Source organism: Eublepharis macularius, chromosome 6 (genome assembly GCF_028583425.1).
Source record: "Eublepharis macularius isolate TG4126 chromosome 6, MPM_Emac_v1.0, whole genome shotgun sequence".
Lineage (NCBI taxonomy): Eukaryota > Metazoa > Chordata > Lepidosauria > Squamata > Eublepharidae > Eublepharis > Eublepharis macularius.
In genome coordinates, this window is record NC_072795.1 from 26159730 (window position 1) to 26231818 (window position 72089).

General features: G+C 43.5%; 1 pseudogene; it reads right to left on the reverse strand.

Moving 5' to 3' along the window:
* Positions 1-30706: 30706 nt before the first annotated feature.
* Positions 30707-34804, reverse strand: LOC129332030 (uncharacterized; annotated as a pseudogene).
* Positions 34805-72089: the final 37285 nt, after the last annotated feature.

Consider the following 72089-nt stretch of genomic DNA (forward strand, 5'->3'; position numbering starts at 1 on the left):
CAGAGAATCTTGTCTTCTCATGATTTGTCCAAAGTACAATAGCCTCAGTTTTATTCTAGTACCCACTTATTTGTCTTTTTGGCTATCCATGGTATCCGCAAAATCCTCTTCCAGCACCACAATTCAAATGAATCAATTTTCTTCCTGTCAGCTTTCTTCACTGTCCAATTTCCATATCCATACATAATAATATATCTGTACATAGTATTTTAAAATAATAATCGGATTGATATTCTTGATAATCTTAGATTACTTATGCTTGTTCATAATACAAGTGACTAGAATTAATATTTGGAATACAAATTATCATGTTTGGACATCATTCATGATAATGAAATAAACTTTGAGTAGCAGTGAATTAAGTTAATCAAAAGACTATTGAGAGATCTTGATTATATTTATTTTGATTTTATTAAAAATTATATTTTTGTGTTGTTTTTAACCATTATAATTGTTGCGAACTGCTTCAAGATCATAAATGAAGAGAAGAAGAATAGAAATTGAATAAATAAAGCATGTTCTTCTTTTTCAGTTGGGATCCCTCCTCCAATAAAAATTAACTTTCCCAAAGTACTGAAGAGTATTTAGTTTGAACTTGCTATTGATAATGTTGCTATTGGCAATGTTGTTGGGAAGGTTTTGTGGTATTCTATACTCTAACAGACTCTGCGGATGTGGCACTAACCAAATTGATTCTATAGATCATAACCTTTTGGAGTGTCCTGAATTTCTAGATTGCAGGGCTAAATTGATTCTTTCTCTGTTTAATCACTATTTTTCCTATCATGAAACTAAATCTTCTTGGCTATTAGGAGATGAAAGTATTTTTGATAATCAAGGAAACAAATTTGAAAATGACAATATGGTGATAGAGTTTTCCTGCTTGGCCTTAAAATGACTGCCTGGTTGCATATTTTTATAACAGGAAGTGAATAGGGAGAAACTGAAGCCAGTTTGGTGTAGTGGTTAAGAGTGTAGGACTCTAATTTGGAGAACTGGGTTTGATTCCCTACTTCTCCGCTTGAAGCCAGCTGGGTCACCTTGGGTCAGTCACAGCTTCTAAGAGCTCTCTCAGCCCCACCCTCCTCAAAGGGTGTTTTGTTGTGGGGATAATGACATACTTTGTAAACTGCTCTGAGTGGGTGTTGAGTAGACATGGGCACGATCCAAAAAATAATCCCGATTTAGCTGATCGTGATTCCGCGGTGGCGCCGAACCCAGGTACACGAACCTCACCAATCAAGTCCCGTTTCCGATACAGAATCGGGAATCGGGAAGGCCGACGCGGGAGGGCGCCCCGCGGTTTCCAGCACTAAAGGAATGGTGGGTGAGGAGGATGGCGGCCGCCAGGCCCGGCAGGCCCGTGGAGGTGGCGGTGAGCCGCCTCCCCTCAGGGGGCGGGGGGGTCTGTCCCCATAGGAGTGTGCCGATACTGTCATGGGGGGGGGAACCAGAGGAAATAGCTCACTATTCCCTAATTCCCTATCCACTGAAGCCCAAAGCTAAAGCTCCCTCTCTCTGTCTCTTGCTCTTTCTCTCTCCAAAAGCGGCAAGCGAGAGCTCGCCTCTGTCCCACTCCACCCACGAGTGGAAAGTGAAACTTTGTTGTGCAGCACATGGATATTTATAAAGCCTAGGTCTGCTACGCAGGAGGGCTGTGTTTGGCTGTAAGAGCTGCCTCTCAGGCTTTGCAGGGATGAGATTCGAGTGCCCATGGCTACAGAAGAACACCCCCTTCCCCCGCCCTCCCCTCTCTTCTCCCAAATGGACGAGACGGGTGCGCACTTTTCTGGCTGCTCCGTGGTTGGAAGGAAGCCCTGCTGATCAAGGAAAGCTGGGCTTCCATTCACGTTTCCAGGGCGACAGAAGGAGGGCAAACAGCTCCGGCATTCCCCAGGCTCCGTTTCCATGGGGCTCCGTTCCCTCGAGAACAGATGGCTGGCACCAGACTGTCTGCAGACTGCAATCCCGAACGTAAACTGATCGATCCGATCGAGACCCGATAGAGTGCCCCACCCGAGTGCTGAACTGGGAGCCGTGGACGGAACCGATCAGCCCGGTCCCGATGGCACAAACGCCAAAATCGGGGCAATTTTCAGTCCGTAATTCCGATCGTGCCCATGTCTCGTGTTGAGTCGTCCTGAAGGGTGGTATATGAACCAAATGTTGTTATTGTTTTAAAAAAAACCTTCACACCTCATTACATCATTGACTTCTTGGTTTCGTGAAATGACCATTACTCTCCCACCCCAGTGTCTGCCATCTTCAACTCTCCAAAGAGCATGGGAAGCAAAATTGTCCCTGTGGTATTTGTACTAGAAATATGCTTCTAACAAACACAGCGCTCAGTGGGAAACAAGCTGGCATACCATGGGATGGTCTTATGGAGACTTATGACACAAGTGAGAAGAGAAATGTCTTTTGCACTCCATTCCTAAGTGGAGTTACACCCTTCTTATCCAATCGACTTCAGTAGATGTGGTGTAACTCTGCTTAGGAGGATCACACCGCTAAATACTGATACTTCTCAGAACTTCCTTTTTTGTAAGGCACTTCTTATGACAGTTGAAACTCTTCATACTGTTACACACTCGCCTGTTCTCTAACAAATGAGAAGTTCCTGCAATGTTTCCCTTTGCCCTAGAAAGAATTGCCATGTCATGACTCCATTCAGAAGCTTGGTGCTTTCATTAATTTAGCATCATTCTTCTCATGTCTTTGCTAATTGCTTTATTGGCCTTCATTTTACTGTCTTAAGTTCCTGAATAAAAACATAGAACACTAGAACACTGCATTCATTCTGTCATAATTGAGAAATGAAGAAACAAGAGGGCATTTTGTTTTCCCAAATTATCTAAAGCCATGTGTGGGAAAGGAGCAGTGTGGACCCAGCAGATGCAGCTGCAACTGGTATTTGAGAGAAACGCTGTAACCACGTTATCTACATTTATTTTTTGTAATCTGCCTTCATCCTTGATGAGAAAAGCAAGGGTAAAAAATCCAAAATAAACAAACAAGAACCTTGGCCATTTTTTCCTTTGTAAAACATAGGAGGAAATGTTGTTTTATGGATCATAGTCCCTCCATTAGTAGACAAACTAATTAAAATGGTACTAAAAAGCCTATGATGAGACAATCCAAAAAGAACACACAAAAACCTGGGTACTATACAAGCATCCTAAAACCCTGCACTAGCTATGTAAAATAAAAATAAAAAAAGAAATCATTTCCCATTCCACTGGTCAGAAAAGCCATCACAGATCCAATTTCAAATATCTGAACTGGTAATTGAAGGTTGCAGGAAGCAGTTCAGCAAACTGCAGATTATGGCTTAGAAGTTGTGTATATGTCAGCATGTGACAGTATCTCTGTTCATCTTTTCTCAAATCCTGTGAAGAAAGTACTGCCTACAAGTCATGCAGGCTTTGCTATTATGACAAGAATTCAGTCCAGGAAACAGGCCAAAAAGAACCCAAATAAACCAACAAAATACAGAATACCACTAAATTAGACATCAGATTCTTGGGAAGGTTCTTTTTAAACTCAAAATTAGTAAAATGAATTTATTCTACCTGACAACAACCAGGTATCTGCATTCCATGCTGAACACCAGGTTTCCATGACTTTTGTTCTGTAAACCATAAATGAGATATATGGTGACTCAGTGGGAAAATAGGGGTGTTGAGAAGCACCTAACGGGTCACTAAACATGGCCTATGGGCTGGTTTCACTTTGGTGGATTGTAAGTTTGCAAGCCTGCCCTGTACCAAGGGCAGTGAAAGATGTTGATTGGAAGAGCATATCGATGATTTGTAGCTGCCCAAATGGTTCTGTGAAAAACACAAACTCATACATGAATCCACAGTCTCTCTCCCTCTCACTACCTCCTCCCACTCATACACTCCTGTATTAAAGCTGTACCTAAGGCTCTCTCTTAAGACAAATTATCCAAGAATTTCTTCAAGATGAAACATACCATTGAAGTTTTTATGCCAATAAATGTAATCACATATTGCTAGGCAAGTACACAACAGCACAAAGATGAGTAGTTAACCTGTGGCGTTCAATCCTGGTAGATCACTGAGGGACACCAGCCGGAGTCATGGAAGAGAGGTCCATCTCTGGGCCAAGCTAAAAGTGACGAATGACGCTTGAATGGCAAGTGAACAGACTCACTTGCGCTCCACTTGTTCAAGTGGAATACATGTGAGTTTGTTCACTTGCCGTTCAAGTGTCGTTCGTCACTTGTAGCTTGGCCCTCTGGCTACTAGCCATGATGTCAAAAGGGACCCTCCAATTGCAGAAACAAAAAAAACCCTTTGAATTCAAGCTCTAGGAGGCAACATCAGTGGAAGGTCTTGGTCTCTATGCCCTGTTTTTTGACCCTGCAGGGCTGCGTCTCTCCCTATGCTCCACCACAGCAGCTTTGATCATCTGAACAAGGCCTTCTGCAGATATCACACTGAAAATGGGCAAACTACCCATTCTGTGTGGTGGCTCATACTTTATGGAATGGCCTGCCTGAAGGGGTCAGGAAATCTCCCACTCTCTTGGCTTCCTGCAAACTATGACAAACTGAATTATTCAAGAGGGCTTTAAACCCTGGAAATAGGTCTGACCTGTAAGAAATGGACCAGACAGATGGTAAAGGAACGGGGCCTTTAGACTATACTACTGGGTACTATCAGTTGGTGTAGATATGCTCCTACTGAGAGTGTATGCATCATTTAATATGTTCATGTCAAATTATTTATGTTTTGTTTCTGTCATGTTTCCTATCCGATTCTATTCTTGTTTTCAAATTTCTGCTATCCATACCCATTGTATTGTATGTTGGATTTACCAGCCGTTGATTGTATTGACTGTGTAACCCACCTTGAGTCTTAGCGAGAAAGGCAGATTGTAAATAACACACACAAATGTACTGACTGACCACTATGTGAAACAGTACATTTGACTAGATAGACCCCTGGTCTGATCCATTAGGCCTCTTCTTAAGATGTATAGGAGAGTGACAGTAGTAAGACCCCACAGATTGCCAGTTGAAGCGTGTGACTTGGGACGATATTGCCATGCCAGTTTACCCCTGCAATGATAGCCTAACATGAAGCTGCTTTATAGTGAATCAGGCCATTGGTCCATCAAGGTCAGTATTGTCTACTCAGACTGGCAGCAGCTCTCCAGGCTCTCAGGTGGAGGTCTTTCTCATCATCTCCTACCAGATCCTTTTAACTGGAGGTGCCAGGGATTAAATCTAGGACCCTTCTGCATGTCAAGCAGATGCTCTACTTCTGAGTCAAAGCTCCTCAAACAAGACAATGAGAAGAGTCCAGGGCTCATTTTGAGGCGGAACGCACAGGAATGCAGTTCCAGCAGTTCCCCAAAGAGGTCACATGTCAGGTGGCCCTGCCCACCTGACTCTTGGCCATTTGGGGCCTATTTCAGCCTGGATTGGAGCCGAAACAGCCCAGATCGGGCCTCTGACGGGTGGTGGATCACTCTCCCACTCAGCAGCAGCCTGATCCTGACCGTTTTGGGCCCCTTTTGGCCATTTCAGCCCCTTTTGGCCATTTTGGGGCCAGTTTTGGCCCTGAATGGCCAGGATTGGGTTCAAAACAGCCAGGATAGGTGATGTCAGGGCATGTGGCATATGCAAATCAGTTATGCCAATAACACACTTCTGGTGATGGCAAGGGGCGTGGCAGATGCTAAAGAGCAATGCTAATGAGTTCCTCCAGCTCTTTTTCTATGAAATGACCCCTGGAAGAGTCAAATATAAAGGGCCAAACAGCAAGAAAGAAACAAAAACAGTCAAAGAATTGGCCAACCTGTATCTTTAGGGACAACCATGATAATATAAATACAGATACTGATTATGTGTCTCCAAAATGTGAAAGAAAATGGTGGTGGGGCACATAAAATCTAAGCTTAATCCTTCCTGCCTTTTAACTGGAAGGCCTCTTATTGAAGCTGAATGCAATTTATATTTTGTGCATGCAATGAAGTTCTTCAGGATTTTTTTTTCCAATTTCATGTGCATAATTGGATGAACTTGCTTCCCTTTTCTGAATACAAATTGTCTCCAAACAGGTGAGCAACTGCGGACTGTTCAGAAAATCTCCAGGTGCTTTCTCACATTGCTAGCCGTTCAGCAGATCAGTGTCAATCTGCCTCTTACCTATGTACCTCTCAGATACATTGGTGATAATTAAGACAAATACACTCTGCATGTCAAACCTGACTTTCTAGACATAGTCTGTGTTTTGCATTCTTGACGCTCACAAAGGATGCATGCTGACTGATGATATGGCACATCATTTGAGCCTTTGCATTTGTACCAGCAGGTTACCACTAGCTCACTGGTCATATGGTTGGTTTATTCAAGATAGGCAAGTGTTCCTGATTTTCTTTCTTTTTATATTTCTTTATACTTTTGTTGTAGGTTCTGCTTCTCCTCCTTTCCATGTTGCTTTTGTGGATTCATTTGAATTGTAAACTTCTGTATACGCAGCGCTACTGTAGAGCTGCCGTAGCATAGTGGTTAAGTAGTTAGACTGCAAAATAAGCACTCTACTGGTTTGAATCCCCCTACTGCCATGAGCTCAGTAGGTGGCCTTGGGTAAGCCACTCCTCTCAGCCCCTGATCCCCAGCTGTATTGTGGGGATAATAATAACTCTAACTTGTTCACTGCTCTGGGTGAGGCACTAATCTGTCTAGAAGAGCAGTACATGAGTGCAGTTATTGTTGTTGTTATTGTTATATATTGTTATATATATATATAAGTGCAGTTATTGTTGTTGTTATCGTTGTTGTTATTGTTTTACAGATCTCATATGCAGTGCTTTGATAACTATATGTACATGTGCTATTTATATGTGTTATGTGCTGTCAAGTCGTCTCTGACCTATGGTGACTCTATGAATGAAAGACCTCCAAAACGTTCTATCTCTAACAGATGTACTCAGATCCTGCAAACTGGAGGACATGGCTTCTTTTATTGCTGTTTATATGCATAATGTTAAATGTTGATTAATTATTATACATATAATATTTTTTTAAACTACCAGAAGTGTAGGTGCCATCTTAAGAACACAGGATTTTGAGTAGACCTGCTTGGCATTGCTGTCTGCTGCAGCTGAATGCCAGAGGGTGATGCCAGAGGGTAGCCCATGCTAGTCCGTTGCTTCAGAAATAAACATGAGTCTCAGGGCAGCTTAAAGACTAACCAAATTTTACTCCAGCATAAGCTTTCATGTCTTGGGGCCCCTTAAAGATTCATTTAGTTTATCATGGTGTAAGCTTTTGTGAGTGAACAACCTCTTCCCCAGATGCATATGCACACATGCAGACACAGAGACTCACACATGTGCAGTCAAAAAACTATGGGCACAGCAACAGGTTACTCACCAGAAGCGCAGTCTCAGCTGATGGTAGATCAGCTGGGAGTTGACTTCTGATCTTGTGCTGGAGATCTTTGTTTCTGTGCCCAGCAAAGATTTTTTAGTGGAGGAGATTCAGGAGCTAATTTCCAGATGAACAGCTAGAACGCTAGTTCATCTCCTCTCCCATCCTGGAAAATTTGCTGCTTCTGAGACTTCCTGAGGTGCAGCAAATGCAGGAGGGGGGTGTGGGGGGAAGGGGGGTGATCAGAGGCTCAGATGATTTCCCATCTGTTCTCCCTCTGTTCATCACTTGTCTTGAAAATTTTGCAGGGTCACCATGAGTCGGCTGAAACTTGATGGCGCTTTACACACACATAAACAATGAGGGACACTTTTCTTGGTGAGAAAGCCACCCCCAGTCCCTATTGAATCCAACTATGGTAATATCAAATCTGCCTAAGAATTCCAACTCAGAAACATTTCAGTAGAACCTCCCTTTGGAATCCTTCTGCTGAACCCTCGCATTAATTATTGAATCGCCAGAGTGGTTGAAATGCCCATACACTCATGCCTGAACGTGTTCACGTCTGAATTGTGTCCATTTATTTTCTTGTGTAGAGGCAATTGAGGGTGGGGGGGGGGAAGCATATGGTTTAAAGGAATAAATCTGATCTGAGGAAACAGAAAATGGTGCAAAAAGGGGACTTGTGGGTTTAATTCACAACAGAGTAGCAAAACTGATGTAGTGGCTATGGGATTGAATTCACTGGCTCAAATCTCATAGCCCTGACCTTGAACCTGGCTGGACATGCTCCATTTTCAAAAGGGAAAGGGTAATTATTCTGAGTCCCACTGTAAATCAATAAATAGTATAGCACTGATGAAGTGACTGTGCACTCATTTCCAAATACATGAAAAAAGTTAAGGGGGAAAGCCCTGCCTTTGAAACACTTCCTCTCCTCACCTCCCTTCTTCCTCCCATTGACTGGATTGCCTCCTATTGGGAACAATGATCAAATGAAACAATAATATTTTCTGTGTATGTGGGGAGAATGCTTCTGTTGTTTGTAATGCTGTGCCTGGAAAGGAAGGCATGGTTTGGCCAACTAGATTGTCAGCTAATGGGCAGATGGGAGAATCTCCACCCACCCTGTGTGCATTTTCAAGGATGCATCAAGTCACGACATCTCAGAAATACCGAGAAATCTGTGGTGCTGGAGAAGACAGGGGAATAGAGAGAAAGATTCCCCCACCCACCAGTCAGCTGGCTGGCCAGCTGCCCCCCTCTGCCTGAACCAGAAGACGAGTCAGCAACCAAAGCAGCTCCAGCATAATCACAAGTTAGTGTAGGTGGGGGATAGATGGGGGAGGAGGCATTGTTCCTAATGCATATAAACCATAACGAATTAATTAGCTGAATAGTACAACGATAAAGTGTGAAAATACTTAAATCCTTGAATACTTAAACATGCCATACAATGCAAGATGATTTTTTCTTTGCGAACTGCCATGGCTATTTGTAGAGCTCCTGCTTTGCAATCAGAGAGTCCTCAGAACTTGCAGAAGAGCACTTGAAAATCCATCTTTACAGCCCTTGGAAAGTCACTATCAGTTGGAGGTGACATTATTGTGGTAGATGGGCCAACAGTCTGAATCAGTGTATGGCAGCTTCTTCTGGTCTTCTGACAAAAATTCCTTTGAAAAACTCGCAGTCAGCGATTTCACCCAATGGGAGGGAGAAAGAGGGAGTTCCCTCTTCCCCCATCTCATTGGATGGAAAAGCCAGCCTGAAAACTTTCAAAGCTTTGAGCGTTGAAAAACTCCAAACTCGCTATTTCACCCAATGGAAGGGAGCTCCCTCTTCCTCCCTCCCATTGGATGAAATAGCCAGCCTGGATACTTTCAAAGCTCAGAGCAGTGCTGAAAAACCCTGTTCTAAGCTTTCAAAAACTCCAAGCCAGCTATTTCACCCAATGGGAGGGAGCTCCCTCTTCCTCCCTCCCATTGGGTGAAATGGCCAGCCTGGATACTTTCAAAGCTCAGAGCAGGGCTTTTCAGTGCTTCTCTGAGCTTTGAAAGTATGGTGGCTGGCTATTTCATCTAATTGGAAGGAGGAAGAGGGATCTCCCTCTTCCTCCCTACCCTTGGGTGAAAAAGCCAGTGGCCAGGCAGCTGATCTAAGGGGAAGGATTCTCCTTTGCCTGCTGCTTCACAGTGACAGGGAAAAGAGCATTTAAATGCCCCTTCCCTGTCACTGCCAAGCGGCAGGGAAAGGGTGTTCCTCTCCCCCCTCTTTGATCAGCAGCCTGATCTGATGCCAAGTGAGGCAATTGACTTTTAGGATAGATGATATCTGACTACACACCTCTAGTCAGCATGTATAGTTCAAATGTTTCTGCCCTGCATCAATCGCCCAGACTACTTAGCTATCAGTGTTAAGATTGGAATAAAACCCCCTTCCTTGGATACATCAGGATGCTCACCTTACAGCAACAAATCCATATCATTCCTGCCATCCTTAGTTTGAACTTATCTATTCTTTGAATGGACCAGGCCTTTCATTAAATATCCAGACCCTTCAGGCATTGTGACTAGACATGGGCACGAACAGAAAAAAAACCCCGAACATAGTGTTCGTTGTTCGTTGCCATCCACAAACAACGAACAATGAACATTGATGAACATGACCTGTTCACGAACGTGTTTGTTGGTCATTGTTCGTGGGGGCCAGGAGGCCCTCCTCCAGCCATCAAGATCCCTACCACACCACTCCCAGAAACCCTACCTAAACAGGCAGCAGGAAATGTACCAGTAATAAATAATAGCTTGGCCCAGAGCCTGGCAGCAGCCCTGGAACTTGAAGAGGTAGATCCCTATCCCACCACACACAAAGAAAATTCAAGCTCCTATGCACTCTCCCTGTCTCTCTCTCAAAATGTAACAGCAACTGTCTCTCCCTCATGGTCTGCAAAACCAGAGCTGGGAGCCCCCTTCCTCCCTGCTCTTTGCTTCCTTGTAACAAATTTGGAGTTCCACACTTGAAAAGAAGACCTGCCTATCAAGCTAAATTGGGCTTAGATTGGGGTTTCCAGGGCAACAGCAGTAGTTCAGGCAGAGTTCAGGCAGTCCCTGGCTCCAGTTGCCAAGTGAATTGATTGCAGGTGCTAGATTGTCTGGCTTAACGAACAGCAACAAACAACAATAAATGAGGCTTGCAACGACCACCTGTTCATTTAGAATGCGGCCTCATGAACAGCTTGTTTGAGAACAGCTGGTTGGGCTGTTTGTGGGTTTTTTTAGTTCGTATTGCTGTTCGTGCCCATCTCTAATTGTGACATTGACATAAAGAGTCCCTTTCTCCAAGTTCATCTGAGAAAGAGCCCCCACTATTCCTGCTTGGCACCAAGGCAACCTGCAAATACCACATTACTGGACAAAAAGTAATGAATGGGTGAAGATATAACATCAAGAAGCCTCAACTTGGAAGTAGGGGTCACAAAGCAACCAGCTGTATACCACAAAGTGGTCCTCAGTCCAAATAGACTGGACTTACAGCTAATTGCTCCCCTAGTTGGAATGAACAGACAGACACATGCATTGGATTTAAGTGCCACTTTATTAAATTAACCTCAACATGAATGTTAACCATAACTGTGGCAAGGGTAAAGTAGTACAGGTCAAGCCACAGGGTCACCTATAGATGTCCACCTTGACCTGTCTGGGTGATCCCCGAAGCCCCGGGTGCGAGCCCTCCCTGGGGATGGCTAGGAAACCCAGCTGGCCAGGCAAACTGGTTGCCCCCTTTCAAGCTCCTAAGCCTCAGCCGTATAGCAGTGAGGAAAGGACTTGCACATGGGGTTCCCTCAGGCAACCTGCCCACATGCACTGGCAGCCATGACAAGCAGTACCAGCCACTCCTAGCAGACCCCTCTTCCCTACCAATAGGGAAGCGCCAAGGGTGCTCACCTGCCCGCTGCCTCTAACCAAACTCTATCCCACCAGAGACACCACTAACAAGCACCACCTCAAGCCAATTTCCTCCCCGCAAGTCCTGGTGCAAGGTAGGCGAATAAAACCCTCATCCCATCTCCAATTTGAGATAAGGGGAAAAAATTCCTACCTGCCTCTGAATACAGCAATCTGCTAATCCTGCACCAAAAACAGGGAGAGGAGGGTGGGCCAAGCGTTGAAGACAACTGAAACCGGGCAGACGGAGCCGCCTGGAGCGGCTGCAGGCTCCACCCACCCAGTAGAAACCTGGATGCCCGGGAAACTGCTCTGCTCTCCCTCCTTCCAGGGAGGCAATGCACGACCCTCTCCCCGAGCAGCTAAAGGTGCCCAATGGTATGGTCGTATTGCTGTACTTTTTTCTTTGAAATTCTCTGTAGCTTAGCCGGATTTTTGTATTTTAGGTATTTTTTCACAAGTGCTGTCTTGAAACAATCTAAAACTAGAAGCCAAGTTGGAACATAAGATGCAACAATGGCTTTTTCCCACAGGGGAATATTTATTAGACCCTGAATTTTTTAACATAATATTAAAAGTGCTCTGAAGTTTACTCGAGAAATATTTATTATGAACGACATTTATGGTGAATTTTAATATAACTAAATGTAACTTGCAAATTCCAAAGGTATCAATCTGTAAATGCAGTCATTTATAAATCTCTTGCATATTCATGATGTAATATTTTACACTTTATGAATTACATAGTGATACATTTCATCATTTGGTGTGAAATGTCCTGCATATTCCTCACAATACTTTTCTTGATAGTTTGTTTTTCTCAGAACTTTACACAAATAACTTTACTGTTGCAAGTTATACCAATAATATCACTTTGATGGTGGGTCAACAATCTAGCCAGGATCAAGGGATGATTTCAAATTTCTTGTATGTGCCAACCCCAAACTTCCTGTTTCAGTTTTGCTTCTCCCTTGTGTGAATTGAACCTCTGAGCTATTATTTCTGCACCATTATATTTCCTCATAGAATATACCTATTGTTTAACATTATGCATAGCTTAATGGATCAGCAACCTTCATCCTTCAAAAACTGTCTTCAGTGGACTAAGAAGGCTGTGAGTATTTAAGATAGCATTGTGAGTGTTGTGGAAATGGTGTGAACACACATTTATAGCTCTGAAACAGATTCCCTGAAATATAGACAAATATGTGCACAAGTCACTTTTAACACTCTTAAGTATCACACCTGTCTTCACAACTAGAACCTGATCATAGTAGTCCATATGGGGTCAGGGAGCAATTTTCTCCAGGCCAGTTTTGCTAGGGATCCTGGAGGTGTTTTGCCATCTTCTGGGCATGGAGCAGGGGTCAGTGGGGTATGTGGGGGGAGGGAGTTATGAATTTCCTGCATTGTGCAGGGGTTGGACTAGATGACCCCAGAGGTACCATCCAATTCTGATTCTATATAATTTATCTCATAATTCTACCTAATTCTCCAAAGGAACAGGATTTTAATTTGTCAACATTTGTCAATCCAACAGAAACTCATAGAATCATAGAGTTGGAAGGGGCCATACAGACCTTTTAGTCCAACCCCCTGCCCAGTGCAGGATCAGCCTAAAGCATCTCTGACAAATATTCATCCAGCCTCTTCTTGAAAACTGCCAGTGAGGGGGACTGTAAATACATTTTTTCCAGAAAAAAGTTACAGCAATTGGCTCATATTCTGGTGGTGAAACCCTTTTTATTTATTAAAAAATTACGCTGGCTTGCAGGATAAACTTTACAGGTAAGTAATTCAGTAAGATTGTCTGGATCCCCTGAAGGATTATGTCTTCTACAGTTCTTACGAGGGAATCACAGGAGGGGGAGGGATCTGAACACTTGTGCAGGAGATGTCTTAGGTGTTCTCTCAGAGCTGAGTGAGCCACAAAACCAGGGGGCGTTTCCTTTGCTGTGCGTTCACCTGGCAAAAGGGAACTTGGTTGATTCTACATCTGCAGAGCTCACTGGAGAATTTTGCTGCAAAATCTTCCACACCTCCTTCCAGCAGAGGGGGCTGTTTCCTACCTTAGGGTGTTCTGCCTGATTTCTAGGAAGCTGGTTTTCAAAGTTTCTGCTTTGCAGAATCACATAATTACAGAGTTGGAATGGGCCATACAGACCTTCTAGTCCAAACCCCTGCCCAATGCAGGATGAGCCTAAAACATCCCTGAAAAATATTCATCCAGCCTCTTCTTGAAAACTGCCAGTGAAGGGGAGCTCACCACCTTTTTTTTCCTAATATCCAGCCGATACCCTTCTGCATGTAATTTAAGCCCGTTGCTTCGAGTTCTATCCTCTGCTGCCAACTGGAACAGCTCCTTGCCCTCCTCCAAATGACAGCCTTTCAAATATTTAAAGAGAGCAATCATGTCCTCCCTCAGTCTCCTCGAAACTAAACATTCCGGCCCTCAGCCTTTCCTCGTAGAGCTCAGTCTCCAGACCCCTGATCATTCTCGTCACTCTCTTCTGCACCCTCTCAATTTTGTCCACATCCTTTTTGTAGTGAGGCCTCCAGACCTGCACACAATACTCCAGGTGCGGCCTGACCAAGGGAGTATAGAAAGGGACTATGACCTCCTGGATTTCGATGCAATGGCCCTTTTGATACAACCCAAGACTGAGTTTGCCTTTTTTTCCCCACATCACACTGACTGCTCATATTTAGTTTACAGTCCACTCTAACTCCAAGATCTCTTTCGCATACACTACTACCCAGAAGTGTATCCCTCATCCTGTATTTGTGCTTCACATTTTTGTGGTCCAGATGTAATTCTGTGCACTTATCTATGTTGAATTGCATCCTGTTCACAACCACCCACTTCTCTAGAATATTCACATCTTGTTGAATTTTAACTCTATCTTCTTGGTTGTTTGCCAGTCCTCCCAATTTGGTATCATCAGCAAAGTTAATGAGTAGCCCATTTACCCCTTCATCCAGATCATTGATAAAAATATTGAAAAGTACCGGGCTTAAAACCGAGCCCTGTAGCACCCCACTGGACACTTCCCTCCAATCTGATGAAACACCTTTTACCACCACTCTTTGGGTGTGGTCCTCTAACCTGTTCCATCCACCAAACTAGCCTACAGTCCGCAGTTTCCCAGTTTACCCATTAGAATTTCATGGGGAACCTTATCAAAAGCTTGATTGGAATCCAGGTAAATCACATCGACAGAGTTCCCACAATCCAGTAAGCTCATCATTTGTTCAAAAAAGGAAACAAGGTTGGTCTGACAAGATCTGTTGGGGACGAAACCATGTTGACTTCCCCGGATCACTAAGTGGTCCTTCAAGTGCTTACAGATCAATCCCTTTAAAATTTGCTCTAATATCTTCCCATCAACAGAAGTCAGACTGACTGGCTTGTAGTTTCCCGGATCATCCTTCTTTCTTAAAGATTGGGGTAACATTCACTCTTCTCCAATCTTGTGGCACATCCCCAGTCCTCCAGGAGGCCTTGAAGATGATGGACAGAGGCTCTGCAAGTTCTCTAGAAAGTTCTTTGAGCATTCTTCGGTGCACATCATTTGGCGCAGGGGATTTGTATTCATCCAGTGCAGCCAGGTGCCTCTCCACAACCTCCCTGTCAATGTCAACTAGCCACCCAGGTGTCCTGTCGTGTTCACTACCATCTCTAGATGGGCTCAGGTTCTTCAGGGAGAAAACAGAGGCAAAAAATTCATTAAGCCTGTCTGCTTTTTCTCTGTCCTCCATCAGAGTTTCTCCTTCCACTCCCAACAGCAGTCCAATTGCCTCTTTTACCTTGTGTTTGCTTTTCACATATCTGTAGAAGTTATTGTAGCGAGCCCTCCTGGCCAGACCCAGCTCATACTGAGCTTTGGCTTCTCTGATGGCTGATCTGCAGTACCTAGTAACCCTCATATATTCCTCTTTAGAGGTCTGTTCTCTCCATTTCCTGAACATTTCCTTTTTCTCCCTTAGCTCACCAATCTAGCAGCTCCCTTTCTTGTTCCTTCTCAGAGCCCAGATGGCTGTGATGTGCCTCTAGTGAGGAGGGGCCTAATTCAATCAAGGCTCACTCAGTAGAGAGTGGGGCCAGCAGTTAGCCCCAGGCAAAACAAGCACTCTCCAATTAGTAACAATCCCCCTCTACAATCAGCTCCAACTCAGGCAAAAAAGACAAACAGAAACACTTACTCCAACTGGTGCCACTTTACAGCAGGCTCTATACACTCACACAGCCCCAAACACTCTCCTCCCACACAGTAACCTCAGCAAATTCCCCCAGCATTTAAGGAAGGCAACAGAAAAAGACTTACCACTCTAGCAGCTCCCTTTCCTACTCCTTCTCAGAGCCCAGATGGCTGAGAAATACAGAAGGATACAAGTGAGCATGAGAAACAGTTCTCTAAATTCACTTGAGCATTTAAAGTAACATGGATATTCCAAAACCAAGGTGGACATTGAACTATAAGGTGCCTGCTCATCTTCTTATGGCCTTCTAACAAGCTGACACAATATGTTAAAAGCGAAGAGAAGTATAATGTAAGGGCAAAAGAAATAGCAGGTCCTGAAATGATAAATCAATAAATATGGTTCACCAATTTAAAGTGGAAAGAAAATGGTGAGATTTCTTAAGTGTTAACTAAAGGGCATCTTGTAGGTGAGAAGGACTAGTAACATTGACTAGTAATATGCACATATTATGATATTCACTTCTTGCATATCATGCTTTTCAAGAATTTAAAGACACAAAATATGACTTCATTCAGAGAATCTGGGATTGCACAAAATACGTAGAAACATCCAGAAAGCTAAGCCTAGGATCATATATTATCTATTCTTGAAGAAATAAATTTACAAGACTGCTATTAGATATTAATTTATCTTGTGACATGTTTACTCCCCCCCCCACTCCCGGTTATCAGGGAGAAAATGTGGAAAGGTAATCAACAAGTGAAAGTAACCCTTTTTTTCCATTGCAAACTGACTGAAGGGGAAATGGGATTTAATCAAGTGAAAACTGAATATTTTAATAAATATTCCATGTTCATTATTCAAGAAAAGAGGAGGGCACGAACCAGGGGAAAAAACAAACCATGAGGTTTATGGTTCGTCACATCTCATGAACCAAATCAACCACGAACTTTCACGAATCTGCCCTGGTTCATGAACCGGTTCGTTTGGTTTGTGAGAATGTCACTTCTGGGTCAGCAAAATGGCACTTCCAGCTCAGCAGAAGGTCTTCAGAAAGCCCATCCCCCATTGCCTAGGAAACTGTTTGATTGGTGCCAGGCTGTCTGCAGTGACGAACTGAAAAATGAACCAAATGAACTGGTCTAAAGTTCTTGATGGTTCGTCAGAAATGGGCTCTGACTAACCACCGGTTCACAAAACACGAACCGGCTGGTTCATGATGAATTTTGGTTCATATTTCGGTTCATGCCCATCTCTACTCAAGAAACATGGCAGTGGCTTGGAGTTTCTTTAACATACCCTGCCCTTTTGGAATTTCTTCCTTGCCAGGTAATGAACAAATGCAGTCAAAGCTGCATGCGTAATCGTATATAGTGCTTGTGTTCCTTGCTTCTACTGGAAATCCTCTTTCTCCCAAGTTTTAGTTTAACTATTAACGATGTAAATTATTATGAGGTTTCATAAATTATTATGAGGAATACTATTACAAACCTTCAGCTGTCTAGCTAATGTTAAAATGCTTTAACCTGCAACACATAAACTATTATGAGGTTACATATTATGAGGTTCCAGCTGTCTAGCTAATATAAAAAAGTCATTATTTTGACTTTTGTTTCATGTCCTTAGTTTGAAGGCCAGTTGTAACAATGTCTCATGTTCAGATTGTCATGAATTTAGGATGTTACAGTGCAATCTTAAGCAGAGTTACTCCAGTCTAAGTCCATTGAAATCAATGGGTTTAGATGGGTATATCTCTGCTTAGGATCACACAATTAGACTCTGTGTGTACCACATTTCAAATTTTTAGTTAAAAGCAAAGTACCTTAACAATGTTGGTATTTTTGAATCATGTTTTTTTCCTCATGTTTTTAAATACTTCAAAATCTCTGTTGCTAGCTTCTGGTTGAGAAATGAGCCAGCAGATGAGGGCTGTCCAACCCAGCCCTTAACAGCCTGTTTGCTGAAAACATCCCCCTCTTCTCTGTGAAGAGAAAGGTTTAGAGCCCCTTCAGTTCCACTTCACCTTTCAGTCCTCCACTCGAACTCATGCCACCTGAAGCCTCTTAATACACTTTTTAAAACGAGAAAAACATTCATTGAATTGCACTCAATGTACAGAGCAGTAGGCAAAGAAAAAGTGAAAGAGTACAGATATGTGGCACATTGTTTATTCCATGTGGCATATTCATGTTCTAATATATCCCAGTCCTTGCCGGTGGATAATATCAAAGCGAATTTCTATGCTTCTGATCCGCATTGCCCTTATTTACACATGGAGCTTCTATACCTGTTACTAATCATACCTAGAACATCTGGGCAAGGCAAATGGTTCCTATTTCTATCGCTCCATTTGATAATTTTTTCACCCATCCTTAGAGCAGAATTCTAGTCTTCCTTTGTTTCTTAGGCTGAGAGAAAACGCCAATGAATAAATCCCTGTGGGACATTTCACTGGTCTTATCAAACCGTTTGAGTGTCATAGAAATTCCCTCAGAAGCTTTGCTTGAGGCAGAGCCTATACTTTTCCTTCAGTCCAATTTTTGATGGCACAGAGGCAGCACTTCCTTCCGCCATGTTTTCTAAGAGAGCAGTTCAGATGATACTAACGTTCAGTGCAATGTGCATATGGTTGCTGAGCTCTTCTCTTGGGTGATCGAATAATATGATACATTTTGTTTCATTATATAGTATTTTTAAAAGAAAAAAAATGCTTCCCTCCGTGCAGGCAGCATCATGTACATGAAAGGAGGATAAACCTATTAAGTCTGAGAGGATAAAAAAAAAATGTTCGAGACCTCTGCTTAGATCTGCTAAGCTTTGCTGTGTGGATGATTAAGCCACACCTGCAAAATATAAATATCCTTTTATCCTTCTCTCTCCTAGCCTCTAGGGTAGCAGATCTGGTTGATGAACGATTTTGTTGAAGCAAGCACTGTTATAACTAGTGGAGTGGGAAAAGTCATTTGCAGGCATGTACAGAAACAGCCCGCATTACGTTTTCCCACTTGAAGAGGAATGAAGAAAATTGGTCCTCTGAGGGAAAGTGTGCTTTCTGAGGGCATGATCTGTATAGATTACTGATTGGGCCCAAATACTGCATTAGATATGTTCTGCCTACTTCCTGCATATCAATATGGGACAAGTTCAGACGTTCCCTTAGGCTAAAGATCCTGTTCAAGGTATGCTTGAGTCAGCATACTCACAAACTGTGAGCAGGATTCTCAGAGCCTGGGAATGTTTGATTTTTTGTTGAATTTTTGAAATTTGGCTGGCAATATGCCTGGATACTCTAACATCATTGTCCCCGTCCCTGACCCTCGTCCATCAACTTTGCTACATGGTAAACAATACATTTTTAAAAGGAAGTATTTCTGTCCTTCCACTGGGAACTTCCCAGCAAGTTAAAGGGCAAATTCATTCCTGCTTCCAGGATAGCTAACAAACCCTGATTTGAAAACCAAAGTGGTGTAGTGGTTAAAGTGCTGGAATAGGGTCTGGAAAACACCAGGTCATATCCCAACTCTGGCCATTTTTACTCATAAAAATTGTGCCCCACTCACTGAATGATAGCAGCTTTTCCAAACAATTTTTGATGTCACCATTTCCAAAATGGATGCAGGCAGTTTTGATTCCATTTTCATGGGTCCACAAAAATGGAATCAAAACTGCCTGCGGAAAAGCTGCCAGTGTTCAGTGATTGGGGGAGCTATTTTTAGGACGTGTGGAAATGGCCTCTGTCATGATTAAACTTGAATCAGTCACTCTCTCTCTCTACCTGTCCTACTTTGCACAGTTGTGAATATAAAACAGAGGATAGTGAAGGTTATATGTCATTTTAGACCTTCATTGTGGGGGAAAAGGTGAAGTATAATAATCTGAATAGATAAATTACTTCTGGATTTTCAGGTAACTCTTCTAAGTGTGCATTTAATTACCTTCAGTTGATGTACTAGATGGGCATGCTAGTAGAAAACAGTCTGATCTTCACGTTTTGGCAATTTACAGACTGGATTATTGACATGTTTTCTATTGGGGCCTGCCCTTGATGACTGTTCAGAACTTTCATCTATTACTGCTGGATTAATATTGACAGGGATGATGCAGCACATTCTTATGTCATCAGTTTTGAAACAGCTGCATCAGCTTCCAGTAGAAGCTTTCTCTTCTATCGGTATTGCTTCCAATGTCATAGACCTACCTTTCCGGCAAGGATAGCTAACAAACCCTAGTTAGCTCAGTCATCTTGTATTAGTGTTTATGCCCAGTTTTCTTTTTGAATGCAAGTGAAGATGTTAAATTTCTACTGTCTTTTAGTTACTAACTTTAAAAAAAATTCCTGTTTTATTCTACTGTGCAGTTCTTATTGGTTGTTGCTTGATTAATATCTTTGCTTGGATTTCAAACTTTATAAATTACTTTGTGAATATTGTCGAAGGCTTTCACGGCCAGAGAACGATGGTTGTTGTGGATTTTCCGGGCTGTATAGCTGTGGTCTTGGCATTGTAGTTCCTGACATCACAGCTGCTGGTGAAACGTCAGGAACTACAATGCCAAGACCATGGCTATACAGCCCAGAAAATCCACAACAACCATACTTTGTGAATTATTTTTATTGCAAAGTAATCTATATATATTTTAAGGAGTAAAATAATAATAAAGGTTTGCATGTACCAAAGGCCATATACATCTAAAAGTGCCTTATACTTCTCCGCTTGAAGCCAGCTGGGTGACCTTGGGTCAGTTACAGAGTCTTAAAGCTCTTCCAGCTCCACCCACCTCATAGGGTGATTGTTGTGGAGATAATAATAACATACAGTGTAAACCACTCTGAGTGGGCGTTAAGTTGTTCTGAAGGGTGGTATATAAATCGAACGTTAAATTCGTCTACCAAAGTCAGGTTTGTCTACTCTGACTGGCAGTGGAACTCCAAAGTCTCAGACAAAGGTCTTTCCCATTACCTATAAAGGTGTCAAGAATTGAACCTGAGATCTATTTACAAAGCGGATCTTCTACAACTCTGATCCTGAACCTGGGGCTCAAGAGATGTCAAACAGATCTGTTAGAGAATTTTTAACCTTTCATCCATTATGAGTGCTATTGAAGCAGACCTGCACACACATTTAGAGGAACATTCTTCCTTAACTAAACATTCTCATGATTAGAAAATCAGGGGAACCTCACAGTAGCTACAAAATTGTCAACATCTCTTGTTTTCCTCATCTCCAATCAAAATATAGCCTTGGAAAGCGGTCACTGTATGAAGCAAGGTGCCAAACATCTTTTCATGTTTATATCAGGAAGTGTTTACTGTCTTGTCATCAAAAGCCATAATTCCTGAAGGCAGCATTTCCAAAGAATTATTTGTACAACCCCTGTGTTAACCTTTGATCTTTTATTCTGTAAACAATTAGCTTTGAAAGGTATATAAGATTCTCTGCTGTATTTGATCTAGACATGGGCATGAACGGCATTATGAATGGAAAAAACCCACAAACAGCCCGTTCGTCTGTTCGTGAACAAGCCGTTCATGAGGCTCCATTCTAAACGAACAAGTGGTCGTTGCAAGCCTCATTTGTTACCTTCATCAGCCGTTCATCAAGCCAGACAGTCTCAGGCCTTTCAATCAATTCCCCTAACAATGCAGGGAATGAACTCTGTCTGAACTCCTTCTGGCTTTCCTTCTGGCTTTAACCCTTCAAAGTACTTCCAGCGGAGAGTCCCATTTTTGCCACTGTGAAGAGAAAATGACAACAAAGGGGGAGACCCATGGATCATGACTTTCCCGGGGTGCAATCTCTCTGAAACTTAGGGGGGTCTTCAGAAGACAGCGAGGACTCTGTCCCTTGCAAATTTGGTGGGTATTGGACATTGGGAAGGTCAGTTTGTAACCCCTCAAAGTAGCTTCCATCAGAGAGTCCCATTTTTGCTGCTGTGAAGAGAAAATGACAACAAAGGGAAGAACCCATGGATCATGCCTTTCCTGGGGTGCAATCTCTCTGAAACTTGGGGGGTCTTCGGAGGACAGTGAGGACAATGTCCCCTGCAAATTTGGTGGGTATTGGACATGTGGAAGGTCAGTGTGTGGGGTGTTTAAAGGGTCCTGCCCCTTTTACGTGGCAGGAAAGGGCCCTTTAAATGATCAGCTGATAGGCAGCAGGGGGGAATTCCCCCTGCCACCTGCCAGCTGATCATTTAAAGGGATCTTAAGAGGCCACTAACGAACAATGAACATGTTTGTGAACAGAGTTATTTTTGTTACTGTTGGTTGTTCATTGTTCTTGGATGGCAATGAACAATGAACAGCTTGTACATTGTTTTTTTTTTCTGTTCGTGCCCATGTCTAATCTTTATGCATATGTCGGAACATGGCATAGCATCTGGGTTTTATGTCAATAACACTCATTATTATTTATGGATCACAATTTTGGTGTCTTGATTACTTGTGGGTGATGACTGTTGGGAAATATAATCTGAATGCTTGCAGAGTACCTTTAAGAATTTTTTCCTTAACAAGATCTTAACATTCTCTGACTGAAATCTACTGGACACAGAAATTTTGGCTGCATGTTTATTATCTATATAATTTTAAAATGCTTTTTGCTTCAGTCATTTTACAATGGCTTTCAAATGATTGTGTATGTGTGTTTAGTATATTTGGTGAAGACCATACAAGAGAGAGAAGTTAGCCCCTTAGCCCCTGCCAAATAATTCCTCCTTCCTTCCTCTCTCCATCTATTTTTAACCAATCTGGACACTCTAAAATTGTCTAGACTTGTTTTGAAGGTCTTTTAACTTTAAAACAGTCCTTTGGGACTCTCTGAATAGTGTTTTCTCGAAGTAGATTTTACAGATATATCTAAAACCTACCGCCAGTGGGGTAGAATGTGTACAATTTTTTTTAAAAAAATCTCTACCATCTGTTCTATAACCTAATGTAATTGCTAGGCTACATTTTACTAGAACTATTGTTAAACTGTCCATTGATTTTAGTGCTAGGGACTATACAGACAATCACTGTAAAGACATTGAAATTTTCTCTCACAATAATGGGCACTTGGGCCAGGTTATAGATTTATAGAAAAGCTCCGCAATGGATTGGCTCTGTGTAGGTGAGGAGAGGGAAAGTACCATGTGAGATTCACCGATCAGAATATCTTAGAAGCACAGATACATTCAAGACTCGTGTCTGAAGGAGAGAGCTCTGACTCTCGAAAGCTTACACTCTGAAAATCTTATTGGTCTCTAAGATGCCACTGGACTCAAATCTTGCTGTCCTACTGCAGACTAACACAGCTATCCACCTAAAATCATTCCGTTTTTAGTTTGACTTAACTAGAGCTCAACTGCAAAAATGATTTGAAGTTTTGGCCGTTTCCACACACGTTAAATAATCCACTTTCAATACGCTTTAGTGCACATTTGTAACGGATTTTCCATGTGTGGAACAAAAAATCCACTTCTAAAGGATAACTTAAGTGCATTGAAAGTGCATTATTCAATGTGTGTGGAAACGGCCTTTGTATTCAGCTCTAGAAGCCTGAGTCCTTCAAAGAATTCAAGGCAGCATACAGAGGGAGCGGGGCCTACTTTATCCTCACAACAGTCCTATGAGGTAGACAATGACCTGATTTAAACTTGAGGCAAAGAGCTCTCCTGTGTGACTTTGGATAGTTTCAAGGAATTATTTGAACTGGACAGCCATCCATGTGCAAAGTAGCTGGGCCTGCATAGGTAACACCTCAAAACAGTATCTCCAGTATCTCCAGTATATAAACTAAGCAAGATGATTGTTTGGAGCCCTTTTCCTATGAGGTGGAAGAAGAAAGACCTCTGTGGAAGCTGTTCCATTCCCAGCTCTCAGTGCACAGAAAGTATGCAATTTAAATGGCTGGATGAAGAACTTGTCCACCTTTTTCACTACAACTGCTGAAACCAAGAAGGTTGCACAAATACGGTACAAATAACCATCTAATTCATCAAAACATTCTGTTGCCCAATTAGGTAATTGACAGTTCCAATGAAGGCAGAAAGTGATGTCGTAAAGAGGAAAGAATTCTTCCCAGTTTAAAAAAAATCCTAAGGGAGTCACATTCAGCTTTTACTGACTGTCAGAGAACTAGGTCTCTGTAATAAATTAGCTGCCTGTTTCTCTGATCCCAAAATGTCTTCTCCTTTCACACTCGTATTTTCAGCTTGTTAGACTAGCAACATGACAGTACAAAGGAATGAGATTGAGCTGCTCATGCATATGGAGAAAATCATTTCTCAGGACTCTGTTTTGAAATCAAACAGGAACGAAAGAAGGAAACTCCTTTTCTCTATCAATAGAAACGGGTTGTAGATTGATCACTGATTATGCTAATAGTATCTGTCAAAAGAAAAAAAAGATATGCGTGTGTGTGTAACAGAAAATAATTTTAGAAGACAAATAATTTAAAGAAAATACTCCAAAAAGATAAAGAGTCCCTGTCAGCTTAAACTGATAATAAACCGATCCAGGTATTCCTTTGGATATACAGTTTGGTGTAAGTGGTTAAGAGCGTCAAGACTCTAAGCTGGAGAACCAGGTTTGATTCCGAATCCTCACTCATCTGCTTGAAGCCAGCTGGTTGACCTTGGGTCAGTCACACAGCTCTCTGAGAGTTCTCTCAGCCCCACCCACCTCACAAGGTGGTTGTTTTGGGGATAATAATAACATACTTTGTAAACCGCTCTGAGTGGGTGTTAAGTTGTCCTGAAGGGCAGTATATAAGTCAAATGTTGTTGTTGTTGTTATTGGATCAATGGGTTCTCGGGTTCACATACAAGTCCTCTGTCTTCCATTCTCTTCAATAAATATTTCATATTGTTTCCTTCAAGACCTAACTCTACATGGAATCTCGTCCACTGTTTTGCCTACCAATCCAAACTGAATTTCATCCCTCTTCTCACTGCAATAACCTCTGGGAATGGAGAAAAACCTCAGAAGAGGAGGATCTGAAATGCTTTGAATGCTTTTTCATTGCTCTCCTTGCTGTGTTGAAACTGGCACTAGACAGAAGCTGCAGGTTGCTTGTTATAGGACTCTTAGAAAGTAATGAATATCTAATTGCATAGAAAACCTGGGTGGAGAGTATCACTGTATAAATCAAATAAAGGAAACACATTATCTTCTGCTTTCTTCACAAACTGATCTCGCTCTGTCATGATTAATTCAATAAAATTCTTGAAAAACGATGTCTTTGCAAAGAGAATTGCTAAAGAGTGGAATAAATGCATTTACATAGATTATACTTTCCTAAGCTATTAAGTATGAGTTTTTTTGTGCCTGCATTTTTTTCCTTAAAAGGAAATCTAAGCATCTGTGCTCTTTAGAAGCACTAAAAATGGGTGTGATTTAACTGTCATCTTCATTACCAAAACAACATCCTATGCTATCAAATGTCACAATAAACTGTGGCTTGTTTAAACCACAGTTTGATGCACAATCCCTGGGTAGTCTACCTGATATGCCAGCTACAATTATTCAATCTCAGTAGTCTGGGATTGTCTCCTTTTCCATCTCCAAGCAAATTCTCCAGACATTACTCTGGGAATAGGTATAGATAGATTGTTAGAACATTGTTGTGCTGTAGCAATCTCATAATTGCTGGGTTCTTTTTAAAACAAAAACCAGGGGAATGGCTTCCATAGGAGGCTGAGGCAAGCAAAGTGCAAGAAAAACTGCTGTATAGATTCCTCATTGCTACAGCAAATTTCCACTTGCACTAGAGTTCTTCTGCAAGTGGAAACAATAAAAAAACCCATGGAATCTATTTGCACCGTGTCAGACTTAGTGTGTCCCCATGTATGTTTCATAGAAACATAGAGCTGGAAATGATACCAAGGGTCATCTAGTCCAGCTCCCTGCACAATGCAGGAAATTTACAGCTATCTCTCTTCCCACAGATCTCCATCAGTGACCCCTGTTCTATGCCCAGAGCAAGTAAAAAAAACCTTCAGGATTGCTGGCCAATCTTGCCTGGAGGAAAATTCTTTCCTGACCCCAAAGTGCCAATGGCATTACCCATGACATATAAGAAAGGGCCATGAGAGCCAAGCAATGGCTCATCCCTTCACGCACTCCCTCTCTTGATCTGTGTACATTCATATTAAGTCAGAGAATCATCATAGCTGTCAGATCTAGCTTCTTCATCATAGCTGTCAGATCTAGCTTCTTCTAGCTTCATCTAGCTTCTTCTTAGATACCTCCAAGGAAGCCTGTTCCACTGAGGAACCGCTCTAACTGTCAGGAAGTTCTTCCTAATGTTTAGCTGAAAACTCTTTGCCTTTAATTTTAACCCATTGTTTCTGCACCAACCCACTGGGACAACAGAAAACAACTCTGCTCCATCCTCTGTGTGACAGAATACCTGAAGAAGGCTATCATAGCACTTCTCAGTCACCTCCTCTCCAGGCTAAATATATCCACCAATCTTTCCTCATAAGACTTGGTCCCTAGATGCCTCACCATCTTTGTTGCCTTCCTTTGGACACATTCCAGCTTGTCAACATCCTTCTTAAACTGTGGTGCCCAGAACTGTACACAGTACTCCAAATGAGGTTTAATCAGAGCAGAGTAAAGCGACACTATCACCACCAGTGATCTAGACACTATATTTCCATTGATACAACCTAAAATCACATTTGCCTTTTTAGCTACAGCATCACATTACTGACTCATATTCAGCATATGATCTACTAAGATCCCTAACCTGATCCAGAATTCAACCGGAAGCCAGTGTAAATGACACAACACAGGTTGTAGATGGTCCCTAAACGAGGTCCCCATAAGGAAATGTGCCACTGCATTCTGGACTAGTTGCAGTTTCCAGGCCAGTCTCAAAGATACTCTGCATAGACCAAGTTACAGTAGCCTAGCCTGGAGGTGACTGTTGCATGGATCACAGTAGCTAGATTGTGGGTGGAGAAATCAAGGGCAAGCTGCCTGGCCTAAAATAGAAATACACAGACCTGGCGACTGATGTGACCTGGGCCTGTTGGCACAGCGTGGTTTGAACTGTAGCTGAGCTATAAATAAGGCTTCCACACACTTATAGTAGTAAAAGTGTATGTACAGTTTATTTTACAGTGACTTATATACAAGACTTTGTTCTCAGTGTCAAAGTGCTTCGCCAAGCACTTACTGGAACAAGCTCCACACTTACACCAGACACAGCTGGCTTATATACATCTATAGCACCCCCCAGTGTCCAATCCCAGCACATCAGGTGAGGTGACTAAGCTGTTTCTTCGCTCTTGCATCATCCAAGGACCTGTCAAATAGATCTATTACATCAGTTATGACAGACATCTAAACAGCAAGATGCACACATGCTTCTTGGCTCATTATGTCAACACTCCTCCTTGAGACAAGAGGCATGATACCCAGCATTTCATTGCATTTAGCCAACATTTCCTGGTTTTGTCCCTTTGTCAACAGATCTGCACAATTTTCATTTGACCTACAATGACTCAAACATACTATACCTCTGTGAATGGCATCACATACATTTTGGTAACGGATTATAATATGTTTACTTCTAGCACGTATTGTTTGGTGTTGTGCCAATTGCTCTGCAGCACAACTGTCACACTTTATTTTCACTGGCAATGGGCATTGGATATTCAGATCCCCCAATAACTTTATTACCCATTCCAGTTGCAGAATACAATCACTTAATGAAGCAAATTCCGACTCACACGAGCTAGTCGCCACTAATGTTTGTCTTTGTGATTTCCAACATACTAGTGCTCCCAGAACTTGTATAAGATACCCAGAAGTAGACCTTCCTTCATCATTACCCCATGATGCATCACTAAAGGCTACCACTTCAGTACTTTTTGTAGTGTTTAAAACAAGCCTGTGTTCAGAAGTTCCCTTCAAATAACGCAGCACCCTTTTTGCTGCTTGCCAGTCCCTGTCACTGGGATCTGCACACTGCCTACACAGCCACTGCACCACATAACCCAGATCAGGGCGGCTCCAGCAGGACAAATGTAGCAGTGACACAACTAATGATTGGTATTTTGTTTTATTTTCTAAAGGAGTATTCCTTGGCTCCTTAAGACACCCAGCAGTCATGGGAGTTTGCACTTCTTTTGCCTCTGACATTCCATGCTGCTTCAGCAACTGTTTTATTTTATTGCTTTGACTCAGCTCAAAACACCCTGAGCTGTTTCTGGTGATTTGCATTCCTAAGTAGTTGGATATAGGTCCCAAAAACCTTGTTTTAAACACACCAGTTATTGCTTGTCGGAATTCATCCAATTCCTTGGTTGACTTACATAGAAAACAGAGATCATCCACATAGCACAGTAGGTAACATTGCTTCTTACCACTCTTCTTTGTATATAAACATGGATCAGCTTCTGCTTGTCTAAACCCAAGGCTAGCTAGTGCCTTTGATAAACACAAATTCCAGCACCGTGCTGCCTGTTTCAACACATAGATGGACTTGTGCAGTTTTAATACACAACCTTTTTGTTCAGATTCAAAACCACTTACAGCCCTCTGGGCTTTTCCCTTCTGGCATTTCAGACAGAGAGAACACCTTGTGATCTATGAAGGACTCATATTCCTGTCGCATAGCAGCGAACCAAGCCTCTCTTTCAGACCCATCTAGCCGCAAAACCTCTTGATAGTCAGCTGGTTCTGGCACCCAGACAAAATTTACTTGCAGCAGATCTGGCTCAAAGCCATATCTCACAAGAGGCACTCCTTTTGTGGAGCTTTGTGACACGCTTGGAATTTTCATACCAGGACTCTGAGACTGTGTAGGAGATTTCTCTTCCCTTTTAACCTCCTGCTCATGTATCACACTCTGTGGCTGACTTTTGCCACTCTGAGCTTCTTTGTGCTCTGTTAACGGCAGAAACACCTGTGATTTTTCCTCCTTACCATGGAGTCTTTCCTAGCTAGTGTGTTCATTAAAGCTTGCGGATCTGCTAAAGCAAACCTTTCTGTCTGCTGTGACAAACCTGTAGGATTTCATGCCAGTTTGATATCCTACAAACTCATGTTGAATTGCCCTGACAGACCCCTTTCTTCTCTGTTTCAGAGGCACATTCACCCATGCTCTAACCCCAAACACTCTGAGATACCCGAGCTTTGGGTCCTTTTTATTCAAAACTCTGTAGGGAATATCATTTATTGCCCTACTCCAAACCCTGTTGCTGACATAACAGGCTGTTCCCAATGCCTCAGCCCAATAAGATACTGGCAAGTCTGCATCTGTCAGCATGGCTTTCATCATTGTTTGGATTTTACCACCACTGCGTTCTACCACGCCATTTTCACTTGGAACCCCTGGGTTTGCCATTCTATGAACAATTCCCTTTTTATTCAACCATTTGGAGAATTCATGTGTCTGGAACTCTCCACCCATGTCTGTTTGAATGGCACAAAGCTTTTCACCCAGCTGCAACTCAGCTCTTTTGTGCCAGTACTTCACTGCTTGAAACGTTTCTGACTTGTGTGTCAGCACATACGCCCACAGATAACGACTCTTATCATCACAGATAATTAAAGCATATTGTTTCCCTGAATGACTTTGAGGGTATGGCCCTATCAGATCCATGTGGACCAGCTCCAAGGGCTTATTTGACACACGGCTACTGAACTTAGCCACAGGATAAGCATGACTCTTTACCTGTTTGCAGACCTGGCAGTCTAGAAAATGCTTACATGGTTTTACACTTCCCCCTGGTAGCAGAGCCAATGTGTTCCTTAGTGCTTCATACCCAATATGACCAAGCCTGCGGTGTAAAATATGAACACACCCTTCATGGTCACACCTGTTGGACACAACCTGTGCCCTTACTTTCACATCCTTAATGGAATAGACATCATTACGCAATTCAGCTTGCATCAGAGGCTTTCCCTCTTTAGAGATCGTACACCCACTTTGGGAAAAAGATATGTTAAACCCTACTCTGGTTAGAGCACACACACTTAACAGGTTGCTTTCTACCGAGGGTACACATAATACATCCCTGACGGTGTGTCCTAAGGAAGGAAAAGTTAATTTGCCCTGGCAAGTCACCTTTGCACACCTCCCGTCAGCTAGCCTGACGTGAGGCAGTGTTGACTCGTGGACGTCCTCCAGCACGGACTCCTCCCTGCAAATTATTCTCGAAGCGTCCGAATCAATGATCCAAGAGCTCCCAGTGCCAGCTGACACCACTAGCCTTGCTTCTCCGCTCCTGGAATCACCTTGGCTGTTTTTGGACTCCGGCCTCCTTCCTTTCCTTCGATGTGGGCACTCTCTACGAAAATGGGATGTGCTTCCGCAGGTCCAGCACTTTCTGGTTGCCAGCAAAACTGGAGACATCGGAACTGCTTGCCTGTTGTCTCTCTGTAGTTTGCTGTCGGTCCCTTCAGAACACGCTGTAGACTTGGCTGCGTTCCCAGACTTGGCTGCATGTCCAGACTTGGCTGCATGCCCAGACTCAGATAACAGCTTGTCTTTTTGCCTCCTTTCATAATCCAGCAGTTTAGCTACGACATAGCTCCATGATAGCTTGTCTACTTGCACCATTTCCAATGTTGTCAGGAGAATTTCATACTCAGGTGCTAGACTGGAGAGCAAGATATACACCCGGTCCAGCTCTGAGAAAGTCTTTCCTCTCAGCTCCAGGTCCCTGAAACTCTGCGTCAATGCGGCTATGTGGTCTTGTACTGGTTCTCCAGGCTTCTGAACACTTCGGTACAGGGCTCTCGTTAAGGCTATCAAGACTCCTGCTGACTCATGCAGGTGCACGGCCTTGAGTGCCTTCCAAGCTGCCTGAGCTGTGTTTTCGTTAGCTACATAGTTTAGCTGGCTGTCGGCTATGCTTAACACAATTACAGCCAGTGCTTTTTCATCTCTTGCTTCCTCTGCCGGTGTGGGGTCATTTGGAGGGTTGTTAACACAGACCCACAGACCTTCCCTGTTCAAATAATGCTGCATACGAAGGGACCATACCTGGTAGTTCTCATTCGTGAGTTTCTTCACCGGCAGGGCTGTTTGGATTTGAGCCATCTCTGGTATCTGGACTGGCCCCGGGAGAATGTTTTCCTTCTCCTCCTCCTCTGCACTGCTTCCCTGCGAGGACAGCTTGCCAGCTGCTGTTTTTCCTCACCAGTGCAGGACAGTCACTCCTGGACTTCACCGTCTACAGCCTTCAGCTCCAAGCCTCTCAGGACTTCACCGCTCACAGTTCCTCGAACCTTCAACGCCCGCCACACGGTTCTGGGCCCATAACCCTGTTGGCACAGCATGGTTTGAACTGTAGCTGAGCTATAAATAAGGCTTCCACACACTTATAGTAGTAAAAGTGTATGTACAGTTTATTTTACGGTGACTTATATACAAGACTTTGTTCTTAGTGTCAAAGTGCTTCGCCAAGCACTTACTGGAACAAGCTCCACACTTACACCAGACACAGCTGGCTTATATACATCTATAGCAACCCCCCCCCCCCAGTGTCCAATCCCAGCACATCAGGTGAGGTGACTAAGCTGTTTCTTTGCTCTTGCATCATCCGACCTGTCAAATAGATCTATTACATCAGTTATGACAGACATCTAAACAGCAAGATGCACACATGCTTCTTGGCTCATTATGTCAACAGGGCCTCCATAGATAAGGAGGCATCCAACATCACACACAGATTCCTCACCACCACCACAGGTGTCAAAGGCACTCTTTGGGTACAATCTGTTAACCAGTTACAAATCCAACAGTAATAGTAACATTAATAGGATCCAAACCACGTTACCACCTTGTCAACCACAATATCATTTAGAACCTTATCAAAAGCCTTATTAAAATCAAAATAAACTATGTCCACAGCATTCCCCTGATCCACTGAAGTAATAATTCTCTCAAAAAAGGGGATAAGGTTAGTCTGACGTGACTTGGTCTTGAGGGACCCATGCTGGCTCTTAGTAATCACAACTGTCTTTTCTAAATGTTCAAGGACTGACTGTTTGATAATTTGTTCCAGGACCTTTCTAGGTATGGATGTCAAACTGACGGGTTGATAATTACCAGGCTCCTCCTTTTCCCCCTTCTTGAAGATGGAGACAATATTTGCCCACTTCCAGTCTTCTGGCACTTCACCTGTATTCCATGAATTCTCAAAGATGACAGACAGAGGATCCACAATTATATCAGCAAGTTTCTTTAGTACCCTAGGGTGCAATTCATCTGGTCCCAAGGACCTGATTTCATTTAAAGGAGCTAGGTGTTTACGTACCACCATGCCAACATCTATCCTATGCTGCAATTCCATTTCTTCTGCATGTGTTCCCTTTTTGCCAGGGCGAGCACAGTTCCTCTTGCAAGTGAAGACCAAGGCAAAGTAGGAATGGGACAGTTCTTCCCTCTGTTCATCACCTGTTAAATCCCATTCTCCTTTCCCTGCAGTTGGCCAAACACTCCTTTCTCCAGCTCTGAACATAACCAAAGAACTCTTTTTTTTTGTTTTTAGCATCTCTCGCTAGCCAAAGCTCATATTGAGCTTTAGCATTTCTAACATTTGCTCTACAAATACTGGCAAGTTGTTTATATTCATTCTTGGTTATACAGCCCTCCTTCCATTTCTTAAATGTGTTTTTTAAATGTTCAAATATTCAGAAAGCTGTTTATGGAACCATCTGGCTTCTTTAGGTACCTCCCATTTTTTTCTTTCTCATTGGAATAGTTTGTGACTGTGCCTTCAATATCTTACTTTTAAGAAACTCCCACCCATCTTGAACTCCTTTTTCCCTGAGTTTTTCTGACCATAGGATTATCCCCACCATGACTTTGAGCTTGTTAAAATTAGCTTTTCTAAAAATCCACCCTATACATCTACATTCAGCTTTTCCCTTACCCAACATTAAGGGTGTGCAAAGGCACCCTGATTCGTGTTTTCCGAATCTGCTGAACCCGAATCGAGAGGCCGATTCAGGTTTAGCAGAAACCCGAATCACCCAGCCGATTCGGGTTTACCAATTCGGATTGATTCGGATTGATTCGGGTTGATTCGGGTTAGCTTTTTCAATGGGAAAAAGCCTTCCCAGGATTCTCTGAAGCCTGGGGGAGGCATTTTCCCACCGAATCACCCCATATTTGGTGCGGGCCTTCCTCTAACTCCCCTCTAACAACCTCCCAAGTTTCAGAACGATTGGACTTTGGGGGCCATGTTATGGCCCCCCAAACCAGGTCCCCCTATCCTTGCCAAAAAAAAGCCATAGCTTTAGGTTGCTGCTGCTCATCTTCATTCATTTTTTCCTATGGGGAAAAATGAAGAGGAAGGCTTCCTTTGCCTTGCCATGCAAAATGCCCCCCTACACTCAGGGGCCCTTCTCCCACCTTTCCTCCCACCCCCACCAAGGCTCAGACTGCTCCCACTTGGGGGGGGGGCATTTCATGGCCTCCCCAAGTAGGTGCTCTTTTCTCTACCACTTACAGCTGGGGAGGCTTGTCTTGCCAGGGGTGGCATTTTGCATGCAAAATGCCCCCCAACCCTCAGGGGCATGATAGCAGTGTACTACACAAAATAATACAACCCACTTCACCGTTTTTACAGCAATTTTGTTTTTGTGATTCTCTGATGTTAAGTGAGTTGTGTTATTTTTGTGAGGTGAAATGCTGGAATGCCCTTTGGTGTGCCCCCCTGCTGTGTAATCTAAAGCTGTTCAAGAAATAAAGTGTTTTTGACAGGAATTGTGCTTTTGTGATTCTCTGATGTTAAGTGAGTTGTGTTATTTTTCTGTGTGGGGGACTGCTGGTGTAATGTGTCATAATGCTTTGACTACTTGTACTTTGAAAGGGAGAAAATAATTTTTAAAAAACTTTATTTTGTGTTGTTCGTGTTTTATTCTTTGTTGTGCAGTTGGTTCCCATCATAGGGAACAATGGGGCTGGCTGGCCAGCCATCTCTGTAGGTGGTGGGGGAATTTGAGGGAGGGTGTCTGTGGTTCAGGTGCTCTTTCACAGGGACCAGCTGGCACTCAGAAGTGTGCCCACCATTGTGGCGCCCCTGGGCTGTGCAGAATTGCCCAGGGAAAGAGAGTTTAGAAGTTCCCAGCATAGGGAACAAAGGGAGAGGGCTGGCCTTTGCCAGCCTGTTCCTGGGGTTATGGGTGTGGGGCTGCTGGGGGTGGATTTGGGTCTGTGAGGGGCTAGTGTGGGGATTTGGGTCTGTGAGTGGCAGCTGGGGGGGAATTGGGTTTGTGTGGGGCTGTAAGGGGTGGACTTTGGGGGCTGAGAGCACCTACTTGGGGAGGCCATGAAATGCCCCCCTCAAGTGGGAGCAGGCTGAGCCTTGGTGGGGGGTGGGAGGAAAGGTGGGAGAAGGGCCCCTGAGAGTAGGGGGGCATTTTGCATGCAAAATGCCGCCCCTGGCAAGACAAGCCTCCCCCAGCTATAGTAGAGAAAAGAGCACTTACTTGGGGAGGCCATGAAATGTCCCCCCCTAAGTGGGAGCAGGTTGAGCCTTGGTGGGGGGTGGGAGGAAAGGTGGGAGAAGGGCCCCTGAGGGTTGGGGGGCATTTTGCACGCGAAATGCCACCCCTGGCAAAGGAAGCCTGCCTCTTCATTTTTTCCCCATAGGAAAAAATGAATGAAGATGAGCAGCAGCAACCTAAAGCTATGGCTTTTTTTTGGTGAGGATAGGGGGACCTGGTTTGGGGGGCCATAACATGGCCCCTCAAAGTCCAATCGTTCTGAAACTTGGGAGGTTGTTAGAGGGGAGTTAGAGGAAGGCCCCCACCAAATTTGGGGTGATTCGGTGGGAAAATGCCTCCCCCAGGCTTCAGAGAATCCTGGGGAGGCTTTTTCCCATTGAAAAAGCTAACCCGAATCATCCCGAATCAACCCGAATCGATTCGGGTTATGGCAATTCGGAAAACCCGAATCGATTCGGGTTTTCTTGAATCGATTTGGGTTTCTCCGAATCAACCCGAATCGGGGTGATTCGGTTTTTTTCAGGTTTTCCAAAACCCGAACTGCACACCCCTACCCAACATCTTAAACTCCAAAATTACATGGTCACTACTACCCAGGGTGTCCACTACTTTCACCTCATCAACCAGTTCTTCACTGTTGGTGAGAATCGACTCCAAAATAGCAGGCTCCCTTGTTTCTGTCTCTACTTTCTGGAAGATGAAGTTGTCAGCAAGACAAGTGAAGAATTTACTAGACCTTGTGTTATTAGCAGAGTTTGACTTCCAACAGCTATCAAGGTAATTGAAATCTCTCATGATAACTCATGTTCCATCTCTGAAAATTTTGTAATCTAGTCTAGGAGTGTATCATCCACCTGGCCTGGTGGTTTCTGGCAGGCCCCCACCATAATATCACTATTATTTCTTTCTCCATTTATTTTTACACAGAGTCTCTCAACTGACCTTCCATGCAGAGATACAGGTATTTCCTCACAAGTAACTTTGACAAACAGCACTACTCCTCCACCCTTATTTGTCAATTCCTTTTAAATAAGTTGTACTCCTCAATCCTAATATTCCAATTGTGTGTCACAGCCCACCAAGTTTCAGTAATGTCCGCTAGATCATAGTCAGGGCTTTTTTTCTGGGAAAAGAGGTGGTGGAACTCAGTGGATTGCCCTTGGAGAAAATGGTCACATGGATGGTGGCCCCGTCCCCTGATCTCCAGACAGAGGGGAGTTTAGATTGCCCTCTGTGCCACTTGGTGGCATGGAGGGCAATCTCAACCCCCCTCTGTCTGGAGATCAGGGGGCGGGGCCACCAGCCATGTGACCATTTTCAAGACGTTCCAGAACTCCATTCCACTGCATTCCCGCTGAAAAAAAGCCCTGGTCATAGTTACCTTCCTGTATTAAAACTTCAAGTTCCTCTTGTTTGTTTCCCATACTTTGCACATTCGTGCAGAGACATTGGAATTTGTAGCTTATGTGCCTTGAGTGCTTCATATTTGTCCTTACCTGCTGAACGTTAGTGCTCTTATCACCCCTAATTGGTGTCATACTAGGTTTTTGGGGGGGGGGGGCTTCCTCCCCCACTGGATTTAGTTCACAGCCCTCCTTATCAGATTTGCTAGATTCCTGCCAAACACATTTTTTCCTGTCCTGGTGAGGTGTAAACCATCTCCTGATAGAAGTGCTTCATCTGCTTGCACAAGGTTTTGTGCAACCAATTTGTGTGCACTACAATAAATTGGGATGAAATTGCTAGACATTACACAAAATCTAATCCATGATGCTTCAGCTTGTGCATTGCTTGATCTAAACCACTGACAGTTAAAGTAATTATAAATAATATATATCAGACATAAATAAATGTATTTTAAAACCCCTACAATTTGGTATTCATTTAAGTTGCCCTTAGCAATGTTAATGGCTGTCAATTTATTTGCATTGGCATTGGTTCAGCATGTTGTTTTGGGGGGGGGGGACCTTGATACACATCCATACAGCAGGCATTCAAGTCATTTCTTTCCAAACTGAGCAGCACTGGTGATCAGTTCACTTCTGATCATCAAAGTCAAACCAGGTAAATTCAACTATTGAACATGCTTGACACAAATTCACAGCATCCGTAATCCCAGTCCAATTCATTTAAAGGATATACAAGCACAGAAGGAGCAGGCTTCCACCTGTAAGTCAGCATCAGGAACTTTGAGTGCTGCATGGATAGTCTCACAGCCAATCCAGCTACCCAGGGAGTACTATGTTGGAAAAATCTATGATAATGCTGACTCTCTGTTTGGAAATAGGAAATAGGGGCTAACTAGGTTCCTGTTTTCCCACCTGTCAAACAGCTGATTTCTACAGTTGCCAATTTTTTGACCAGGTGATACATATGCAATCCTCAGTCCTATTACATTGAAGTTGAAGGTTTTTTACAGGTTCCTTCTCCAGAATATAAAATTTCTTAGTTTAATGAAAGTCACATAAATAAACCAAGTGTTGCATAGAATATTTTGGAGGCAAGAGAGTCCAGATACAAATTCTATGGAAGTAAATATAACTTACTGTCAAGTTTCCTGTCTAATGATATTTTCTTACATCCTTCCTGCCTCCAGTTCTCATTAGATCATGTAATGATCAAATATCCTAGGTTGTTATTTATTTATATGTATATTAGGCACATTCATTCAGTTCATTGGCAGCTTTCCTTTGGAACAATATTACTGCTAATAACCTTTGGAAATTCAGGAAATCGTGTAATTCTAGAGGATTTCTTTCTGATACATAAACAATGAAATCCTAAACAGAGTTAATCCAGTCTAAGCCCATTAATTTCAGCTAGTTTAGAGTGGGGTAACCCTGCTTAGGATTTCATTGATTCACTGGTAATGGAGACCCTTAGCTGTATGTCTGTCTCCTTATATACTGATGTGCTGTGATAAGAACCTGGTTTTGACATTTGCTAACTTCGGACTCTTGCCAACTTTGTGAATCTTGCCAACTTTTCTATCCTCCAAGGAGTCCCTTCTGATGCCCTGGAAATTGATTACCAGCTTGTACAACCTACATGGAGTAAGGGAGTGCCAGTCTTGTGTAGTACTTAGAGTTTCAGACTAGGATCTGAAAAACTCAGGTCTGAATCCTCATTCCCAAATGCCACATGAGTCAATGGAGTGCCCTGAGGAGGGGGGAAGAACAAATTGCTCTTCTACCATCAGCATAAGAGGAAAAAGAAGAGAAGATGGGTGACAATAAGCAACTTCCACTGAAGTACTCCTGAATCCAATCTGACTTCTCAAACTTCTTCTCAAGTCCAACTGAAATCAATAAAAGTTGGACAGCACTGATCCACTGTTTTTTACACAAATTAACCAGGAGGGATGATATTGAATCTCTCTCCCCTCTTGTACCCATCTGGATTTCCATATTCAGTTTTGCTTCTCCATTGTCCAAATTAAATCCATGGGATGAATCTCATGGATCCATTCCACTATCGCTATTGTTCCACTATTCAGCAATAAACAGAAACAAAACTACTGACAAATATATCCACATTAGAGATGGGAATGAACCGGGAAAATACTGAAACATGCGGATCATGGTTCAGCACGTTTCATGAACCACAAACTTTCACGAATTTGCCCCGGTTCATGAACCAGTTTGTTTGGCCCGTGAAAACATCACTTTCAGGGCAGCAGAAGGTCTGCAGAAAGCTCATACCTCCCCACATTGCCTAGGAAACTGATAGATTGGCCCCAGGCTGTCTGCAGTGGCAAACCAAAATATGAACCAAACGAACTGGCCTAACTGCTGATTCACAAACCATGGCCCAGTTCATGATGAACTTTGGTTTGTATTTCAGTTCGTGCCCATCTCTAATCTACACATATCTAAAGAAATCTAATAAAGAAAACCCACTCATCCATTTTAACCAGCTACAAAGTGTTGCTCCCTGCATGAAGTCAAAGGGGCCAGATTCCATGCTGTATGTCTGAGAACATGTACCTTACCTTTTTTTTTTCTTACTAAGCTGTACATGCATCTGGCTCCAGGCAAGATCTGTGAACTACCAAACTCTTCCTGGAGTTCTGACATTCAACAGATCTATCTAGGGAACCAAACATGTAATACTTATTCTTTTCACCCTCACAGATTTACAATACTGGGTATTCAAAAAAAGACCTTTGAATTGTGGGAGTAGCTTCTAAGTCTACAGCTTTAATTCTTCCTTTTGGAGAACACTTGCATGCAAAGAAAATCAGCCTGTAGTGCTGTGAGGGCTAAGCTAGTCAGATGCATCAGTCCTTATTCAAATTACTAACCAGTTTGCTATTGCAAATGATACTGAGTTATTTCACATCCTTGTGATCATCTCTCTCCTTCACTTGCTTGTTATTGCATAGGGTGCCATGCTATTTTTCATCATCCCTTCCCCCTTAATGAAATAATGACCAGTTTGTTCATCTGTGATCCCTGCCCAATTATGTAAGTCAGCTTCCTGTGAAATACCTTGTGAAAGATATAGGTGAAGGAAGGCTTAAAGTGAGTGACAGTAGGACAAGGCTTTTTGTGGCCCCCGTCCTACTGCCACCTACTTTCAACCTCCTTTTTCAGGTTCTGGGCTGCACAGGCAGTTCAGGGCAGTCACAATTAGACATGGGCACGAACCAAAAAAAATTACAGAACCAGAGGATCGTGGTTCAGTGCAGACCACGATCCCAAATTCCCAAACAGCAACAAACATGTCCCGTTCCCAGACCCGGATCGTGGATCGTGAAACCCAACCTGGGAGCCCATGGCTATTTATAAGCATGGGTCCCATTCAGCAACACAGGAGGTCTGTGTTTGGTTGTCAGAGCTGCCTATCAGGGTTTGCAGGGATGAGATTGGAGTGCCCATGGCTACAGAACACCCCCTTCCCCCTCCCCTGGGTGTCTTCTTCCAACTGGTGACTGCTTTGCTGCTCCATGGTTGGAAGGAAGCCCTGCTGATTAAGGAAAGCTGAAAAAAAACAAGGGGGCCAGCCCTGGTTATACAAGCGAACAAAAAAGAAAACTTCCACCAGAGGCTATATAGCTAATAATATGAAACTCACAATCTTACAATATAATTCTCTTTGTAAAGGCAGGTACAACGGTTATATATCCAATAAACTTGAACTTTATGATTTTTTGCAAAGTATTAATGTATCATATTGTGCAACATAAACTCATACACTTTATACACCAAATTAATACTTCATATACAAGTTGCAAAACTCAAACAAAAGGTTCCCTGGGGTGTATGATAAATGAAGGTATGACTGTTGGGTGTATTTGATTTATTTAATGTAGTAGTCAAGACAGGTGCCCCTGAGGAAGTCACGGACGAAAAGTTGACTGGAACACCTGGCCAACAACGTCTCTTCGGGCTTACCTGGAACTGCACGGTCACGTCTACGAGGGATGGTCCACAAGATTAATTGGGACTTCATACCCGTATAAGTAATAATTAATGGACACTCTCGATAGGCCTCAACCCACCCAGTCCCCCCTCCCCGGGGAACCTTTTGTTTGAGTTTTGCAACTTGTATATGAAGTATTAATTTGGTGTATAAAGTGTATGAGTTTATGTTGCACAATATGATACATTAATACTTTGCAAAAAATCATAACGTTCAAGTTTATTGGATATATAACTTTTTTTTTTTGAAAATTTTTTTTATTGGGTTAGAATCCATTATTTTTACATTACATTCAATTTTCCCCAAATTTTTCATTCCTAACCCCCTCCCTTTCCCCCCTTTTGTTGACTTCCAACAGCTTTCCCACCCTTTGTCCCTTTTCCCTTATTTCTGTTAAATTCCTCTATCTAAAACAGATATACATTCTCTATTATATTAAGCAGTACATCCTTAACTACCTTTCTCGTTATATACCCAAACTGTAAGTCTTTGTTTCCATCTTAGATAAACAATTTATCCCATTTTCCAGTTTCAAATATTTCTATATATCATGAACCATAAAAATCTTACATTCAAATCAAACAATTTGACTTATTCTCTATATATTCCTCATTCTATCTTTTTATGGTAGTTCTATATAACACATCACATAGTCAATCAATTTGACTCTTCTGTACATTCAGTTTGGTGCATATAAATCTTATCAAAGAAAGAAAATATTGTTAGTTATTCACTCCTTATATTTAAACCTTATCATTAATTATTTTCTATCAATATTCTATCTATTAACCTATATATATCTATTTATATATCAATCTGTTAACTGCTTATTAATTCACATTTATCTCTTCCTCCCTCGGTAAAGTCACCCCCCTCTATTATACTTTTATTATACTTCAGTAGTTCTCAAACTGCCACAGTTTTCCTCCCACCTCCCATTTCTTCTCCAGATATTGTTTCAGCTTCTCCCAGTCTGTGTTAAACTGCCCTGAGTCCAGATTTCTCAGTTTTCTTGTCATCTTATCCATTTCTGCCATGTACAGCAATTTGTAGATCCAATCTTCAATAGTTGGCACTTCTTGTACTTTCCATTTTTGCGCATATAAAAGTCTGGCTGCTGCTGTCATATAAAATATCAACGTCCTATGATGGGCTGGAATTCCCTCCATTCCCAAGTTTAGTAGCAGGAGTTCTGGGTTCTTATTTATTTGAAATTGTAAAATTTCACTCATTTCTCTTATTACTTCCCCCCAGTACTGCCTAGCTACCTCACACGACCACCACATATGATAGAGGGAGCCCTCATGCTTCTTACATTTCCAGCATTTATTAGAAGTATTCAAGTTCCCTAGCGCAATCTTCTTTGGTGTCATGTACCAACGATAAATCATTTTGTAAATGTTCTCTTTAATATTAGTACATGTCGTTATCTTCATTGTAGTTTTCCACAAGTATTCCCATGCCTCCATTGTTATTTCTTTATTAAAGTTTATAGCCCATTTCACCATTTGTGTTTTAACTATCTCATCCTCGGTATACCATTTCAACAGTACTTGGTATACCTTGGATATTCTTTTCTTGTCTTCTTTAAGAAGGGTCTGCTCTAGTTCCGAATTCTCTATTCGTATACCTCCCTTTACAGAGTCCGAGTTATATAAGTCTCTAATCTGTCTGTACTGGAACCAGTCGTAGTTAGGTGATAGTTCCTCTTGCGTCTTTATTCTAAGTTTAGATGCTTCAGTTTTAGTTTTTTCTTTGTATGTTAAACATTGTTGTTCATTATCAACAGCTCTCGGGTCTATCACCTCATACGGAACCACCCACAAGGGAGTTCCTTCTTGTAGATAAATTCTGTACTTCTTCCAGATTGTATATAAACTTCTCCGTACAAAATGATGCAGGAACATCGAGTTGACCTTTACTTTGTCATGCCATAGATATGCGTGCCATCCAAATATTTTTTTATATCCCTCTAGGGCTAGTAGTTTCTTGTTCTTTAATGTCATCCATTCTTTCAACCAAACTAGGCAGATTGCATCATGATAAAGTCTCAGGTTGGGCAGTTGCATTCCGCCTCTTTCCTTTGCATCTTGTAGAACTTTCACTTTCACTCGAGGCTTCTTGCCTGCCCAAACAAAATCTGATATTTTCCTCTGCCATTTTTCAAATTGTTTAGAGTCTCTGATGATTGGTATTGTCTGTAGCAAAAACATTACTCTTGGTAACACATTCATCTTAACTGCTGCAATCCTACCCAACCATGACAAATTCAATCTGTTCCATTTAATCAAGTCTCTCTCTATCTGAGTCCATAATTTTTCATAATTGTTTTTGAACAAATCTATATTCTTTGCAGTTAATTCGACTCCCAAATATTTCACTTTGCTTGTTACTTCACAGTCCGTTGTTTCCATTAATAGTTGTTGTTTCTGCTTGGTCATGTTTTTGCATAGTATCTTTGACTTCTTTTTGTTGATATAAAAACCTGCCAAGTCTCCAAACTCCTTAATCTTATCTATCACTCTTGGCATATTCTCCAGTGGGTCCTCTACAATTAACATTATATCATCCGCAAATGCTCTGACCTTATATGAATAGTCCTTTATTTTAATTCCCCGAATTTCCTCATCTTGACGTATTTGTATCATCAGAACCTCCAACACTAAAATGAACAACAATGGAGACAACGGGCAACCTTGTCTTGTTCCTTTACTTATCGTCAATTTCTTAGTCAATTCATCATTCACCACAATTGCTGCAGTCTGGTCTCTGTAGATTTCCTTAATTGCTCTGATGAATCTTTCTCCCAGTTGTAGCTTTTCCATAGTGGCAAACATAAAGTCCCAGTTTAAATTGTCAAACGCTTTTTCAGCATCTACAAAGAAGAAACCAACCTCTTTGTCACAACGCTTATCGTAGTATTCAATAGCATTGATCACTGTCCTTAAATTGTCTCTTATTTGTCTGTCTGGCAAAAAGCCTGCTTGTTCCTCCTCTATAACTTCCGAGAGCCACCCCTTCAATCTCTCCGCCAATATCTTCGCAAAAATTTTATAGTCATTGTTAAGTAGCGATATGGGTCTGTAATTTTTCACGTTACTCAGGTCTTGGCCCTCTTTTGGGATCAATGATATGTTCGCTTCACTCCAAGTAGCTGGAATCCTTTGATCCCTTAAAATTCCATTTATCACCTCTTTTAGGAATGGTGCCAGTTCATTAGCCATTACCTTATAAAATTTAGCCGTAAGTCCATCTGGCCCTGGCGCCTTTCCTAGATTTGCAGATTGTATTGCCTTACTTATTTCCTCGTCAGTTACTTCACTGTTCAGCTTGTTTCTCCAAGCTTCCGAGATTTCTGGAAGTTTGATCTTCTCCAAATATGACGCTATTGATTCTTTATTCACTTCTTTCTTATTATACAACTTAGCGTAGAATTTATAAAAGGCTCTACTAATGGTAGTCTGCTCCAAATACGTTTTGTTATCTTCACAAATTTTATTTATTATTTTCTTTTCCCTTTTCTTCTTCAATTGCCATGCCAGGTACTTCCCAGGTTTATTAGCACCCTCAAACGCTTTTTGATTCAGTCTTTTAAGATTCCATTCCAATTCTTTATTACTCATTGCTGTTAGCTGTTCTTGAAGTATTTTAATTTCCTGGTATATTTTCTTTTTCCCTGGTCTCTTTTTTAGCTGTGTTTCTTTGGCTTTTATTTTCTCCTCAATCTCTTGTCTTTTCTCCTCTTTCTTCTTTCTTGCTCTACCATTTAAATCCATTAGTATGCCCCTTACAACCGCCTTGTAAGCATCCCAAACTTTATTGGTTGGTACTTCTTTATTCACGTTGTATTGTATAAAAAACTTTGTCTCTCTTCTCAATATTTCCATACTCTCATTTTCCTGTAACAAGTCCTCATTTATTCTCCATGCTTTCCTTTTTCTCCTTTTTCCTAGTTTCCACATAATTGGATTATGATCTGAGCCTACCATCGGCATTATTTCCACCTCTTTAGTCCATAACGCTAAGTCTTTTGAGGCCCAGATCATATCAATTCTTGATAATGTAGAATGCCTTGCAGAATAAAAAGTAAACTGTCTGCTTTTAGGATATTCTCTCCTCCATACATCTTCAAGAGTCTCTTGTTGAATCAACTCAAAAAAAAGCTTTGGTAAGAGTCCTTTTTTCTTTTGTGCCGTTGTAGTTTTTTTATCTAGTTCCAAGTCTGTCACTCCATTGAAGTCTCCAGCAAGAATTATCTGGTCATATACAAAATCATCTAAATGCTTCCTCAAGTCCTCAAAGAAGCTTTCTTTTGCACCATTAGGTGCATAGAGTCCGACTACCAACACTTTCTTTAAATTCCAAATACATTCCACTGCTACAAATCTAGCTTTCACATCTCTCATAACAAATTTTGGCTGTAGCTCCTCTTTTAGGTACAGCACCACTCCTCTTTTTTTCTTGTTAGAGGCCGCTACAAATTCTTTGCCCAGTTTTCCAGATTTTAAATATTTTACATCCTGTTTTCTAATATGGGTCTCTTGCAAACACACAATGTCACATTTTTGTTTTAGTAGCCAGTGAAAAATGTTTTTCCTCTTATTCGGTGAGTTTAGTCCATTTACATTCCAAGATAGTACTTTACACTCCATACTCATGGTCTTGTTGGTAAGTCTTTTTCATTGTCCTTAATAAATCGCTCCATCTCTCGCTCAGATCTGATGCGTTTTTTGGCCCCTCCAAACTCAAAGGACACTCCTTCCGGTAACTCCCATCTGTACCTGATTTTCATGTCCTTCAAAATCTGAATTAGCACTTTATATTTTTTCCGGTCTAATAACACTGATCTGGGCAATTCCTTCATTATGATAATCGTCTTGCCATCAATCTCCAATGGATCTTGAAACTGTTTTGTCACAATCATCTCTTTCATATTTCGTGTTGTAAACTGCACAATCACATCTCTTGGTAATTTCCTCTGGGTTGCAATTCTCGAGTTCACACGGTATGCCACATCTAGGATAGCCACAATTTCCTCCTCCTCCTTCCCCAGGTATTCAGCCAACACCTCAGTCATCTGTTCTTGCGCTGACTTTCCATCCACTTCTGGCAAACCACGAAAACGTAGCTGCTTCTCCATATGTTTAGTTTCTGCAACTGACATTCTCCCCTTCACCAATCTCATCTCTGTTTGTTGCGTGTCTATTAAGTTCTCCATCATGTCTTCTACTGTTTTAACTCTCTGCTGCGTTCCTTGTAATTCAAGTATATTAAACCACTCTCCGACACTGGCGCTGTGCAATGCCAGGTCCATAAATAATAAGACCAAAACGCTGCAAGATTATCTTGCAGCATTGAATGTGGACCTGGCTTGCGTGACCGAGACATGGGTGAGGGAGGGCGAGACGGTCGCTTTGAAAGAACTAGCCCCCCCAGGTTATACGGTCCTCCACCAGTCCCGGACAAGTGGTCGGGGGGGAGGCGTGGCTTTGCTCATTCGGGAGTCTTTCTCCTTCAGACCACTCCCCACCCCAAAAATTACTGGCATTGATTGTGTGGGCCTAGTGTTGGACGCCGAGGAGAGGTTGGCAATATGCGTGGTGTACCGACCGCCTACTGCACCTGCATCTTCCCTGTCTGGTCTCTTGGAGGCGGTGGCCAGCTGGGCCTTGGAATTCCCGAAACTTTTGGTTCTCGGGGATTTCAACGTCCATGCTGACGACGATGCCTCCATGCAGGCCATTGACCTGGTGTCCTCCATGGCGGCCCTAGGACTCTCCCAGTTTGTTTCGGCTCCCACACATCAAGCAGGTCACACGCTGGATTTGATTTTTGGGGCAGGGATGATGGTGGTCTTGGATGCCTATGATGCAGTGCCATGGTCAGATCACTTTGTTCTGAAGGCTCGTCTGAGCATGCCGCTCCTTTCCCGGGTGGGCGGTGAGCGGATTTACGCTCGCCCGCAGAGGCTTATGGATCCAATTGGTTTCCAGGCGGCTCTGCGGGATCCGATGCCCCCTGGCAGTACGTTAGATGAGCTGGTGGATGATTGGCATGGCCGTCTTTCCGAAGCCATCGACGCTATTGCCCCCTGCCGTCCTCTCCGAGCCCACAAACGGGTAGCTCCTTGGTTTACCGAGGAGCTTCGCCAGATGAAGCGGTCTCTGAGACGACTAGAGCGAGTGTGGAGGCGGGGGCGCGACGAAGAGGCAAGAACATCTTATAGGACGTTTATGAAAGCCTATGACGTGGCAGTGAAAGCAGCAAAGAGGGATTTCTTTGCTGCTTCCATTGCATCCGCTAGCTCACGCCCGGCTCAATTATTTCAAACAGTTCGGTCCTTGGTCTCCCTCTCTCAGGGAGACCACCAAATTCTTAATTCAACTATTGGCTGCGAGGCTTTTGCGAGCTATTTTGCGGGTAAAATCTTGTCCCTTCGCCGTGGCCTGCCACCCACTGTTGATACAGTAAGGGAACTGGAGACCCCTTGGCCGTCTTCTGGGTCCGTATTAGACCATTTCAGCCTGCTCTCTCAGGACGATGTGGACAGGATCCTGCAGGGGATGAGGCCAACCACCTGTCCTCTGGACCCCTGCCCATCCTGGCTGGTGAAGGCCAGCTCGGAGGGGCTACGGGACCATCTGGAGGCCATTGTTAACATCTCCCTGAGCTCTGGGGTTTTTCCAGGAGTGTTAAAGGAGGCGGTAGTGCGGCCCCTCCTGAAAAAACCATCTTTGGACCCCACTGACCCGTCCAGTTACCGCCCAGTGTCGAACCTCCCGTTCCTGGGCAAGGTGATTGAGCGGGCGGTGGCGGTACAACTGCAGGAATTCCTGAATGATGCTCTAGTCCTGGACCCATTCCAGTCTGGCTTCCGTCCTGGCCATGGGACGGAGACAGCCTTGGTTGCCCTCACAGACGACCTTCGCAGGCATCTGGACCGAGGCGGGTCAGCGCTGCTTGTGTTACTTGATCTCACAGCAGCGTTTGACACGGTTGACTATGATTTGTTGGCCAGCCGCCTTGCCGACATGGGGATTAGGGGGACAGTCTTACAGTGGCTGGTCTCCTTTCTCCAGGGTCGGGGACAGAGGGTGGCACTCGGGGGAGATCTATCGGCCCGTCACCCTTTGGTGTGCGGGGTTCCCCAAGGGGCGATACTCTCCCCAATGTTATTTAACATCTATATGCGCCCCCTCGCCCAGTTGGTGCGGAGGTTTGGGCTGGGTTGTCATCAATACGCGGATGACACCCAACTTTTTCTGTTGATGGACGGCCGGCCAGACACGGCCCCAGACAATCTGGCCAGAGCTTTGGAGGCTGTGACGGCATGGTTGAAACAGAGCAGGCTGAAATTGAACCCAGTGAAGACGGAGGTCCTGCAGCTGGGACGGGGGCTGCCAGATGTTGGGATCCAGCTCCCTGCCCTCGATGGGACACCACTGGCAACTTTGCCAGTGGTAAAGAGTCTGGGTGTGCTCCTGGATGCCTCCCTATCGATGGAGGCCCAGGTCACGGCGGTTGCCAAGTCTGCATTTTTCCATCTTCGTCAGATCAGGCAACTTGCCCCCTACCTGACGCCCCAGGACCTGGCTACAGTGATCCATGCAACGGTCACCTCCAGGCTAGATTACTGTAACTCACTCTACGCTGGGCTACCCCTGGGCCTGATCCGGAAACTACAACTGGTCCAGAATGTGGCGGCACGGGTCCTGACTGGTATACCTTACCAGTCACACATCACACCTGTCCTGCGCCAGCTGCACTGGCTTCCAGTTGAATTCCGAATCAGGTTCAAAGTGTTGGTTCTTACCTTTAAAGCCCTGAGTGGGTTGGGACCGGCATATCTTCGGGACCGCCTCTCCCTGTACGTTCCCCGGAGATCGCTCCGATCAGCGAATAAATATTTACTTGTGGTCCCCGGCCCTAAGGAAGCCCGCCTCGCTTCAACCAGGGCCAGGGCTTTTTCAGTCCTGGCCCCAGCCTGGTGGAACGCTCTGTCAATGGAAACCCGGGCCCAGCGGGACATATTATCGTTCCGCCGGGCCTGTAAGACAGAGCTGTTCCGCCAGGCGTTTGGTGATTGAAGGGGGCGGTGCCATTTCGGCCTCCCACCTTTGGGGTGGGGAAAGTTCTCCCCACCACTGCACCTTGTTAATTTGTTTTATTATTTGTATATTGATTTTAGTTTTGTTTTTATCAATTTTAACTGTTCACCGCCCAGAGCCCCTGGGATGGGCGGTATATAAATTGAATAAATAAATAAATAAATAATAATCTGTTCTTGCGCTGACTTTCCATCCACTTCTGGCAAACCACGAAAACGTAGCTGCTTCTCCATATGTTTAGTTTCTGCAACTAACATTCTCCCCTTCACCAATCTCATCTCTGTTTGTTGCGTGTCTATTAAGTTCTCCATCGCGTCTTCTACTGTTTTAACTCTCTGCTGCGTTCCTTGTAATTCACTTCGTATCGTTTCCATGCCTTTTTTCACTTCTGACAGCTCCGACTTTACTGTCTGTGTAACCTTTTTAACCTCTTTAATCAGCTCCAATTTCGTGTCCTTAAGCTCTTTAATCATATCTAAAAGTTTTTTGTCCAGATTTTTATCCAGATTTTCTATTGCCGATTGCCACTCTTTTTTTGACATCGTGGGGCTTGCTTTGGCTCGCTCCCACGACTCTGCTCTCTTCCTTAACTCCGTGGCGTAAAATTAAACGTTTTTCTTTTTCAAATGTCCCAATCTTCTTGCCAAAATTAAATTTTAAAGTGTCCAAAATGTCGGGCGTCTTTTCTCTATGGTTTCTCTATGATTTTATAATCCAAAATGGCCTACTTCCTTTTCCGCTGAAGCCGCGACCCTTCCCTTTTCAAAAATGGCGATTCCCTACTTCCTGCCCTCCAGCAAGGGCCGCTTCTCTCCAGCCGCTCTATTGTTATTACGCACTTCCTGTCTCCCGTCTTCCCACAGCAGGTCTCGCGATGGTGTCTTTTTCTCACAGCTCCAAAGCCACAGGTATTCAAAACAATAGTCCGATTTCTTTAATAACTTCTTTAAACTTAGTCTCTTTTCAAATACAACTCCTGCCGAGTCTTCCCCTCCTTTTCACTAGTCTGTTGCAGTTTAAAAATCTACTTTTTTTCCTTTCTGTTTTTGTCAATCTGTCCCGTATCGAAAGATAACGATCTTTACCTTCTCTTCACTTTTCTCGGGTTGTAATCGCTGTTTCGATTTTAAGTTCTCCTCTCAGCTTCTTCCCCCAATCGAAGCTTGGGTATGTAGGTCTTATGCCAGCCGAATTGGCCCCAAAACTGCCGCAGAGATTGTAGCCGACCCGTCGCAAGGTGGGACCTCAAGGATCGAGAGGAGACTCGTTGTGTAGAGCCCCCCCTCGTCCGAGATCTAGCTCACCCTAGGGTCTTGAGCGTTCTTTGCCTGCTCCCCGCCTGAGAGCAGTCGGCCGTGGGCTATTTTCACCCCTCCGGCCGGTTAAAATGGCAGTCCGGTCAGCTCCGCGAATGGAGCTGCGTTAGACCTCCATGGATCCCAGACCGGAAGTCTCCAAGTTTATTGGATATATAACTGTTGTACCTGCCTTTACAAAGAGAATTATATTGTAAGATTGTGAGTTTCCGATTAAGGAAAGCTGGGCTTCCATTCGGGTTTCCAGGGCGACAGAAGGAGGGCAAACAGAGCTCAGGCATTCCCCTGGCTCCATTGCCAGGGGAATAGATTGCTGGCGCCTGAGTGTCTGGATCCCTGAATCGAGCCTGAACGCCACAATCCAGGCCTCTCCCGACCGCTGGATCGTTGGCCGTGGACAATCATGATCCTCCGCGTCACGATCGCGCAATCGCCATTTTCATGGGTTTTTTCATTCGTAATGCGGATCATGCCCATCTCTAGTCACAATACACCACCTGTCTAGTCCCCAGTTATTGGACAGAGAGACCTGACCCCAATCCCCACAAGGTCTCCTCTCTCCTCTTTCCAGGGACAGCACCAGACAGGTAGCCAGTTCCCTTCATTCTCTACCCGTACCCAGTTAAAAGTCCAAGACTGCTGTAAAAGAGGAACTCAGGATGTATTTCCCATGTAGGCTGCTACCATTTACTTCCTCAAACATTTTGGTTGTGAACAGATAGAATTGTTTGTGGCTTTTCCCTAAGACAGCAATATCCAGCCAGTCAAGGTTAAAACAGAATGAAGAATAACTTTTATTTACAAGAGGAACAACAGTTTGAGAACCAGTTTGAGAGCCCATTTAGTGTAAGTGGTTAAGAGTGGCAGGACTCTAATCTGGAGAACCGGGTTTGATTCCCCACTCTTCCACTTGAATCCAGCTGGGTGACCTTGGGTCAGTCACAGCTTCTAGGCGCTCTCTCAGCCGCACCCACTTCACAGGGTGATTATTGTTGTGGGAATAATAATAATATACTTTGTAAACCACTCTGAGTGGCGTTAAGTCATCCTGAAGGGCGGTATTTAAATTAAATGTTGTTGCTGTTATTATATTATTATTATTATTGAAGTGAGTGATTCATACACTTGGAAAAGTTGCTATTAAGGTGAGAGGAACTCATAACTCTATGCTCTCTGGCTGGTTACATTACAATGTAACAGGGGTAGGAAGCCAAGTTTCTCTGCTGCTGCCTTCAGCAGCCTCAAATTCTTCTCTCCTTCTAATGGTTCTAATGGATCTTAACAGCCCCCAGCCCCAGCATTTCATTAGCTCTCATTGGCAGAGGCAGGACTTAACCTGTCTGTCCCAATATCAGTGTTTAGTTTTTGTTTCCATGGATCTAACTCTTCTGCAACCTGTGGCCTATTTCCAGGGCATTTATCCCTCTTGTAAACATGTGACAATTAGTGATCCTTGCTAAGGAGGTGTTCAAAACCAAACTGACTCTGCCCATGACTTTCATTTTTATTGTGGATTGCCCATGCTCTTGGCTTAGGGATGTTTGCAATTTAAAACATTCTGTAATTCAAGTGTTTCTTTTGCACCTCTACCATCAGCAGTATTCCTACCAGGCAGTAGGCTGGTAAGTATTGTCACAACATTCTCAGAACCATGGGGTGAGACATGGCATACCTAGAGCATTGCATGGCAAAGCTATGCCTTCCCCCTTGGAGGATCCACAGTCTTAGCTTGTACATTGACAATCTCCATGCACTCAATATTTATAGTCCTAAGTATAGGATAAATGTGTGGCTCCTTCGCTCCCCAAGCAGCCAGAATGGCTAAGCTAAGCTTCAACCTCAATGGAGCAAAGGATGTTGTCTGAGTGTGTTTTCCTCTAGGTTCTGATGTGTGAGTTGGGCTGCCATGTGGTTTTCTGGTGGTGCAGTGGTTAGGCTAGAATCATGAAGATCTAGGGTCAAATCTTTACTGCACCATGAAGCTTGCTGGGTAACCTTGGACTAGTCACTTGCTTTGACATCCCTAGCCTATTTCCCATGTTGCTGTGAGGATAAAATGGATGAGCTGAAAAACAATGTATGTTGCCCTGAACTCTTTGGGGGAAGGACAGGATTAAGATACAAAGAAATAAATAGTGGCTTCCCATGTGCCACAACAACACACATACACAAAGTAATGAATTCCAATTTACCACACACATTAAAAAGTTCACTATTTTTCATGTGTTCAAGGATCCTGCTCTCAATCTGCAATCCAACTATGTTTTGAGCAGAAGAGTGACTGCTGCTTTTTCCAGCAGCTGCTGTAGCAGAGTGGTTAAGTGGCTTGGCTGCAAATCAGCTCTCTCCTGGTTTGAATCCCACATGAGCTCAGAAGATGGCCTTGGATAAGCCTCAATCCCAGCTCCCCAGCTGAACTGTGGGGATCATAATAACACTGACTTTGTTCCCAGCTCTGAGTGGACACTAATCTGTCTAGAAGAGTGGTATATAACCACACAGTTATTATTCATAGCTGATATACATCAATTAAACATGCCAAAATTACTGTGAATTGCTGCTCATGAGTTGCCTATTGCAGCTACTGACAGTTTGGATTGTTGGTAAAAACATAGAGTTTCCAGCAATTCCTAGAAAGGACAGATGTCACTTCTGGGTTTTCCCTGGAAGTGACATCACACTGTTGCTAATGGTGCCTCCCCATGTCCCTACTTCCCCCTTACTCCTGCTGGTTTCCAGACCATTCCTGGTAACCCTAGAAGAGCACAATAGGTTCTTCAGCACTCTTCTGATTGACTGCACTAGAGAAGGCAAGAAATGGCTCACCAAAAGCTGATCATGTTCTTGTATCTCATTTAAAATTGGGACTGGCACAAAGAAATATCCTAGCTATTTAGACTATGAACTAAATTGGAGTTGATTTTTTACCTTGAAAATTGTGCATATATCACTATCATACACGTACATTAATGCAGCGTTAACCGCTTGAAGCCCTTAAGGACTGGGAAAGATAAAATTATAGATCTATAAATAAGTATGAAATCAATAAGATTATTTAATATATACCTGGAGGTTTGTCAACACATTCCCACATGTGCGTATAGTTTGAGAACTGAAAGAATCTATTAATTTCAGCATTCATGAACCAGATTTATTCTATGGGAAATTTGTCATGATTCTAGCAGTTCAGCTCTTTTCAGGCTACATCACTCTTCAGAGATGGTTCATTCATTTTTTTTTCTTTATTTCCCAGATGTGCTACATTTTAAAATAAAATTCACATAGGTGTCTGCCTGTTGAATTGGATTTCAGAATCAAACAAAAAAAAATAAAGGAAGAGGAAATATTTGCTCCTCCATCTGTTCATCCAAATTGTATGACTTATTTTAAATCGATGTCAGTTTCAGGTGGAAGAATCCCTAGATTTGCCCTGAAGCAATTAGCATTGTCTAGCGTTCTTTTGGGGGGGGTGCATTCCACCTGAACTCTACAAATATTGTTTTCCCTTTATTAAAATATCTTTTAAAAAACACCCAACTGCTCTCTCAAAGTTGCTGAGCTAACTAGGAGATGGAGAGTTCATAAGCTGAATTGACATTGCCACCTGTACCCATGCCATTCTGCTAATGAGCAATATTCCAGCTTCAGGCAAAAACAACTTGCCAGCTTGACAGGGGAGGAGAAAACAGTGATGAGCAACAGGGAGAGAATGATGGCCCTTCTTTGAGTGATCCAGTCATTATTTCTTTTAGCAGGAGAAAATGCCCACGGATCTTGGTTAAAGGCAGGCTTTATATTTGGTGTCTTGTTTGTGATGAACAGTCTCTTACAGTTTCATCTTGTTTTGGGTCCACTCTGTCTTTACTCTTAGGGATTGATCCAAAGATATTCTATTGAAGTTCATACATTTCAATCAGCTGGAATACTAGAACGGAACGATCTACCCCTTTCTTTCCCTTTATCCACTCCCCCCTCCCAATCCATCTTGTCTATGCAGATTGTGAAACTGGAAGGGAAATTTTCAGCTCAACAGTTGGTCAATTCAAGAAAGTGAGGGCCCAGATTCACAGCTGCAAAATCTGACCTAGCAGAGAGTAGAGTTTCTTTTTTCCAAAATTTACTTTTTTAAAAGATGCAGCTATTGATCCCTCTTCCCACCTTCTTTTTCTCTTTCAAAAGATGAAATTCCTCTTTAATTCCTCTTTGCATTCTCTTTGTAGTTTTCTGTTACACCTTTCTGCACACTTCTATAACTTCAGCCCTTGCAAAAAAATGTTGTAAAACTCAGGGTGCTCTAGCAGGAAGGTAGGAAGTTGGGAACACATTGCCTGCCTCTGAGCAGTTGCACAAAGAAATTCTGAAATTTTGTAGAACTTGCCTTCACGGACCTCCTCTATTCAAATTTCTCTTTTGATCAAAAAGAATTGTTCTGTAGAAGACTCGAAATTCCTAAAAGAAGAAAAATAAATGTGTTGTTGGATTTCAAGGAGAAATTGAATAAAAAGGAATCAAAAGACTTCCTCTTAACAAGACTAATCTGATCCAGTCTGATTTAGCAATAATCCCTAATCTTCACCAGGGAAGTTTCTTCTCTAGTGGCACATCATTTCACAAAGATGATTTTTCTCTTGCCACCACTGGAGCCATCTTTTCTACTCACTAGAAATCAAGGTTACAAAATATCCACTTGCCTAGTCCTATCTTTTAATATAAACTGATCTGATGCAATCAGGTAACTCTTTTCCACCGTAAAGGAATACATATTTATTTAAATTTAGGGGATGGAAAATAATCAGAGCTTGTGGCTGTGTGGTATGCATGTACCAGAACACAGCCTGTGACCTCCACACCATTACCCAAATTATGGGGAGGAGTGGTGCAGTTAGGAAGTTCTTTCAATAATCAGGGTCAAATCAGGCCCTCCTTGATTGTTCTCTGAGACCAAAGCTACAAGTGACTTTCTTCACATGGAGAACACTAGATTTTTCTCGCAAGGTTACCTGGGAAGTGAAGTTCGAGTGATCCTTCCCCTCTCTGTTAGAATTGCTGCCTGAAGAGCCACAAGAGGGCTTCGTTTGGGGGCGGGCAGCTACTACTTTCTCCCAGGGCATCCTGTGGACTGCCTGCTCCCAGGGAGCTGCTCTGGAAAAAGCAGCCATGTCGGTGAAGCTTCAGCCGCAGCGACAGCGGAAGAATCTGCAGCAGATCCTTTTACTGTCGCTATGGCTGAAGCTTCACTGATGCAGCTGCTTTCTCCAGAGGAGCTCCCCGGGAGCAGGCAGCCTGCAGGATGCCCTGGGAGAAAGTAGCAGCTGCCCGCCCCCAAACAAAGCCCTCTTGTGGCTCTTCAGGTAGCAATTCTTACAGAGCGGGGAAGGACCACTCGGACTTCACTTCCCAGGTAACCTTGTGAGAAAAATCTAGTGTTCTCCACGTGAAGAAAGTCACTTGTAGTCACATTCTGAGAATTGAAAGGCAATGGTCCATGTCTTTCATGATAATTCTAGCACTTCTGCAATCTACACATTCAGTGTACACTGTGGTTAGTGTTCTACATACATTAATTCCTTGTATGTATCTGTCAGTCCTTGGCAGGTAGATCCCCACATTCTCCACAGCAAACACACAGGTGTATCGGTTGAAGTAACTTTATTAGCGATCCATCAAGTCCAAGGTGCTCAGACAACTGTATTGGCAGAAGTGACATGGATGGGGTTGGTAGTGTTAGTTATAGGGAAGATTCCTGCCATTAAGACAGGGACCATTAAAAGTTTGGGCGCGAAGGAGCTGATGAAGAGGAGAAGCTAGGTTTAGGCTAGACAGAACAAAGAATGAAATCATCTCAGTTCCCAAGAAGGATACATTTCGAGCCGGCCACAGCAGGCATTCAAGGACACTCGCTCAAAGCGGCAGGGAAAGAGAAAGTAAATACTTTCGAGATAACCCATTGGCTTAACATCAATAAGAAACTTCTCATGCCCTCAGAGGACCAGTACACAACACAGAATACATTCATGGCAGATATACAGACAGGCATATATGACAGTATCTCTGAAATATTTATTTGTTAGATAGCTTTGAATTCTCTCCTTTTCCCATTGGCTACATTGTGTTTTTCTCCTGTCAATCATGGTCTGTTCCCACCTCCTTTTCCAGGAGTTTTGTTAAGTGTTTACTGTTCTCTGCATTCACATTTTTTCCTCATCCCCTCTCTATTGCAGCTGTATGGACAGAAGTGCCAGGAAGGGCAATGCCGCCCTCTTACCCCTCTATGCTTCTGTCCCAGTCCAAGAATCATCTTTCCCTGCATAAACCACTGCCCCCCAAAGCCTCAAAGGTCTCATTGCAAAGAATGGGGCCAAAATTCATGATAACAGGAAAAAATCAAACAGATTAGATCCAAACTGGCAATGTTCCACCTGGAAAATACCAATAACCGTAAATAGATCATTTGGAAGTTCCAGATTCAAAATTCAGTGCATTTTACAGATCAAAAAATGTTACAAAGAAAAAGAAATGCATTATAATAAACAGGCTACATCAGTTACAATACATGAAAAAATATGAAAATATAGATGCACATTTATCTCCTTTAAAAAAAAATAGCTATTTTGGAAAATAAAAGCAAAACAAAAAAATGTTCCTTCATTAGAGAGTAAACTTTCTCCCATAAATTGTTTCTTTCTGAGTAAAATATAGGTTGTGTGTTCACCTGTTAAATATTTAATAGAACAATTCGTGATGTTTTGTGATGTTCTGGCATTGTGTCATGTTTTGTTTGCTTTTGTAAATGCATAACCTTTCCATACAGACATAAATGGAAGTGTTGAACACAACCGAGGCGGGCCGGTTTCTGATGAAGATATGTGTGCTGTCAGCAAACACCTGTACTTTTCCATTCTTGCTTGAGGAACAATGAAGCATTATCAAATATTATTAGATAAGTTGTTATTATTTTGACATAACCAGATGGTGCTTTGAGTGCTTTGTCCAGTTGTGGATGGGCTGTTTGTACTACAAACTTAAATTACTTGAACATTCATTCCCTTCCCTTAGGAAGCCTGAGAATTGTACTTCTGGGAAGAGCCAGAGGTGTCATGGATTTCTGGTGACTGGGGACCTTGGGCCAGTTACACATTCGGCTTAATCTACCTCACAGGGTTGTTGTGAGGATAAAATGAAGAAAGGGAGAATACTGTGAGTCACTTTGAGTCTCCATCAAGGAGAAAAATGGGGTATCAATGACATAAATTAAAAAGTCAGCTTCTTCAAGGCTTCTTCTTCCCACACTTTTAGAAACCAGTTCTGTATCAAAGGAGAAGCTATAGACTTTCAGTGTTTTGTATTCTGGATACATTTATGTTTCAATCCTGAGAATACTGTCCTGGGAACAAGTCCCATTGAATAGACCTAAATGGGATTCTGAGTAGACTTGCTTGGGATGGCATTGTTCGAAACTTGAATTTAATTCGTCCTCACGTACTTGGGATAATATTGCTGATTGTGAAGATGTTAAGAGGTGCTAGGGTTAATGATTAGACCTGTTACTTTGCTTATTTCTGCAAACACCATTCTCCAAAATGCTAGTATATTTTGCCACCATATATGGTAATCTGAAGCCAGGGTGTTGTAGCCTCTTTTGTTTATATCTGCATTGTATGTACTTCTACCATGAAATGTATAATAAAATTGCCCTAAAATACACCCTATTTCACAAGGTAATTGTAAAGACAAAATGGAGGAGGTAAGCAGGATCAGCTTTGGTTAGTAATTGAATGGAAGACCTCTACAGAAGAGCAGGGTCATTATGCAGAGAAAGGCAATGGCAAACCATCTCTATTAGTGAGTGATTCTGCACATGTTGGATAATACACTTCCAATCCTCTTTATTGATCATTTGGAATGGATTTTTTTTGTCTGCGGAACAAAAAATTCACCTCAAGCGATTGATAAAGTGCATTGAAAGTGCATTATCCAACGTGTGCGGAATCAGCCAGTGTCTCACCTGGAAAACATTAGCAGGGAGGGAGAGTAATCATAAATTGGCTATGACTTTGACAGCACTTTAATAACAACAACAATAATAACATTTGATTTATATATCTCCCTTCATGACAACTTAACGCCCACTCAGAGCAGTTTACAAAGTATATTATTATCCTCACAACAAAACACCCTGTGAGGTGGGTGAGGCTGAGAAAGCTCCAAGACGCTGTGACTAACCCAAGGGCACCCAGCTGGCTTCAAGCGGAGGAGTGGGGAATCAAACCCAGTTCTCCAGATTAGAGTCTCATCACTCTTAACCACTACACCAAACTGGCTTTCTACCACCACCAAGAACCATGTAATCCAACCAGAGAAAGGGTGGGATGAAAATGGCTTAAGCAAATAGATTTTGCCCTCTGTGAAACAAGAAATGGCCATCAAACAACACAGTGTATTTTTATCATATATAACAATCCTTTCTAACACTAGGGAACATTATCACGATTTTGACTTTATTGGGAAACAATTAACTTCTTGTGCTCCTGCAGTTTAAGAGATCTGGAATGGCTTTAACCAATGCATCACAGAGGTTGGCTGCCAAATTCAACAGACTGGACAACAGGGACACAATCATTTTATATAGCCCAAAGGAAACCCATATGATCTTTCCTTGTTCCACACTGTGACTTAAATTCTTTAAGCAAGTGGAACAGATTTGGGGGCTGGCCCTCTAGCAAATCATCCACCAACCTCTCCAACTGTTTAACCAAAAGAATGAACTAGGTCAGCTGGAGAAAAAAAGAATGCTTCTTAATTAGTGGCAGATTCAGAGTTTGGGAGCAGATGTTGTTTGGCCAGGAGCGAAAGAGGCACTGACAATTGCGGTAATGATGAGACTCATAACTAGAAGGCACTTTGGAGCAGCCACATTGTCCGTGAGTCTGATCTACAGATGGTGGTGTGTTCACCCCCAGGGTTTTATAGCCTACATGAGAAATGACTGGAAATCAAACTGTCCTGCTAGCTGTGTCATATAGAGAAAATATATCTAGTAAGTGATTGACAGCTCAGCAAAGTGAAACAGACAATAGAAGCAGACAAGGTACAAGAAATTCAACAGAGGAAGTGAAATGGGGCAAAAATAGCTTCCATTTTGGGGAGGTTGTAGGGTATTTTGTTTTTTTAATAACCACCTTAAACAAGTATGTCCGATTTGGCAGGAAATGAACAAACTGTCATTTTGATCTTTGCACTCAAGGATTCTAATAAAAATTGCACCCGGGGTCAAAGAAACAATTATACTTGTGAAAAAGTAACTTTTTCAGAGTAAATCTTTGTCTTTCTGTCATAAGGTGCATTTTTAGCTCTTCTCTTGTTTGTGTGTAGGTTGTGGGTTCTGTCTAGATTGTATTTGTATTTCTAGTATGTATATTAAAACATGAGGTAGAGAAGATTCCAGAGATGCTGGTTTGAAAGAAAGACACAATGAAGCTTCATTGCACAGAAAGTATCAGCTCAGCTTTCAACTTCAACACTGTTGTTACTGTTGCCAAATCACCCATGGCAGCTTTGCAGAGGACATGAAACAGTCCAAATGTGCTTTGCCAGTAGCTTCAGGGCTTCGGATCTGAGTTGCTAACCTTGATTCCGATCTTTTCTGAAGTTGCAGCTATCTTTTCCAGGACATATCTGATTATGTGCCCAATAAAACCAAATTGAAAGTGCACATAACTGTCATGTAACAGTGGTAGTCACACAAAATTACACATAATTGGGGATACCCCTAAAATAACCTCCCCATACTGGGAACACCCATCCCCTGAAGCACATGCATGTACTTAGCATGTGACTTGTTAACATAATGTCTCTATATATCCTAGCTCCATGTTTGGAGACACGGCAGGGGGAAGGCATAAAGACTCACTATTAGAGATGAGCATGAACAGAAAAACAAACATAATGTTCGTTGTTCGTTGCTATCCACGAACAGGGACTCACAAACAACCACGAACATGGCCCTGTTCACGAACATGTTCGTGGTTGGCTTGTTCATGGGGGCCAGCAGGGTCTCCTCCAGCCATCATCCAAGTTTGGTCAAGATCCCTACTGCACCACTCCCAGAAACCTGACCTGAGCAGGCACCAGGAAAGGTACCAATAATAAATAATAGCTTGGCCCCAGAGCTTGGCAGCAGTCCTGGAACCTGAGGGTGGGTAGATCCCTACCGCACCACTCCTAGCAACCTTACCTGAGCAGGCAGCAGGAAAGGTACCAATAATAAATAATAGCTTGGCCCAGAGCCTGGCACAAGCCCTGGAACTTGAAGGGATAGATCCCTATCCCACCACACACAAAGAAAATTCAAGCTTGTTGGAATTTTTGCAAGTGTCCTACATTCAGTTATGAAAGAGTTAAATTGTTATTCTGTTTGGTTGTTGTGGGTTTTCCGGGCTGTATTGCCGTGGTCTTGGCATTGTAGTTCCTGACGTTTCGCCAGCAGCTGTGGCTGGCATCTTCAGAGGTGTAGCACCAAAAGACAGAGATCTGTGACACTGAGAGATCTCTGTCTTTTGGTGCTACACCTCTGAAGATGCCAGCCACAGCTGCTGGCGAAACGTCAGGAACTACAATGCCAAGACCACGGCAATACAGCCCGGAAAACCCACAACAACCATCGTTCTCCGGCTGTGAAAGCCTTCGACAATACATGTTATTCTGTTTGTTTAGTCAGATAGCTAGTTAGCATAGGACCACTTAGGCTTCGAAAGAAGTTCCCGCCAGAGAAAGTGGGTGTCTTTAGTCTTAATGAGAGAATCTAGGATTGTCTATTGGATGAGCCAGTTTATTGGGGGGCAATTAGCTAGCAACATATACTAAGGTTTTATTGCTCTGTGTTTAGTCATCTGCTACTACAGTCCACTTCACTAGACCATGCAGTCTAAGCTTTTCTCTCTCTAGTACCTAGTTGAGACTATCAAGATATAGTCAGAAAATGTTTGTTGCTTTTCCTACCAAATGTATCCTTTTTACCCTATTATGTAATAAAGTATTTTATAGAGCTAGAACCACAGAAGTCTGTCTACTTATTTCCATTGCGCTATTATCAAACTCTGCAAACTTATATCTAATTGTTGTGCAACCACCAACAAAGCTCCAATGCACTTTCTCTATCAAAACACCAACAGCAACTGTCTCTCCTTCTCCACGGTCTGCAAACTAAGCCCGAGCTTGAAGCACCCCTCCCCTCTGCTCTTTGCTCTCTTGTAACAAATTTGTAGCTCCACACTTGAAAGGAAGACCAGCCTATCAAGCTAAACTGGGCTTAGATTGGGGTTTCCAGGGCAACAGCAGGAGTTCAGACAGAGTTCAGACAATCCCTGCCAAAGTTGCCCAGGGAATTGATTGCAGGTGACAGACTGTCTGGCTTGATGAAAAGCAACGAACAAGGCTTGCCACGACCACCTGTTCATTTAGAAAGGGACCTCATGAACAGCTTGTTTGTGAACAGCAGATTGGGCTGTTTGTGGCTTTTTTTGTTCATATGGTTGTTCGTGCCCATTTCTACTCACTATGTTAAAACATCAATCTATGTGGTGAATATTTGTCAGGAGGTCCTTTTGGTGATGCCCATGATATATTCTGGTTCAAATGTCACAGGATGGTGCAATGTTGAAGTGACTTTAACCTGCTTTGAGTGCATTATTTTCCTCAGAACAAGATTTTTTTCCCCTTGGTTTGTAATTACTCAGTTATGTTTGCCCAGAAGTAGTATTGTAGGAGGTCAATGTGGAGGGGAAAGGGAGGCTTAACTCTTCTTGGTACATTTTTGACGTACAAGACAGGATAAATGAAGCCAGAAGTAATGCTGACCAAGTTTAGAGTTGCTCAGAATGTGAGTACCCATGAGAGAATGCCTGTTAAGTGCAACCCTCACAAAAAAGTTAGTATCATGTTTTAACAAAGCAGATCAGTCATAAATAAAACTTATTGTCTTGTGTCTTCATTCTGAAGCACAGGTACAAAAGACATCAGGGAACATTGGATCATTTCTACTCCAAAGAAACTAGTTTTAGTGTCTACACAGCTACACTGATACATTTGGAAGCATGTAAGGAAACATTCTGCAGTATTCTGCAGAGTCAAGGGCCATGTTTTTCCTACAAGTGGCATTGTTACTACTTTATAATACTAAAGAAAAAATATATAAGTGGGGCAGAGGGAGGGGTAATGGATGGGGGGAAAGGGAGCAGTTGGCTCCCTTGAAAGCTGTCGGCAGAACCTGGATTTTTTTTTAGAAAAGGTCATTTGGGAAATGTGCTCTTCTGAACAATGTAGCAATTAAACAGACAGAATTGGCTGTCTGAACATGCTGTACCTGCGTGCCTTTTTGCTGTAAGTGGTGTGTGTCGGGGGTGGGGGTGGGGGAGAGAATAGCAAAATGATCCAGGCCAAAATATCACTTGAAATCTTGATTCCTCTCCCCTACATATTACAGGCTGAAATTTGATGAGATGGGTTTGCCTATTCGGAGCCTATCCATTGTAATTAAGGCTATATTTAACTCACTCTGTCTGTCAAGATGTGCACAGGTGCCCACTCTGGTGAGTCATTTAAGGCTGCAGTGTGGAGGAAGAAGGAACAATATTGCCCTCTTAAACAGAGCCACACACACACATCCCACACACACAAAGGAAAGCTAAGGTTGTGATCTCATGCCCAAACACTGGACCTGAACTTTAACTGTGCAATCCTAAACAGAGTCACAGTCATCTAACTCCATTGACATCAACTGACCCAGAAGGGTGTAACTCTACTTAGGATTGTATTGTGAGTCTTCTGGAACAGTAAGCCCTTCCTTCCTATATACTCCTCACTCCTTAGTCCTGTCATGTCTGTTCTTCTACCTCATTTGCTGAGGCAATTGGTGTCCCACAGCAGATGAGAAAGGGGGGCATAGGACAGTAATGGGTAGACATGGGCACGAATGGGAAAAAAAAACCCGAAGAGACTGTTCGGTGTTCGTTCCCGACGATGAACATGAACAGGCGACCGGACCAGAAAATGTCCCGTTCCCAAACGTGTTCGGTGTTTGGTGTTCGTTGGCAACAGGGTGCCCCCCTTAGCACTTAGAGAGCCCAAATTCACAGGGAATGTGCAGGAGGCTTTTCTCCAGCCACCACCCAAGTATGGTCAAGATTGCAGTATGGATCTCGGAGTTATACATTCCCAAATTCAACACCTCCAGGAAACTCGCAATCAACACAAATGGAGCCACCCTCCCCAGTTCACTTGTGCCCCGTGCAGTGGTCCTGAAGGTATGCCACCTCCCCTCTCAGGGACAGGGGGTCTGGCCACCCCCCATGTGCTTGCCCGCCAGGCCTCCGAGTCAGAGGTGAACAACGCATCCACTGGTGCAGCAAGGTGGGCAAAGACTGCGGCCGCTGGGCCTGGCGGGCACGGGGAGGAGTTGGCATGCTGCCTCCCTTCAGGGGATGGAGGGTCTGGCTGCTTGTGGGCAGCACCCCCATGTGCCCGCCCGCCAGGCCTCCAGGTGGGAGGCAGACAATACATCTGCTTGTGCGGCAAAGTGGTCAACGACTGCAGCCACCAGGCATACATTGGCATGCCACCTCCCCTAAGGGAGCGGGGGGTCTGGCTGCTCACTGGTGGCACCCACCAATCCGTCAGTGGCTGCTGGCTTCACCCACCTCCCTGCCATCATGGATATGAGGGGATGGGGCAGTGCAAGTGTTGTGGAAGGGACTCGTGGCAGTACCTGAGAGGGAGAGGAAGAAAGAGGGAACACAAAGTGGTCAGAGTGGGAGAGGAGGACCCAAGGACTCTGGCCATGGCAATGAGGCACACCTGGAAGATCCTGCGAGGGGGACCGGAAGACCCTGATCCGTCAGCAGCTGCTGGCTTTACCCACCTCCCTGCCATCAAGGAAATGAGGGGAGGGGGCGGCGCAAGTGGTGGGGAAGGGACCACCGGCAGCACCCATGTGTCTGCCTGCCAGGCCTCTGGGTAGGAGGCAGACTATGCATCTGCTTCTGCAGCAAGGTGAGTGAAGACTGCAGCTGTCGGGTGGTCAGGGAGTGGAGGATCCAGGGGCTCTGGCCACGGCCACAAGCCGCACCTGGAAGATCCTGCGAGGGGGATGGGAAGACCCCAATCTGTCAGTGGCTGCTGGCTTCACCCACCTCCCTGCCATCACAGAAACGAGGGGACGGGGCAGTGCAAGTGTTGGGGAAGGGACTTGAGGCAGTACCCGAGAGGGAGAGGAACACTAAGTGGTCAGGGTGGGAGAGGGGGACACAGGGGTTCTGGACGCAGTGACGAGCCACACCTGGAAGATCCTGCGACAGGGGCTGGAAGACCCCGATCTGTCAGCAGCTGCTGGCATCAACCACCTCCCTGCCATCATGGAAAGGAGGGGACGGGGTGGTGCAAGTGGTGTGGAAGGGACTCCTGGCAGTACCTGGGAGGGAGAAGTATGGACTTGGAACTGGAAAGCTCCCAAGTGAGAGGTAGTTGGGAGGGGTCAGAGGGGTCTCAGAGAGGGAGAGGAAGAAATAGGGAAGAAGCAGCAGCTGCCATTGCCCACCTTCCTGCCTTTGCAATAAGGACGGGAGTCGCGGGACACATTCCCACCCAGCTCAAATGGTTCCACTCAGTCCCATTGACAGGGGAGCCACCATGCTGTGCAACCAACAGTATCCCTATATGATACAATCGGCTGCACGAACCAAGGAGGGAGCAGTAACAGGATAGTCTCAGTTGTGAAGCAGTGCCTGACACGATCCACCATCCTGCCTTCATGGAAAGGATGGGATGGATGGGACAGGAGACATTATTTGGATGGGTCAGAGTGGTTCCAGAGAGGGAGAGACAGAAATGGGACAGCAGCAGCAGCAGCTGGCGTCAGCCACCTTCCTGCCTTTGCGGGAAGGACATGAGTCGAGGGACCCATTTCCCCCTGCTCACAGCATTTGCAATGGATAGGGGCATCATACGGCTCAACTATATGTGCAACAGCTCCTGAGCTCCCCACGCACTCCATGATGGATATGGACAAGCCATGTAGGGCAATCATCTCTGCCAAGACGTGAAGGTTCGCCTCCTGAGCCCTCAACCTTGACATTCAAAGCAGCACTGTCCCAGACCCCGGGAGGAAAACCTCCGTGAGCACAGCCTGCTGGAGTGCTCCGCTCCCACCAGCATCACCCTTAGGGCAAGGTGACCCTCCCACTGATCCCCACTCAGAAGAGCTGGTCACCCCCTTTCTCCCCCCAACAGATGTTTCGCTGGGCAAGGACAGATCCCACAGGCTTGGGTGGTGCGTCTTCAGGTGCTGAGTCAGGACCATCGAAGACAGGTGCTTTGGGTTTTTGCCCTTGTGCACCAGGACATCACAGGCATGGCAACACACCACACAGGGGTCATTAGGATGGGCCCGAAAGTGCCTCCATATGGAGGCGTTGAAACGTGGACTGCTACCTGTCTCAGGGGATGGAGGAAAACTGTTACAGGCTGCGCTGCGGAGCTGGACACGGATGACAGAGTGAGGGGTGGACTGCAGGCGGGGACACCACCAACAGTTTGGGATGGGGACAGGAGGGATCTTTCATAAAACACAAACCATTCCTCCAGGGATCTGTCACCCACTCCTCAAAATGTTGAGAGAGATCCTCTCCCCCCAGAGGAAAGACCTCTTTGGCCTCCTCCACAGCCCACATAGGTGAATTTGGAGGAGCTGGAGGACTCTCTGCTGCCCGCGAGCCACACCCAGTACTGCTTTCCACAAGTAAACCAGGAGGACTGCCTTCACAGTTTACTCCACGAAAACCCTTTTTTTTTATTATAAATTTTTATTTTTAATTACTAACTGCAAAAACTACAAAGAAGGGAAAAAGAAAACAGGGGGAAAGGGAAGAAACAACATATAAAAAACACACACTACATCTACAAGTATTGCATTCCCCTCATAATACAATTATTTAAAGTTAAACTTTCTAATATGCTATTAGATTGGTAGATCTTATAAAATACGAACTACAGTCAGGATCAGGTCTTCTCCCCCCCCCCCCCCCGCATCTCGGTCGCAGCTCTCTTTGAACAGCTACAGTAGCTGCGCTCACTACTCCACGAAAACCCTTGACGGCCAACACAACAGGAAGACTCATTGTGCTACCAAACTAGAATTAAGGAGGACAGAAAAGGAGAGAACACTGTGAGCCCTCAGCTGAGCTGCCCAGTGAGCTTGGCCCCAGGGCCTGGAAGCAGCCCTAGAACTGGAGGGAGGGGCTAGAGCCCTAGCCCAGCACTCCCAGAGACCTGACCAGATCAGGCACTAATAATCAAGGTGAGCCCTCAGCTGAGGTGTCCACTGAGCTTGGCCCTAGGGCCTGGCAGCAGCCCTGGAACCAGAGGCTGGGGCTACAGCCCTAGCCCAAAAGCACTTCCAGAGACCTTACCAGATCAGGCACTGATTATCAGGATGAGCCTTCTGCTGAGGTACCCACTGAGCTTGGCCCCAGGGCCTTGCAGCAGCCCTGGAACCAGAGGGGATAGCTCCCTATCCCACCCACCACACACAGAAAAAAGTCCAGCTCCAATGCACTCTCCCACTCTCTCCTCCAAAACGCTATTAAGATCTCTGTCCCGCTCCACTGCTTGCTGAAAGTGAAACCAGAACTGGGAGTGCAGTGCCCTTTTATAAGCTGAAGACTCATTGAAAAATGCAGGAGGCCTGTGGTTGGCAGTCAGAACTGCCTAACAGGGTTTGCAGGGATGAGTTTGGAATTCCCATTGCCACAGAACAACCACCTCCTCCCTCTCTCCCACCCTGGTGTCTGCTCCCATGTTACCAATTGTTACCGATTTGCAGCTCCATGCTTGGAAGGAAGACCTGCCCATCAAGAAAAGTTGGGCTTTGATTGGGGTGTCCGGGGCGACAGAGGGAGTGCAGACAGAGTTCAGGCCCTCCCCACCTCCATTGCTGAGGCAATTGATTGAAGGCATCTGAGTGTCTAGCTTCCCAAATGGCGGCCAAGAGCAATGAATGAGGCTTGCGCTGATGGCCTGTTCGGCTGGAGTGGTGCATCCCAAACAGCCCATTTGTGAGCAGCAGAGCAGCCTGTTCGTGGCTTTTTTTCATTCGTAATGCTATTCGTGCCCATGTCTAGTAACGGGTAGTGAGCTGCTGTCTCATTAATTACATTAAGAGATTATAAAAAATAGGTACCCATCAGTCAGGGCAGAAAGTGAGTACAGGCAGGTCTTATCTTGGCCTGGCTAGAAGAACTATGAGGGCAGGCCTGCATCTTTGATTGGGAGACAATCAGAGTCTGGGAATGCCATGGCTAATCATTTTGCCTGTGAACCTGTCTGTTCACCTGACATTTTGCCAGTTTCCCTCTGCTTGTGCATCTTTTAGCCCACTGCTGGCCTGCACCCAGGGGCACCCACTCACTGGGCAACCCTAGGCAATTGGCTAGGGCACTAGAAGTTGGGGGCACCAGGGGGTTAGGGCACCTCATGGTACTCTTGACTCCAATGCCACTGCTTAGATTACCTGGCTGGCCCATCTTTTATCGGAGCTTATCTTTAAAATTGTGCAGGCCAGGTTGTGGGGAAGTCCTCTCTCCTAACTGATTTTCTCTCTTATTTTCCATTAGTTCCCCAAGACGCTCATTTTTAGGACCTGATTAGCCCCGACTATCCTCAACTGTTATCTCCAGTGTGAGGTAGGATAAGGAAAATAATCAATACTCTTGGGTTAGTTGTTTAAGGATAACAAGTTTCTGAGCACCAGCTGCTCAAGATTTATAATCTAAATCACACAGTTTCCAATTCCTTAACATAGCAAAGCTTTTGCCTTCAGGACAGCGATAATTCAAAACTGCTATGAAAACAAATGTTCTTCGATTAGGACAAATAATTATGTCATATATTCCAAGGGTGACGTTGGACTTAAATCTCTTTTCTGAGGGGAAAAAAATACATGGATGAACACATAAAGCTGCCTTATACCAAGTCATGCCATTGGTTTATCAAGGTCAGTATTGTCTACTCTGATTGGCAGTGGTTCTCCAGAATCTCAGTTAGAGGTCTTTTATATCATCTGCTACTTCGGTTTTTTTAGTCAGAGATGCCAAAAATTGAACTTGGTACCTTCTGTATGAAAAGCAGATGCTCCATCCTTGAGCCACAGACCCTTCCCCCAAAATCCGTTTGCTAAAAAAATGTTTACTGGTTTACACAACTGTACTGTACTGTATTTTAATAAATGGAAGGTAACCTGCTGAACTGGCTTGAGCTGTTCACAAACAGCTGAACCACTCCACTAAAAACTGACTCATTTTCCACGATTAAATAGCAGAATGTGAACCAAAGCTGTAGACATTCGAGCATCCCTAATTCTAATCATGGTACAATGCCAACTCCCCTAATCAGAGAACCTAATCTGAATATTTAAGGTATAAGATAAGCAGTGAGGTAGCATTAACATCTAAAAAATGATAGGTAGGTAAATAGATCAGAATAAGTCTATCCTAGCCTGGCATATGAGTCTGCTTTTAACCTCCTTAAAGACCAACTAGATTTCCCTGGTACGAGCTTAAAAGGGTCAAGCTCCCTTCATCCGATACAAGATCTTGTTGGTCTTTAAGGAGCTACTGGACTGGAATCTCATTCTTCTACTGCAAACCAACACAGCTACCCACCTGAAACTGCTTGTAAACTGTTCTAGTTTATTGTCCTCCACAAATAGGATAATTAATAGCCACAATATTTCATTTGAAATGTGTTGCTGGAGGAGAGTTTTGCAGGTACCATGGATGGCCAAAAAGACAAATAAGTGGGTTCTAGATCAGATCAAGCCTAAATTCTCCTTAGAAGCTAAAATGACAAGACTTCCTGAAAAAGTCAATAATGCTAGAAAAAGTGGAAGGCAATAGGAAAAGAGGAAGACACAAAATGAGATGGCTTGACTCAATAAAAGAAGCCACATCCTCCTGTTTGCAAGATCTGAGCAGGTCTGTTAATGATAGGACGTTTTGGAGGTCTTTCATTCATAGGGTTGCCATAGGTTGGAGGCAACTTGATGGTACATAACACAGCCACAACACCTACATATCAAAGTGAGACAGAGAGAAGCTACTACAAAGTTGGGGGGGGGTCTCCTTTTCATACTACAAAAGGATGTACAGATGAAGGAACCTGAAAACAGTACCTTGCCTGCCTTACTCTGCCTTATGTTTGAGCTTTTCCAACTTGACTCAGTTCTGATAGGAGAGCAGTGGGGGAAAGTGCCTGCAGTGATTGAGCACAATGAAGTAAGGATGGGAAATGGGAGACTACAACTCCCCTTGACAGATATGTAGTAAAAACTAGACAACACCCCCCTCCCATTATGTGAATGGTAGAGATGCAAGACCAGAAACACACAGTTTCTCTAGAACATCTGGTGTGTCCCCAAATAATTTCTCTCACGTTAGATCAATACATGTCATCTTTCCATCTATTGCCAATGCTTTACAAATGTGAAATGATAATGTGAAATGAACTCTTGTTGTGTTGGTAGTGGTTGTTTTTCATAAAACCGTTTTAATGAGTTGTTTGGTTTAGCACATGCCATTTCTCCAGATGATCTCTAGGGGATTCAAATATGAACCGACTGCACAGCTGCTGCTGTTTGTGAAATTGGTTTAGTGCAAGCCAAGAATCTTGTTGGGAAAAAACAATGTTCAAATGTCCTGCTGTCCAGGTCACTCCATGACCCTATTGACTTAGTTTATTAATAAGCCCACATGTTCATTGTAACCATGAACGAATATCCAGCTGAAAACATAAAGAGGCTGAAGCCACCAGAGAAATCTACCATTCCTCCAAGAATGGATCGTCTTGAGAGTGACAAAACAAGTTTTGAAGTTAGTGAGAATGAAAGAACGTAACTCTGGTTAGTATAGAACTGTGGCAGTGCCATTCTTTGAACATTTTTCTTGGACTAAGCCTCGCTGAGAAGACTTCAGTAGAATTGCGAGTAGACATGCTTGGGATTGAACTGTACGGCTCTTTTGCTTTTCCTTTTTGCATTAAAGGACTGCAGTTCAGAATTATGTATAAAAATCTGAAATGAAATATGGATATTTTGAAGATATTCATCATTTTGAGCTACAGCAATGTGTGGCTATTCGTTTTCCAGCTTTGTTATAGTTGGTACTTTAAAGATGTTTGTCAGATAGACATGTTGATCTCCATGTGGTGAAATGTTCTTCTTGTTAATTTCTGCAGATCAAACTGCTGTTGAAGGCATGAGAACAGTCAGTTGGAAGCTGGGTCAAACTACCTGACATACTGGAATATCTGTACATGAAGCTTTTGAGCATTTCTCACAGGACAATTGCACATGGTCCCAACTCAAATTAGAGCCACATGAGGGAGAAAAGTGGACATTTAATCTAATTATCCCTATATGGTTTTGCTATTGAAAAAGATCCCCCAGTGGTGTATAGACATGGGCACGAACGGGGGAAAAACCGAAGAAGCTGTTCATTGTTCATTGCCATCCATGAACAACGAACAACAAACAATAATGAACATGACCCTGTTCACAAACATGTTCTTGTTCGTGGCCCATTAAAGATCCCTTTAAACTATCAGCTGGCAGGTGGCAAGGGGAGTTCCCCCCTGCCACCTGCCAGCTGATAGTTTAAAGGGCCCTTTGCTGCCACGGGCAGGGCCCTTTAAACACCCCACAAACTGACCTTCCCAATGTTCAATACCCACCAAATTTGCAGGGGACACAGACCTCACTGTCCTCTGAACCCCCCCCCCCCAAGTTTCAGAGAGATTGCACCCCGGAAAAGGCATGATGCATGGGTCTCCCCCTTTGTTGTCATTTTCTCTTCACAGTGGCAAAAATGGGACTCTCTGCTAGAAGTACTATGAGGGTTAAATCCAGAAGGAAAGCCAGAAGGAGTTCAGACAGAGTTCAGTCCCTGCCATTGCCAGGGGAATGGATTGAAAGGCCCCAGACTGTCTGGCTTGACGAACGGCTGACGAAGGCAAAGAACGAGGCTTGCAACGACCACTTGTTCATTTAGAATGAAGCCTCATGAATGGTTTGTTCATGAATAGACAAACGGGCTGTTCGTGGGTTTTTTTCCATTCGTAATGCTGTGCATGCCCATGTCTAGAGGTGTAATTATTCCTTAAGAAAAGGTATCTCTTTTCTGACTATCATTTTCCCATTAATATACCAAGTTACATCTTCAACTTTCTCACTTTTTTTTATACCATCTTCTATCAGCACAGCAAATAATTGTTTTCCATCTTTCTAAAAACACCTTTAAAATATTTGAAATATTTTAACCATCTTTGGGAGGGAAGAGGGCATGATATATCCCAATGTCATCCGATCTCAAGAGCTAAGCAGAATCGCTACTTGGATAGGGGACCACCAAGGAAGATCCTAGAGAGGAAGACAATGGCAAAACACCTCTGATTCTTGCTTTGAAAGCCCCTTGCTGGGGTTACCACAAGTTGGTTGTGACTTGATGGCATGTTTGCGTGCATATGCATGATTCTTCAAGGTACATCACAGAGACATGATGTGTGAAGTGGCTTATATAGGAGAATTCATCTCTCAACTTATAAAGGTCATTTTTATTTTCTTCCCACTCAATCACTGCACTTAGTGTAATCTATCTCACACAGAAGTTATGAGGATGATGATAAAATGAGGGAGGGCAGAACCACATCCACCACCCTAAGTTCCTAGAAGAAAGGATGGGATAGAAATGTAATGTATTCAGATACAGTACTCTTGAAATCATTAAAACAACTGAATATCAGCCAGTGATACAATAAAAAGAGGACATTAAAATAAAAAGCAGCCTAATACAATTGATCAGTCAAAAAGCCTTTGAATTAGCACGCCTTAGTGCTCCTTGCAGAGGTGACAAAAGATGGGCTTCTGTGCACCTTTTCTATTGAATGAGTCCAGGGAATTAAAGCAACAACTAAGAAGGTTGATGATCTTGCCTCGACAGATGGAACTGGACAAAAAGAGTTCTCAGAAAGAATTGCTGGGCTGACCTAAGAAAGCAAGTCTGTTTATATTCGGAGAGGTGGTCCTTCAAATATAACATATAACCAGACAATCTTTTGACACTGCTTGTCACAAAACCTTTTCCTCTTACACTTTACATTTCCAGGCATGAGTAGTCTTCTGAAAGGGTCTGACCTTGTAAGAAACACTGTTCATTTACCAGACATGTCTGCTGTCCAATGTCAGTAAGAAAGAGCTAGGGACAACTGCAAACCCGTATGCGTTATTAGACACTATCAGAGTGAGATGTCTCAGTCCTGGATAACTTGATTGTCTGTATCACACACTATAGGGAGATAAGGAGTAAAAAAAGGTTTCACTGACTTTTTAGCCTTTTCAGAATGACCCTTGGATCTTAGATACATTTTATAGCACAAGTAATATTTTGGTCCCACAGGATGAGAAAGTACTCAAGAAGAGATGCCCATTTTGATAAAATGTCAGCTCCCCTCCTGTATAAAAATAAAGTGATTGTACAGTAGTTTAATGGCTCAGCTCTTCCTTTTTTTATGAGCTCAGAAAATATCTCATTAACAGCTTCGCAAATTACCACAATAACTTATGCTGACACACTCATTTGTTCTCATTTGTGAATACTTTCCATTGACAATCCTAATGAGACAGTGTAGGGAATTCCTGACCTCGTGATGGCAATAAGCTTCTGAAACACACCTCCAAATAGAAATGATCTCGAGGACAAACCCATGAATGAAAAGAGGGTGTCAGCAATGCCTTTTCCTCTAAGCCCATGACAATATTAGTAATGTTTTCATGACACTTGCCTGATTAACATCTTTGGGAAATGTTCTTCCCACTCAGATCTACAGTTCCTGAGCTTTTTACCATCTGGACAAACTCCACAGAGTACAAAAACAATCTTGCAATGTCTAATTTGCATATATTTTTAGGTAGAGGGACATGTTTAGTCTTATTTATGGATGATTATTTGTCCAATAAGTCTTTTTTTTGTTTCTGTTGAAATAGTATTGGAAGAAGGCTTGCCGTTCCCCTGATGGGCAGGGGATTCCCTGCTCCCACCTCCTCGCCTGCCCCCATTTACCTGGCCAGCATGAAGGCACCTCCTGGGGCACCCCTGATGGCAAAGACACACCCCCGTACCCAACCACGGTACT